The sequence below is a fragment of the Anopheles coustani genome, chromosome 2 (genome assembly GCF_943734705.1).
Source record: "Anopheles coustani chromosome 2, idAnoCousDA_361_x.2, whole genome shotgun sequence".
In the NCBI taxonomy this organism is placed as follows: Eukaryota; Metazoa; Arthropoda; class Insecta; order Diptera; family Culicidae; genus Anopheles; species Anopheles coustani.
In genome coordinates this window covers 13,315,870-13,387,587 of record NC_071289.1, presented here as the reverse complement: position 1 = coordinate 13,387,587, position 71,718 = coordinate 13,315,870, and the positions used below count along the sequence as shown (strand labels likewise).

General features: G+C 46.4%; 4 protein-coding genes across 4 annotated transcripts; 3 read left to right on the top strand and 1 right to left on the bottom strand.

Annotated features, from left to right (window-relative positions):
- The first annotated feature begins 40,058 nt into the window (after nt 1-40,058).
- On the top strand, nt 40,059-43,974 carry LOC131262363 (tubulin glycylase 3A). The gene is made up of 3 exons (XM_058264353.1): nt 40,059-41,541; nt 42,290-42,802; nt 42,896-43,974. The coding sequence occupies exons 1-3, from the start codon at nt 40,059-40,061 to the stop codon at nt 43,972-43,974; spliced, it is 3,075 nt and encodes a 1,024-aa protein (XP_058120336.1).
- A 942-nt stretch (nt 43,975-44,916) lies between these two features.
- On the top strand, nt 44,917-51,570 carry LOC131261901 (tubulin glycylase 3B). The gene is made up of 3 exons (XM_058263754.1): nt 44,917-46,255; nt 50,576-51,097; nt 51,161-51,570. The coding sequence occupies exons 1-3, from the start codon at nt 44,917-44,919 to the stop codon at nt 51,568-51,570; spliced, it is 2,271 nt and encodes a 756-aa protein (XP_058119737.1).
- A 1,387-nt stretch (nt 51,571-52,957) lies between these two features.
- LOC131261910 (UPF0430 protein CG31712) lies at nt 52,958-58,470 on the bottom strand. Its single transcript, XM_058263768.1, has 5 exons — nt 58,224-58,470; nt 56,777-56,945; nt 56,508-56,708; nt 54,397-54,480; nt 52,958-54,298 (listed from the first exon to the last, which is right to left on the bottom strand). The coding sequence occupies exons 1-5, from the start codon at nt 58,373-58,375 to the stop codon at nt 54,131-54,133; spliced, it is 774 nt and encodes a 257-aa protein (XP_058119751.1). The 5' UTR covers nt 58,376-58,470; the 3' UTR covers nt 52,958-54,130.
- A 9,963-nt stretch (nt 58,471-68,433) lies between these two features.
- LOC131262359 (angiopoietin-related protein 7-like) lies at nt 68,434-70,988 on the top strand. The gene is made up of 3 exons (XM_058264350.1): nt 68,434-68,748; nt 68,820-69,822; nt 70,714-70,988. Exons 1-3 carry the CDS (start codon nt 68,434-68,436, stop codon nt 70,986-70,988), a joined length of 1,593 nt encoding a protein of 530 aa, XP_058120333.1.
- The last annotated feature ends 730 nt before the right edge of the window (nt 70,989-71,718 follow it).

Below are 71,718 nucleotides of genomic sequence, written 5' to 3'. Positions count from 1 at the left end.
AGACCGGTGGGAGAGTGGAGGAGTGGGTTGCCTGGAAGCGGGGGCTTCACAGATTTCACTTCCAATCATTTTCACATTTAGTTTGTTTTCTTTCGTTTTGTGCAACATTTGGTGCGCCATTTCCTTCCCTCCGCCCCCTGGTCCAAGGGCCATTAGTGGCAAAGCACCAGCACCACCTGGCGACCATACATCAATCAACAATCTGTGCCACAACCGTGCGAGGCGTCGCGGGAAACAACATCGAACCCGATGTGGTACAGTTATGGATCAGATGTAATTAAAAAATCGTACCACTGGAAATGGGTGTCCGAACGGCGTGGAAAATGGATGAGACTACGCCGTACGCCCGGCGGCGATAAATTGCTGAAAATCAATCAACCATATCGATCGGTGTGTGTGTGTGTGTGCAGGTTGGAGAAGGTTTTCAGGCACGCAAAGGGACCCGCCTTACGTTCGCCTGCACTGGGTGCACAATGCACACAATCGGCACCTCAACCAAGCGCTGTTCCATGGCTTCAGTTCAGAAAACCGAGTCGTAAACGGCAACCAAAAACATGTAAATCACCGTCACTAAAGGGTCTCCACAGCATAAGGCGTGCGGACATGCGTATGCTTCACCGAGAACGAAACAAAAGGGAAACGTGGAAGAAAAGCTCTTTAAATTGACGCTAACCAAAGATGAAGCTCCCTTCGCAACCCTTGTCTCCACAATGCGCAGTTGATTGATTTTACGGTTGAAGGAAGCTCCGGGAACGGGTTTACATCCCAAGGCATGGCTTTTCTTTGGTGCACACAGCGCCACTTCCCGGGGCGTTCGGAATCTCGTTACTGCATTCAACCTCATTTCCATGATTAATAAATGGGGGGATGGGAACATTATTACGACTACCGGGGTATTACGGTCGAGGGCCAGCCTCGCCTCCGGGGGGTGAGAACATTATGAACAATTTCCCCGATTTTGCTGTAAATGACCGCGTGGCGAGGAGAGATGGTTATCGCCTATCGACCCCCCAATGGTGACGATACTACCGTTGGGTTTTACATAAATTACCCGTCCTACGGATCTGCCACTTGAGGTTCTGGTAGTTTGCCTTCAGAATGTGAATATTTTATGTTCCAATCAGCAAATGTCAATACCGTTAGATCACACAGGCCTGCAACGGTGCAATTTGGCACCCTTCCCGAAATCGATCTTGACCTAGATCTTTTGCAGCTGATTTAAAATTTAAATCGTTTGTAAAGCAAAACTTTGGCACGGAAGTTACGACTAATCCATTCCCAAGTGGTGTTGATTACGTATTCGGGACAGAGCTCGTAAATAAATAATAATGTTTACGGCCATCATTTATACAGCTTCACAGGGTCGAACCCTTTCCAGAGCTCAACTGCATCCACTTAGGAAATGCAGAGGACAACACCAACCAACCTTTGAATATTCCTGAAGATGGTGGCGGGCAGTACTTCAAATCCAATTAGAATGGCCGTCCTTGCCGGAGACACCTCAAGAAAGTGGCCGGGAATCGGAACGCTGGACGTAAGAAGTAAAAGGCGTAACAGTCCTCTTGCCTCTAACAAGCGATTCTCATCGCTTTCTGCTCCAAAGACCCTCCTCGCCTTCGTTCGTGCTAAAAGATGAAGCTTCTGCGGATGATGTTTCCATGAGCAGAGCAAAGGAAAAAACAGACATTTACAGCAATCCAAACCAAATGCAATCATAACACAGTGAGTACCGAGAGGGAAACTAACTGGAGGACGTAATACCGGCGGCAAGGAAGGGGGTGGGGAAGTAGCAGAATCATTCGCCAGTCTCCAACCGGCGCGGTACTTACTCGGTACGCCGTCCGCGCCACCGTGAAGTATAATTTAGCGATGAAGAAATCGAGCAAAAGCTGTAATTGAGTTAAAGGTTCCGAGTGTACCTTTCCCAACCTCCCTCGCTTGAGGAGGTCACCTCCCACTTAGAGAAGAAAAAAAGGGTAAAAGAACAACCCGAGCACAATCCATTCGTTCGAGCGATCCGACACAGCGAAAGCGAGAAAGAGCTGCGAAGAGTTTTCAGGCACAGAACGAGCAGTCGAGAGGAAGCTAGAGAAGATTTTGATTTCCTCCCGGGCGCTCGTGGACGGAAATTGTTCTATGGCCTTTTCTCCACCAGCACATACTTATACACACACACAAACTGGGTGGCTTGTGAACGATGGAAACTCGTACCAGAGCACTTTGGGGGACGTGAAAACTTTCAGTTTCCCACGACCCAGCCGGACTGGTCTGAAGGCAGAAGCTTCACGGTCCCGCTGGTTGGTAAGTAATGTGTATTTGTGTGTCTCTGTGTGTGCTTGTGAAGAATAAAATCTTGGGGGTAGGATTTTGTTTTTTCTCAAACCCACCATCAACTCTGGCGTTGAAACTGCGAAAGCTCCATTTCATTCTTTGCCAAAACTGCTTTGCAACTTCGTCTTCGAGGGAGGAAAACTTCGCCAGCGAGAAAAGCTCGAAGACAACGCGGACATAAATTTTGAAAAACAAGACCATTGTTTGCGGCAACAACGCGAACTCTAACTGCCGCCCGAGGCTAGCGTTTCCCTTTCGCTTTGTTTTATTTTTCATTCTTTCTCGCTAGTTTTTCCACTTCGGATGACTTCGGAACTACAACTTCGTGGTGGTGAAGGAGGGGTGTGGTTTTTTTCGGGAAATCCTGCCTGAGATTCCATTCCCACTCTCGTGGTCGTGGTCCGGAAATGAAAATTGAAAAACAATATTTTCCACCCCAGTAAACGATTTATAGGAAGGTTAGAAACACTTGACCAAGGTTAGGCGTGCGGGTTAGGAAGTCGACGTGGTCGCTTCGTTAGCGCTCGGTGAGGTGTTTTATGAGCTGTTTCGCTCGGTTCAGCAGCAAAGTGACACCTTCAGCAGCAATGTTCCGTGGGTTGCGGTGGAATGTAGGTTAGAGCCGGTTCACCATGCTCCACGTGCACACGACACACCTTACGCTGTGCAGGAAGCCGATGGCTGTCGCGAGACCGGTGTGTCTGCTGATGGCCACAGCTCCCGTCCTGAGGTCAGTCGGTCGGTCAGTCAGCCAACTCGGCCTTTCCACCGAGCAGCGGCGTCGACGCGGAACGGCAGTAACAAAATATGTCCGACCAGCTCCGGGACCTCTCCGGGGTGCAAAAGGTGGAGGAAGGCCTAACGACGGCAGAAAGTGGTACAACCACTTCAATCGATCCAAAGCTGGGGAGGCATAAAAAATACAACAAATCTCCCCCCTCGGTTCGAAAAACAGCACACCAACAACAAAACACATAACAAACTCGCGGGCTCAGCATGAGCTTTGGCTCTCCGTTCCCAATGCAACAGGTTGTTGAAAAAGGCGGAGAGGAAACAAAAAATGGTTGTAGACGAGAGCTGTTGTTCCATTGGGGTTGGAGCACCCATCAACAACCCCCGTTTGGATAGACACAGGGTTTGTGTGTGTATGTGACTTTCCATGGCGACGAGTTTCGGTGGATGATTGGAGTTTACGACGATGAAACTGCAACTATGCGATGGACGAATATGTCACGGACCGATTGGTATGACTCTACAAAACCCAACCCTAAACGACCTTCCAACTATCGCTTTCCTTCCACCTGCGACGGCGGCACGGCATGCTTATGAACCAGGTACCACACCACAACGCAGCATTTGCGTGCCAGGAGTCAGTAGCTTGGCTTTCGCACACCGTTCCCTGCAGGGCTATTCGGGGCCACAAGCGCCTGAGAGCGTGAGCTTAGCGACAACGAACCACTATCGGAGCCACGAGAGCCTGATGCACACAGCTGCTTTGAATATGTGCACGACCCGATTGCAAGCTGACGTGCGTGCGTGTGTGTGTCTATGTGGCCATGGAAACCGGGGTTCGGATCGGATCCAGACAAAGTTTCCTAGCAGCGTTCCCGAAGGATTATGCACAGTCAAGTGACACTTGCGAGCGGGTTTATCAGGGACGAGCAAGAAAACGAAATCCTCCTCTGCCGATGGAACCACAAAAATAGGTCAAAAGCAGACAAGGATATTGATTTGAACATCCTGAATGGTTCATTTCCTGCGTATCTACATTTCTAGCGGAATAACAAAAGCTGCTCTTATGTGGTCATTTGTCATGCGACTGAAAATAGTAAATTGAAAGTAAAGCTTACATGAACCTTTTAGAAAATGTCAGACAAATCACGAAGTGATCAAGGATTTTGCCTGGAGTTCTAGAGTTGGGCAATACAGAGTCACATTCATGACTCAGAATGATTCTTTAAAGTAAACGAATGAATCAGAATCGGATCAAAAATCCACATGATTGAATCTCGTCGAAAGATTCATGATTTACATCACATGATTTGTCCTAAATATTATTCAAGGGAAAAAGCATAGACAAGTGGTAAAACTTATATTGAAGAGGTTTTTGGTTTACAGAACTGTATATCAAGAGAAAAAACAAGCTAAAAATAATCAACCGAGTCTAATATGTAACGTGATGTGGCTAAGACACATAAAACAATATTGCTGGGCCTTTTCAATATTTAAAAATTTTCTTACTGAGTCATGTACCTGAACTCATGAAACTGGTAAAACTCATTAAACTACAAAATTCGAGCTAAACATTTCTAAGGCAAAGTTGCAGTACATGACGTCCACCACGTGATTGACCATTTTTTCGCCCGTTTCGTTTAGTTCAATTACATGTCAAACGCCTACATTAACCTGGTTCAATCGTGTTGCGGCAGCACGGGGCTCAGGGCTATCAAGTAGTTTAATAACCGGTGCAGTGTAAGGCACCACACTTCCTAGCTGTCGTTGCGAATAGGAGGTGAGCATAAGCACTCCCTCCGGAGTTTTGGGTTTTGCTAGCGGAGAGGGAGTCTTCAACCTGCAGTGAGTGAGAGAAGGTCGTCCAGAAATTCCGCAGCACTTCCCCACCGGCATTGACCGGTGAGTGTTCGCCACACACCTGAAAGACTTCACCTGGAAAACATGGTTACATGAACTTGTCCGAACCGAATCATCCCTCTGCAAACATTTTTACTTTCGGTGTACCATCGATTCGCCCGAGGACCGTCGTAAATCATCCGACCCTTGCGCAAAGCTCCACCGCAATGCACCGTGGCGTTTGGATCGTTGGAAAAAACGGTCAATCATTCTTGCCTACCGTGAAGAAAATGTAGGAAAAGATGACCAAGAACGCGGCCCCATGCGGTGTGCAACTATGATGGTCGTATTGTGCAAATTATGCACGCACAGTAGCACACATAGTTTGCGAGTGAACGATCGCCCAATGCACATTGCTCTAACGAACGAACTATGAGCGTGTGTGTGAGTGCAATTGCCGGTGCAGCAACGATGATGCATCCCGCTAATGATAGTGATCATCGTCTTCATTTCATGTCATGCCGACTGAATCGCTCGCTTCTCTGGAATTGAAACACGATGATGCTCCACCCCTAGGTGCTTAAGACGATGGGGGAGGGAAATACGAACAGAGGGCCGCACAAAAACCGCCTACCCAAAGAAATAGCGGACGAAGACGAAACCGTCCCCCGCTGGCGAAAGAGGGCACAAAAGATGATGCACCATTGCAACACGATTGCACTGACGCCGCAAATTCCACGCCACCTGCCGAATACCAACGGATGACGTACGAACGTCCGAAAAGGAGGGAGGGAGTTTCGAGAGGCTTAGGGCGGGCCAAAGGGCAATTAGCAACAATTTATGTACGTTTGGATAATTGCTACCAATAGAGAGACACACACGTATGTACGACGGACAACATCGACACCAAACCATAGACGTGTTTTGACAGTTCTTCTGTTTAAACTATTTCTTTGGAAGCAAAAGGAACAGCTGAACTGACATCTGGATACACGAACATTTTTTAAAGATACTAAGTACCAAAAAAGGGCTAACGAAGAACCTTAAATTGTATCGGTTTGACAGTTAACCAAAATAGAACAATTTATGGAACTATAAAGCATTAATTTGATTTAAACCGAAGCACTTATTTTCCACCATAAATTATGTTGACCCAAACATAAAGCTGGAGCTGGAGCGGTTTTCCTCGAGGACAACAGTATCGTATCGTACATCATCCTCAAATTGGCCAGCCTGGTTGTTCGGCATTAACAAACGATGCGGTTGTTGCCAAACCGATGCTCTAGGCATCCTTTTTTGCACAAGCGGCATAGTTCGACACAGGAGCGGACAAAAGTTGCGCAATCTCTTTCGGAAAGTTCTGGGCGGTGCAGGAAACAAAAAATCCATTGGAAAATATAAACAAACCAAAAGAAGCTCCTTGCCACGTGTACCACCCAACCACGGGCTGTCGATTTCCTCGAGGCAAACAATCGTGGGAGAGGTTCGGATCCGTGCCAAGTTGTCGACGTCGTCGTGGCGCACCGGGTTCAACAATCGATAATCAATGGCAGAACAACCAAGGTGGGGAGGGAGAAGAGTTGGGGGGGATGAAGGAGAGCATCCAACCCCTTCGAACTCCTTCAGAACCGGTGCGGTGACCCTAGATTTGTCATACACGACGAATCCACTGGCACTAGGGTCCGGGGTTGTTGACGACTGGAAGGTGTCAAAGTTCGAGGCCACGCCGGACAACCCGTGCCCGAAAGCCCACCCGACACGGTATGACAATTCCAAACGAGCGACAACCGGCAACAACACAATACGTTATACACCGAACAACGTTGCAACTGGAAGTGTGGCCATGCAATCTCGTTTTTGGCACCGGAACGCAGAAGGTGTGCCGCAAGAGCATTCGTGAACTACGAGGCCACGAGGCTGCACCTCAGTTGCACCTTTGTCATTCGGGTTGTGCTGCATAGTTTTCACTGCACAGTGGCGTTGGGGTTGGGACACACACGGGTCCACCCCTGCGTGAGTCCGTGACAGCGCAGCAGAGAAGGGGGTTCATGTTTTACGGACCACTATCCGGTTCAAGGTGAGCAACCTTGAATGTCGTTGCGCGCGGCTCCACCCCAAACCAGAAAACGGAGGGGAAAAAAAACCTTCGAGCCTCAAACCCGAGCCGGAGACCAACCGCAGCAAAACGACAAACCACACACCAGCATACGGCAGAGCAATCGTTTATTCCAATATTCCGATTGCTCCGTGACGCAAACGGTCCGTCGATCGGTTTCTGCGGTTGAGTGTCGTTTTGGCGAAACGGACCAATGTTTCGATGTGGTCAGCGCGCTCCGGGGAAAAACATGTTGCTCGAGGGTAATTTCCATTTCTCATACGGCGTCGTGTGCATGTGTGTGCGTATGTATGTCCAAAACCATCGATGCATCATTTCTCTTTCAGCTAGATCACCGCAATCCAACATCATGTTGCTCCAATCTATCGGCAATTAGTGGACTCTTGGAGCAAAAACAGCACGAGAAACTCGCTTGCACACGCACCGCGGATCAGGAATGTCGTCAGCTCACCTGCAAATGACATGACATACGAGGGGTGGAGGCTCACACGTCGTATTTTTGAGTGATTTTTCGTGACCACACACTCCACCGTCGCAACCATCACCAACATCGGAGCAGCACCAAAATTGTACGAATTTTTCAAAGTCCACATAATGTGACTAGAGCTCGGGCGTCAGCGTTGTTGCTGTGCTTTCGACGACGAAACATGGCGGTCCCGATTTCGAAACATGCATAGCATCGACATCGGAGGTGAGGAAACGTCAGGCTCGCCGAGGCCGACATTGTAAGATCACGCGGGCCCCACAATCACCATCATCATCGTCATCATCATCAGCGACCAAGCGACCAGCGATGGGTGCGTTCGTTACGGTTCGTTTCGGAAATCAATTGGCGCCATAACATTAGCGACGGCCACAGCTTTCCTTCGCTTTCCTGGTTAACAGATTGTTATCGGTGTTTCAGTTAAAAGCACGAAACCTAGGGTGGAATAATTTATTTTATTCGCCCTTAAATTTTGAGCTCGTTTAAGCGCTTGGACTTTCTATTCTGCTCCGGGAGGAATAGAATGCGGCCTATGCGCTGATTGTTGGACACGCCAGGAGATTTGAATTATTACTCTGGTAAAGATCTGCGATATGCTGAGACTACATATTCATGATGTTATAATTAAGCTCGAAAAAGTACTCAGTCAAAGGCTTACGCATCAACGGTACCAAAATCATTCTCAAGTACTCTGTTGCAAACTCTTCCCGAGCAACTAAATCTCCCAAACATAGATCCTCATTAAAACAAACGATAGCGCACCCAAACGCTGCTTTGGTCCCTCCTTAGTACAGATACTCTCCGAAAGCTCGAACCGAAGAAATACTTTCCATTTCCAGCTGTTTGGATCGTGGACTGCTTCTTATGGATGTGTCGACGTGCCTTCACACATTGCTTCCCTTTGATAGCTGAGTTGTTCCAAACCAAGGAGATCGAAACCATACCTTTAGCGGATGACGGATGACGAAACCTCCCGAGCAGAGTCGCCTTAAGGTGGCCCACATAACGCGGGGGATACACTGGTCGTCTACCAGGTGACCGGCATTCCAACCGGCGGAGGCGAACCCAGCTTACAGGGTTACCTAAAGAGAGTAGCAGAGCAGAGACCCTCCGGCGGGCAATGAATGCGGCAAAAACAATCTCGACCATAGCCGGGACCGGCTGCTCTCTACGACAGGCGGTTATATCATAAGCGGCTATTGCTCAAGAAGCACTTTATGCAACCGACTGGATCTTGTCCACACCGCGTGGATGTATCGTTGGCGATATCATGCCGACATCATAAAATGCACGTCGGTCCGAGACATGCTGCTATCGGGTTTTATGATTCGCTTCGAATCTATGTCAGTCCCCCGAGGAGGTACACCACGAGCGAGAGGCGAAACAATCGAACGATTCAGGTTCAAACGGCGATTCGTTGTGCCGGCTGTGCTACTTCCAAGGCTTGTGTGTTAACCTGGCACCGCACAACCTGTTCCGACGGTTCGTCGATAAATGGCTGCCAAACGTCGAACTCCCGACATCGATAATGCCGAATTCAAAGATTCACAGCTCAAAGAGGGAGGTTTTGAAGCACGGAATGGTGCAGTCCGGTACTCGGGAATAAAACTCCAACAACCGTTAGCTAAACGCTGTTCCCAATTTCCTAGCGCGTTAGGCACACTATCGGCCATTCACGTTCCCCCCAGAAGGTCGGACGAAGGGCTTGAAGACCAATGGATTGAATACCAAGATATGGAAATCAGTTTGGAAGAAGTCTTCTACCATTCTGGACCCCCACCAAGAGACCAAGGGGAAGCATTAGTACCTCGAGCGTCGAGTCGAGTTCAGGGAACTGCCAGAATCGTCAGGAACTAGGAAGTAGTCCGATACTGGTGCGATCCCACGCCGGTCGTGTCTCGTGGGTCTATTCGATCCAGCCCAGAGTTTATAGCTTCCATGCGTAAGCATGCCAATGAGCTTGGAGAAGAAGTGTTTTGGGCTACGGTGTTGTCCTCCCTCCCTCTCTCTCTCTCCAAGGCGAAACGTTTTATTTCGGCAGCCCAATGCCGCGACGGCGTGCGTGTTTGTGGGCAAATTGGGCACGAGCGAGCCGAACTGAGCCGCGCGTACGCAACCGAAGGCTGGGCTGAACTCCACCGACGGGGAGGGTTTGCGGCCCGTCCGCGAACGGGGAGAAAGTAGGTTACCTTTCCGCCCTGACCACGCGGCCTCAGAGACGGGCCGTGCCGAGTATTCACACATATTCATCCATCCATCCATCGCTGCCGTGCGCGACGGAATGTTTGGATAGTTTGTTTTAGCCTCTTCTCGCCCCCCGTCGAACTGGACAGAAAGTAAAAAAAAGCAAGGTGGACGAAAGTCTCCCACTATTTCACGTCACCCTCACTCGCCAAGCCAACAGTCCACTCGGACCGCGCGAGATAATTTCACCCGCGGAAACACCTCAAAGTGTAAGTTTTTCGTTTTTCATTACTATTTTGGTCGAGCAGCATTGGTCACACGGGGTGGATCTCTCTTTCTTTCCACTTTTGACCATTTATCAAGCGACCGGGACGAAGATCGGACAAACCGACGTTGATCATCGCCCGTCTACTACCTCCCTCCTCCGACTCAGGCCCCAGGTCTTGTTTATGCGAAATTGAACCTGTCCCGAGCGCTGCGCAACGGACGATATCGAATTCGTACCTCATAAACATAAATATTCATACCACCATCCAAGTAGGTGAAAGACGCCTCACCTTCGCGGGACGCAAAACTGCTTGACCGCACTTTAGTGCGAGGTGGAGAGACAAAAAAAACACAAACACACAAACGCACGCCAGCTCCAACCCAAGAAGCTGATCCGCCCAGATAGCGGGAAGAACCTTCGAAATGTTGTCATTCGATTTCAATACATTTGCATACGAATGACACCACGCACGAAATGGAGGAAGGAATGTGCCCTGGTTAGAAGGATTGTTAGGAAAAGATTACCTTCAAGAAGAATATACACGGAAGATTTTAAATGTGGAGAAAGAACGAGAACCAAACCGTTTTGTTACCGAAACGTTATGAACTCTGAAAAATCTAGATGTTCAATCATAATACACACACCGTCGACCTTCAAAAACCCCTCATGAGTTTCTGCTCAAACGAGTGGAAAATGTTCCCAACATACGAGTTCCGATTTCAGGCGCGACTTAAGCCCAATGAGATTAACAGCGGGTGGGTTTACGGGGGATCGACTTATCCTTGCATTTGCGCACCAAACATTCTTTTCGCACGTATCATATATTCGTTCAGTTTGTTCCTTTTTGTTCGTTAATTCACTCTCACAAAAATCCAACCGGTTCATCGAACAGGTTTCGGTGGTTATTTTTGAAAAAACGTTCCCCCTCACTTCGCCCTCCCGATCCGGGCTGGTCAACGTGTTCCCCACGCACGGACCGTGTGCGACGGTCAACATCGAATTGGCGGACTACTTTCAATGCTATCGTGTTTTAATTGCACGATTATGCTCCTCCGCGAGCTTTCTCGACAGAGCTCAACATGAACAATATTGAAGGGATTTGCTTTCGATCGCAGGATGAAAAGAAACGGAAAGCATCTGGGTAAAAATCGCATTATCCACAACGCAGCATGCAGTTTAATTTCGTGACAATATAAAAAAGGTTCATCATGGCGAGTGAACAATACCACATTTCGATAGCGTTTATGGCCAATGACATTTTTTTAAATGGAAGCCGCTTACTTTACAAATTTCATCTAGTTGATCAATAAATGATTACCAAATTAACATTTTACAAATGTTTTCCATTAGAACATAGCAGTTAATGGTCAGCGAGGGTCATCAATTATATTGCTCTTTATGAATTCCATTACTATGACCAAAAAGATGACATCAATAACGAATGGATGTTCATCCAATATGTATGAGAACTAGGATGATTCACTACCGATTAAACGCAGAGTTAGTTTGCTCACTGATAACAGATGATGACTTTAGCAGACGAAAGTACATTTAGGAGAATTGGTGTTGTTCATGAGTCACTAACATGTAATTATATGATTAAACATTAACAAACATATTTTATGTATGTTTTTCCTTTTGCAGCAGTACGTCATGATTATGATTTTTATTTGGATAAAACCGGCCCAGTATGGCAACAATTCTGGACCTACTAAACCAATGCATTGCGGGCGCATTTTACAAATATTTTCCCTCAACGCATCAAAGTGGCCGGCCACGGTTTGAACCCGGAAACTGTTTCAAACCCGATCCACAACAGCAGAAAAATACAAACAAGCGCTGGAGCACCGGTTTCGCTCTACTTTTTATCGGAACCATCATCGGGCCTCACACAGCTTTACACGAGTGCGAGTTTTCCTCGCAGCGGCGTGCAGCAGCAGCTTTTCCGAGCTCGTCCATCGGCCGCAGCGCAGGCCAGCGGCACTAAATCAATCTGTACCCATTTCGGTGCTAGCGGCGCTATAAAGATGCCAGCACTTTACTCCCTTTTGTTTCGCAGTAGTGCATTCCAAAAAGGGGGTGGTGGTGGTGGTGGCGCAAAACACACCCAAGATAGCCGGAGCACCTCCACGAAAACTCGAAAACACCACACCGGTCCACGTGAAGGTGTGTGGGAAGGAAACAGCTGAATCTGCTGATAATAAAATAGTTTCACAGCCGCAACTTTTGACCCAGTTGTTTGCTATCGAGTTTAAAGAAAATGGGCTGGTGAGGTGCGAATGAAGGTGTGTAAACCGGTTGAAATGTATGTGACTCGCTTGAAAAAATCCAGTAGCGGAAACTCATCTTTTGATTGAAAAAATATCATTTGTTTTCGGTTGAGAATTGAACCACGTTAGAACTGCATTTCATCACTCTTTTCACGCATTGATTCTAAAGAAGAGCATGTAGATTTTCATTACGACTTGACACGACGACAATACCGGAGAAGAAAGCACAGCACAGCAGCACAGACAAGAACAACAGCAATCTTTTACTAGTGAAAGCGTACTTCACTATTTTAAATGGAACAACACATTTTGTGTCTTACAGCTTGGTGTTAAAAAAAAAACAAAAGACAGATAATCCAAATGTACACTTTTCACACTGACTCAGCAGCCGAAAGCGGCATGATGAAGAAAGCGGTACGAGCATCGGGCTTTCTCATTACGGGTATGCTGTTTGTTTTCAAAACATTATACATCACACTTTAAACATTGCCCCAACGATTGCAACGATCACATCCAACGAAAACACACGCCTTTCAGTTTTGCTTTTCACACGGAAGGAGAAAGGACATTTCGACACACACAAACACACACACCCCAACCGAACGGGATGTTTTTTTTTACCGAAGATTTGCCGTTTTACTAAGCAAACATTTGCTCTTGTTTCCTTTTTCACCCACCACCCCAATACTCTGGTTTAGTTTTGGCGACAAATTTTCCATCATCCACACGCGGCGCTCCACCAGAGCAGCCCAGTTTTGCTAAACACAGCTTTCCATCTGGTGGTCGGTTCTTCCCAGAAGACCAAGTTATGCAAACTGTAAAGCAAATATTTAAAGGTAGTTTTATTTGCCTTCCCAAAATGCTGTTCACAGTGAAACAGATCTTCCTCGGGAGCGTTCGGAGGCCCGTGAAGGTAACAACGAGGCAGGGAGGCGGCTGCCGTAGTTTACAGTTTCGGAGGTTCCACTTATTTCCGAATGAAACCTCCAACGGCAAGCGCGCACAAGCATTCACACAATAACCGACGATTTTCCGCCCGATTTTCACACGCGATGGAACACCCGGGGGGTCGGTGGGCGAGTATTCACACGCCCTTTGGTGGGGGGAAAGGGAGCAGGAGGAATTCTCAAATCACTCTGGAAAATATTTCATCGCTTTCAACCGAAGCCTGGGCACTGCGTTACTCGCTTAAACGATAAGACCAGGTATAGCGAACGCTTTGATTGTGGAGACACTTTAAATATTTCACACCCAGATTTGGTTAACCGTTTATGTAGTTTCCTCGAGTACACTATCCGAAAGTAACTTCCGAAAAACAAGGAGGTGCCCTTTATCCCGCCGTACCGATTTCAGCACAGCTTTTCCTATGCGCACGTAGCTTTAGCGCCCGCGAAACATTGCGTCGTCGCGGAGTCTCTCGGCCGAAAGTTCGACTCAAACTGAACGCCAAAACCGATCGCGCGGCGCAAGCGAGTCCCGGGCAACGCGCTGCTTGCTTTGCTGCGCACGAACCAAACACGTCCGCCCGCCGGCTGGAACCAACCCACCCCAGCCCAGCCTCCCCTCCGTTCCGTGCGGACACCCGGGGACCCCAACCGAAAAGCCCTACACGAAAGCTGGATAAACGGCAAACAAACCCATTATTCGTCCCGCGCCAACCATATTCCGTCGCGCCCTTGTGGCTTCGCGTTGCGCACCGTTGACTGAACTCGTGGCAACCGGTGGGAGGTGGTGGTGAGGAGGGCGGGGAAGTAGAGTTTGCTGCTTCTGGGGGAGGCAGTAGCGCAAGGGGACGGGGCTCGTCGAAGCGAACCGGTAGAGAAACCAGCTCGAACACTGAACCGGTTCCCCAGCAGAGATCGTCGAACGAAGCGACACCTACCGTGAAAAAGCTTAAACCAGCTGCAAAACTACTATTGATTCTTATCTATTGTTTTATACTTTGGAGTAATATTTTCAATAACAAAACTGTTTAGTTATTTTGATAGATTGGAGCGTGATGTTTTGAATCTTTTATTGAATGAAGAAGCGTAGAACATATTCAAAAAAAGAATTATTAGTTTTAACAAGTATTTTCAACTGTGATTTTTATGTTTATCTTGATTGGTAACATGTAAAGTTTGCCAAGAACGAGCATACAGTCTATTGTGATTCTCTTACGCGTAAATATTAAATTAATAAAAGGGGAGTAATCTCTTTACTATGGTTGATATTGAAGTCAGTATTCCATGCTTCGTCCATTTGGTAACTATATCTATTTACCCTCAGAAATTTCTTTTATTTTTTATCTTATACACACATTCTTTTGATCTGAAAACCTTTCAAGTCTACCTTATTTCAAATAAGATGAATCAGGGGTGGATTGAAGCATTAGTAGACAACTGATAAATCATAACAGTTCAATTGGAAAACTGTTTATGAAAACTCTTACTTACTCGCATAATTTATTTTGATCGTGTGAATAGAATAGTAAAAATAGATGGTGTGATGAAAAGGACTAAAACTATTCACGCACACATGATATTTGCCTACAAGGCAACACCCATGCTAATTATTTGTGCATGACACAAAGATCCTTAACTTCTGGAACGGAAAACGGGCGCAGGTAAGGCGCTGATCATTTTCCACTTTAAATAATTCAAATTCCAAACAGCAGAAATAAATATGAGAGGACGATAGATTTTCCCAATACACACACACACAAATAATCAGTAAAATCAATCAACAGATCATGATTGCTTTGACTAGCAGAAGCCAAAAGGCAATCGGTCGCCCGTTTGCATGCGGTGACGCAAGATATTTAATTGACGTACATTGACAGCGAGCAGGCGGAGCAGTAATTGGATCAGCTGCAACGCCGCAAGCAAAAATCGTCAAAACAAAACCGACGGCGGTCGTCGCTCGGCGGAACTTAGAACCGAACAAATCGGATCGGCAAGGTTCGATGGTAGCGTTGCCATCGAACCCCCCTGGAGCAACCGCTTCCGTGCGGGGGACACAAACTGCTTGGACTACGATGCGCGGCATGCTGAGAAAGAGGTTCGCGTCATCGTGCCGTTAATCGAAAATCGTGACAGAAGCACCAATGCAGTAGCATTTAAAAATGCATTCCACGTCCAGAAGGCGAAAGAAGAAAGAATCAGTGCTGTGCTGTACTTCACGCGCATTTCGACCCACGAGCGAATAGACGGTAACGATCCGAGCACGACCGGGAAACGGTCGAAGAAAATAGATAGACGAATTTACGACTTGATTGTTAGCTGTGTGCGATTGTTTTTCTGTTTGCAAGCTTTTCCGACGACAGCGTAATTGAAGTAGCGCCGATGACGCACCAATCTATGCTTTTTTCCGTTCCGTTCTGCGAGAGTTGCTCCAAGTGCAACTAAATCATCGTCATGCTTTCTTAATGAAAAAAGTTGTCAGGGCAAGACTTCAATCGACAGGAAGTTGTTCGTTGTTCTAACAGAAACTTGTTCGTTTTTGACACATGTAAGATTTACAGTTTCTTGAAAATGACTCACTAATCCATCAAAAGTTTGTGAAAAGCTCGGCTTCCAGCGGCAAGCTTAACAACTTTAGCTTTTAGCTTAGCTTAGTCTGTTGATGTTTAACACTAGTTTAACACACTTTGAAACTTTAGCGCAAATTATTTTCAATATTACAAAGAAAATTTTATTTTTGAAAACATAAAAATTAACATTCCATTGGATGTGTGAAAGTTATGCATTAACATTTGGTAGAATTGAAGAAATAAATGTGATTGAAAAAGTATCTGACCAGAAAAATGAATGGTCTGGAGTTCTAGTGTTAAAAGCACACAAACCAGATAACAAATAACTTTAATTAAATTAGGAGATTATAATAGAGTGGCTAAAATATTGCACGAACGAAATACACTTATTTATGCTGGTATATTTTGTTATTTAAATATTAATGAACCCCAAAACCACCCTCAAAACCGGCAAATGGATAGTTTAGAAATACAATTAAAGCTATCAATTCACACGAGCGTGATAATACTAACATCACATAGGAACGTGTCGGAATAGCTTCCTTCAGTACATTCCGGCGAATGAATTTTACCGTTTTTTTTTTACATAAACAACAACAAAAACCTTTACGGACTAAAGTCACAACACTCGACATGGTAAAAAATACATGTCCAAGTATTTTGCAAACATAGCTGATAGTTACGTTATGTCACTTAAATCATTTCTTACCCACCGAGTTGCTTCAACGTTAACGTGATCATCGCATACAATTGACACAGGAACTCACCTGAAAGTAGAAAAATAAAACCGGTTAAAATCGTAAAAGGAATAATGTAAAATATAAAATTATTATGAAAACATGTCATCCGGGCAGTGGTGTGTACATTACCATACCCCACCGCTCCATCACGGTCCAATATTTAATTAAGCAGCTATAAATAAACAATTGGGATGAGCATGGAACGTGAACCATTCCGTACACGGGGCGTCGCTGCTGTTAATTACCCTACGTTCCTGCTAGCCAAAACAATGTGAAATGCTTTTTGCACGTGGCACTTATGTCACCAATCCACCATTTCCACCAGGGGAGCCTTCAGCAAACGCCCGCTGATGGAGTGATAATTTCCGAACCCAAACGGAATGCCAGCCGCTCGCGATCGGATGTACCATGTTTGAAGCCTTTGGAAATATTTTTAGCACTTCTTGCGAACCGCCGGGAACATCGAACATTTGGCGACAAACGCCCAACGGGGCACGTTTGTCACGTTGTGTCATTGTGGCCTCGGGTTCCGAGTGCGCTCCGAGCACTCCGAAAGTGTCTGTGTCGGGTGGAAAATGCTATGCAAATACGGCCACACGTCACCTCGCCTAATCCGAAGCCTGAGGAACGTGACATTTCGGTAGCATGCCGGCGATGGGTTCACACTCCCCGCAAGGGAGTTCCAATCCGGATGACATGTGTCAGCACCCGCCAGGTGAAGAAAAGCGGGCTAGTTTTCATTTCCCATTAGTGAGGCGGCTCTCGGTTGTGGTGTTTTTGCCGCACAAAACTTCACCGCCAGGCAGAATAGGTTCAAATGTGCCCACGAAGGTGTTCTCCGCGGTCACAACATCACCCTCACACATACTCTCTAGAGAGCCAAAAATATTGCGGGAAAAAACACCTCCCACAAAGTACCACACACCATTCTTTGGTCGTGCATAAATTTTCTCCCAAAATTGTAGTCCAAGTGGAAAGGCCAAGTTCCAGGAGTTGGTGTCCTTTTTTTCACACGTGGCAGCTTTTGGCCTTACTAACTTTTCCGCCACGGAACACCGTCGCTATCACCGGCAACACCTTTGTGCATATTCCGGTACTTGTCGGGAAACTTTTTCTTTTTGGACAATTTCCACCCCAAAGCCCACCATGCGGCTTTCCCCCCTTTGTCCAGCGACCCATGGATGGTTATTGTAATTAAAGCATCAAATAAACTTCACCGCAAAGACCCTCGTGCCGACCCGCCCGCCGGGAATACATGCCACCCCGAGCGGGGTTCGGGCATGATTTTCCATATTCCATATTGGGGAGGGGAGGGGAGGGGGGATGGTTGCGGCCACTCGGACACGGCTCGGACCCACATCATCATTTTCCCGAGCGCCACTGAAGCCATAAAAGCTTCCCGTGTAGCAGCGCGAAAACATAAGCTGCTCTTCGCGATATTGCATTTTCCGGACGGTGCCGTGTGGGTAGGGAAGGGGTGCGGGAAAGGGTCAATATTGGGCGGTTTGCAAGCACCCGAAAATGGGCGCTTTGGCGTAGGCAATAAATTGTGCGCGATAGTAAATAAAGGGCACAACACGCGATGCAACATCCGTTGTTCATGCATCGTTTCGCGGATCGACATACCACCGATGAATAATATATCGTCTGCGTCGTAAGCACCACAAAATACCAGAATGATCTCAATGAAAGGAGATAAATTACTTTGGGAAAGAGTTCTCATGGGTGGAAAAACTATTCGAATAAATTCAACTTGAATTCAAATTTAATCAACATAAACGTAGTGACAAATATATCGTTAATAAATGCGAGTGATAATCTAGTACTAAATGATAAACCTGTTTTGGACACACTATCGAAAGGAGTTATAAAAATGAAAATATCTCAATTAAATGGAAAACACCATAAAGGTGTTACCGGGCGGCAGTGAAAAAGTGATAAGTGCTTTTAAAACGGGACTTCGACGTGAAATTAATAATGAGGCCAGACTCTTGATTACAATATTCCTGCCAAGAAGCGATACTCCATGCGAAGGTAGGGTTCCCTTTCCTTTTCGAAAAAAAATTACACCAGCCAACCGGTACCGATCGATCTCATCGATTCAGCATCGCCCCGGCCGGATAGGGGAAAAGCAAACAGGCAGCAAATACCTCCCGTTCGTTTCCAACGATAAATGAGTCCTTTCGCCGAACCTAATAACACTGTCGTCTACCGGGAGCCGAACTGGTCTGAAGAAAGTCGTCCAATCTTGCGGTCGTCCAGATTACAGGCCTTGCAAATATTTCAGGTGAAGCGGTCCATTTGCATTTAGGATCAAATGATTATTAAGCACAGCTTGGTAGTGAAAAAGTGCTGGAAGTATTCCGGATAGGTGAGATAAGGCAGGTACGAAAGGAAAGTAGCCGATATTGAAGGATCATTGCCGAGGCTTTCACACTTTGGGCAGTACGTATTAACGTAGAACGGTGAACAGTATCATGAGATTTTTTAACATAAAATGAAAGCTAAAAGATCTCCCAAATGGCTACATTTTTGTGTATATTTCAAGACATTTTTAAGCTATTAACTAATATTTATTGGAGTGAACATTATTCTTTACAAACCGAAAATCAAACATTCAATTATAAATTGAGTCTTAAGAAAATTATGCACACTTTCACCAAGGTAAACGATGTGATGGATACGATGTAATTTAATTTTACAAAATCAATATCCCAAACGCTCTCTACAAACCTTGCTACTTTCCCAAGATGGTACTACGGTCAACTAACGATGTTATTTTAGGAACAACGTGACGATATTCCCGCTCAAAACGCAAAACACATTCCAAAAGGCACGATGGAGGCTCATCCGAGAGTTGATACGCGCCGGGAAGCGGAAAACGTTCCCATCCACAAGGAACGCTACCCTATTTTTAGGGCCTATCGATCGGATGCCGGGCGGAAATTAGCACCGGAATGTGCCGGTGGAGGGGGGGACGAGGAGGGTGGTTTCGCGCTCGACGCGTAAAGGAAGGATTGCAAAGTATGCGCCGGACGTTAAACGACTTGTCCGCCCTCCAGTGGGAGGCTTTTCTGAACGAGAACTTTTTGAAGTTATCCATCGCTTTTCGTTGTTCGTCCCAGGAACCAACGTCAAACGGAATAAAAAAGTGGGAAGGTCGATGAGAGCCTATTTTAGGATCAACTTTTCCAGGTCACTTCCAGCCAGTTGAGTGGGACCAATGCGTCACAGCGTCGAAGGAATCAGGGGAGGTGAGTCTTAAAGCACTTTTATGGCTTGCCAATACGGGGGGCAAATCCTAACGGACGACCTATTTGAAAAGGCGAAGAATAATATTCAATATCCGTTACTGTGGTATTTGTGTTAAACCAGCGTGCAGGCATGAAAACAATTCGCAGGAGATCATCACAGCATGACGGCGCCGGTGCAAAGGTGCTTCAGCTCAAAGTGCTTCAGAACGATCAATACATGTGCTGCGTACTTTCGACGCCAAGCTCCCAAATCGAACCGGCCGGTGGAAGGATCGGGCGCCCGGAGGTGCATAGTTTGGACGATAAATCACTATTATCACCCAATCAATCTTTGCTCCACGTGCCGGAGCCTCCTCGGAGGGCAAACACAGTTGCTGGCAGGAATTATAGCCGACCTCGCCAGAATCACATTACATTAATGAAACTTCCGCCCTCCGGGTATGTGCCACCGGATGGCGTCGAGTGCATGGTCCTTGCACGATGGCTGCCCGATCCTTTAAAGGTTAGCCTCCAATACAATAAAACATAACGTTCATGACCAACTCGAAGATGTAACTTTTCTAGGAAAAATTGTTTATCATCCCATACCGTGTGTTTCATTCCCTTAGCCTTAATTGCATCGGACGGGAGACCTCTTAAGAATCGTAAAAGTCCAACGAAAGCGGGCACATTCTTACGTCCAAGAAAGGCTGACATTTAGAGCAAGGCTCTACACTCGAACGTTCCCCGGCGATGGAAAAGCAGTTGAACCAACGGAAAAGGTTTTTCCTTCCTCGGGAAAATGGCAGCGCGTTGGGCAGAAAAAAAGAAACACGACGGGCGTGTAAGCCGTCCCCGTCCACGGTCGATCTATTTTACACCCATCCGGGTTCGTGTTCCTGTAGCCGAAAGGATGGAGAAGGCAAAACACGTGGCAAGCAAATAAAAGCATAAGCACTTTTTCAAATATCAACGACGGTCCAAACTATTACCGCAGGAAAGGAAAAAAAAATGAGAAGGAAGGACGGGGGAAAATAAAAGTAAACTTTAACATGCAAGTGGACGAGGTTTCCACTCGCCGGCAATATAATCCAATAAAAAAGTTATTATTCATATTCGTAACTCTCTAAATACCACATGATGTGAAATATGCAAATATACAACCGGAACGCTGCTCCCGTCTCCTTCGGGCCTTCGTCTCCTCGTATGGTTACACACACACACACACCCGCCCACCACACAACAACCAGGGTCATGGACGAACGAAGCAGGGAAGGAAAAAATCGATTACAATTTTCGCGTTACAGGGCATTTTTCCGGGCTTTTCTTCGCCTCGGTTTCCCGCTGAGGGAATGAAAACTAGCCGGGAATGAACATACACTGTGGGAGTGGAAGGCCGGTCCAGTGGAATCAGCGTCACACACGCAGCAGGATTCTTAGTGCAAAGGAGATGGGGTTCTGGAAGAAGGGAATTTTTTTTTCAACCCTCCCACAAACGCTTATCCAGAAAGAAAACCCACCCATACTGAGCAGTGCTGAGAAAAGTTGTGAAACGTGTAAAAAAGGCCGGTCCTTCGCGAACAGACGACGCAGGCCGCCCTCACAAAAGTAATAAGGAAAATGGGTGAAGATTTTCGCATCCTCGTTTCCGGTTGGGGAGTGTGAGGAGGAAAAAGGAGAGAAATTTCCCCCCCAAAACGTACCAAAGACATGCGGCATCCCGAGCTCGCAGCTTTCGTCCTACGACCAGAGGCCGCCGCCGGCTCATTGTTGTTGCTCGGCTGCTGCTGCGAAGGTGAACGAACCGAGGAGAAAAACGACGCACACACCCCTTTCCCCCCCGCGGTCGGCGGATTTGCCGAGGAAGAAGGATGCTGCCGCTTTCCGCCGGCCCGTTTGCTGTTATTCTTTGCGTCGTGATGATTCACGGGCTGGGATGAGTCATGACGATGGTTGCCGTTCGATTCATCCGACGCCGCAGCCGCTACCCGGTTCCGGTTGCAGTCGATCGATGACGAGGACGATGACGAGGGCGATGCAAGGATGAAGCCACTATTATTCCCATTGCCATCGACGGTCGAATCGCTCTGCCCGGTGGTTCGATTATCGACCTGACGGTTGTGGTGGTAATTGCGGTCGGGGAGCGTTGTCCCACCGCCGGGGGAGGTGGCGGTGGTGGTGATATTGTTGGCACCACTGGAGGCATCTTGGAGCACCATCGCGAACCCACCGGGCGATGGGCACTCCTCAGCCTTGTGGACCGTTTTCCAACGGCGAAATATCGTAAACGACAGGATGTACTTGAAGAAATTGATCCTTCGCTTCCTCTTGCCACCCCCGCCGCTCGCCGCTTTAGTTCGCCCCGTCCGGTGATTATCAATGGTGGCACTTGGAATCGGGGGGAAGCGAGGGGGGAGGGAGAAGACCGTGTACCACGAAATAAAAACGGTTTGGCAAAGAATAATCCGAAGGTATCCCCTCCTCTTTCGGTGGTTAGAAGATCGAAGTAAACACTCCGGAGGATAAATGCACGATACAATTTCCGAATCTCACGCGAACACACACACGCACATACACGCCAGGCAGTTAATTTTCCACCTGCGGCCTTAATTACCGACCAAAATACCGGCACGCACTGGACGCGAACATATGTTTGCGATTGCGGCGAACGCTGACTAATCACTCTCCGGGGTCCGGTTCGGGAAAAACACGGAAAATAAATCGACGCCTCGCTACTGGGAGGGAGGGAACCGAAATAGCGACACACGCAACGAGGGGGTATGGGGGATCGAGAAAAGCAGCTTTTCCACAGGATAAAGCCACGCCGGCACAAAGGCACGGAACGGCACGCACACTCACAAACGCGGATGGTCCGACTGGATAAAAACAAAGAACCCGTCGAGCGAACGCGGATCGGATGTTGCTGTGGCGGAAAACTGTTTCCGGAAAACGGCACCAGTTGGTCGAAAGGAAATTTCGCAACGCGAACACCCGTCTGCCACAAGTTCTGAAGGACTTCTGACTCGAGGCGAGTCACTCGTGTCAGCTGAAACCACCAGGTCGGGAAATTCCGTTCGAACGCCGGAAGCCGACCCGACGGAAGGATAAGTCGAGCAGTTTTATTCGAGCAGTTGCCGAACGAACGAACGACCGAGTGTAAGGTACGGAAAAGCGTATTGGCATTCAGCGTTCTTTTTCCGTGTGCAAGGATTATGTGAATACCAACAAGACTATGCGAGAAGAGAAGAGAGGGCGAAAGAAAGAGATAGCAAAGACTGGATTTTCCTACTAGAGGGGAGATGAGTCGGAGCTGGATTATATGGTTTGATCTGATTCTTACAAGGAGTTTTACAAACCAATCCCAATTGCAGTACGATTAGCTCCTCATGCTGTACCTACGAACATTTTTCCTGCGTCATAAATAGATACTAGATCTAGGAACGAATGAGATTTTGACATTTTTTCATTTTGAAGGAATTGCTAAGGATAATTCGCTCTGGAGTAAAATTCAGTTTATTGTTGTTTATCAATTAATCGATCCAGATCGAAATCGGTTACTCGCATTTGAAAACTAACTAATGTAAAAAGTTATACAAAAACGCACTTGTCAATGTAAACCAGAAGCTAACAAAGGGAGATTCGCTCCTTTGTCGGATCGGACTTTTATGACTCGATCCCTTCCTGGAGCTTCACTTCTCATCACTATTTCCTACAGCATAGTACAAGCACATGGAAGGGGGAGGTTGTATTTTCCTCGACCGATGCGCGTGGCGCATGCCGACAAAATAAATAGTAAAAAATGCCGGTCGACGACGCCGCGTTTCGGTCGCCTTCGGTTTGGAATGAACTGGTAAGTCTTTGCGAGGAGAGACAAAAAAAAGGAAAAACGGATTTCCACTTGGCTGTAGTTTTGGGATTATTTTCGTTTTGCCCCTGGTTTCAACAAACAAGCCAGCGGACCCTTTACTTGATGGCCGGGGACGTACTTAATACTAAACGACGCTCCATAAAGAAAGACACCGATAAAGTGCACACTGATTCTAATCCAGCTCGGACGATTAAGGTTTTTTTTTTCGGAAAGTGGAATAAAAACATTGAATCTTAACAACATGTGTAAAAATTAAACTTTTCTTCCTTTCCCTCTAAATCTCTAAATCTAATGCGCGTCCTTTATGATAAAAGGGGTGAAAATATCTTATCGAATATAAGATCACCTCACCACTCACTAGAACTTTCTAGGGGGATGGGAGAAAACCGACTCCCAGAGCCAGCAGCAGATCGTTGCAGGAATTTTAATAAGCGAACTTCGTCAAATAAACGCATTTCCTGATTGCCGACGCGATGTGCGGTGTGGCGTGAAACTAAAGGACATGTTCACATCCCGCAGCGAACGGTTCTGTGGTGTGCCGGAAAAGCGGATTCTGCTGCTGGCTGCTGTTGCTGATTTATTACCATCTCGGGCAAACACCGCACTGGTCCGCCCGGCCTGGTTATGTGTATTCATGAGCGATTTAGAAATCAGAAGATAGAAAACGAAGGCAATAAGTCTTGGGCCGGGGCGACCTCAAATGGTGATTGAGTGGGACAGGAATTAATTGCCACAAAAAAAAGAAGGGTTTGCCATACAATTTTGAATCTAAAACGTGAGCAAAATTATATGTGATGTTTAGGTCTTAAATCAGATTCTACAGAAGAGGGAGAAATACTAATCGTATATCCTATCAAGTTCATATCAACCTACTATTAGATCTCTAAGTTTATCGTCTCTAATCTTGTTTGATAAACAACTAATTTTTGATCATATTTAAATTTATACGAAAAACATATTTTAATGTTTCAATGACATTGCAAAATCGCAACTCCACAAAATAGAAAATAATCTCACTCCAATCACATGCGTTTAAATCACGCCACACCCAGATGCACCCGGACAAATGCAGTGCGGTGGATTCCCGATGGCGACGGGTTGATACCACCATGTTTAACTTCCGCCGAGGCCGCAAACCATAAAGCAACCCCCCTTTAATCGGAAATTCGTTTGCCAGTGGCCAAAAGCGAAAAATTCAAAGCCAAACAACGGAGGGCGAAGCCAAAAATGCGTTCCAAATGAGCCTTTGTTTCTTTCGGGGGGGGACATATCCTTTGGACGGGAGCCATCGGATAGTCGGAGAAGGAAGTTCGCAATGGAAAATGGCTACCACAAGGTTGGGGATAAGCAAGGCATGTGGCGTTTTTTGACTTCGCATTGCAATAAAGTGCATGTGCAGACAACAATAAAAATATGTTGCGCCCGACGGTTAGAAGATGCATCGAACGTTCATTTGGCAACATTTTAGTCTGTGTTTTGGTTTTATTTTTATATTATTTTAAAATTGAAACACACGCATGCGTTTGCTCAAACAATTTACTTGTATCACCCAATTCCCTCTTTCCGCAAATAAAGTCCTCTGCTTTAAGCTGTCATTTCTTATCTCGGTAGCCATTTTTCATCGATTATCCACACGACAGCGGTTGTGGACAACTAAGGGCAAAATGGCAGCAAAAAAAAAACACCGTAACCTAAATTGATAGATAGCGAGCGAATATGAGTAAAATGTAATCTCGCTGTAACGCCGCCTCGCCGGAACCGGCAACGTTTTGCATCCTACCACCATCCTTCGTGCCAGATTAAATTTATCGTCATAACTCGACCGAACGGATCCGAACCGAAAGGTGAACGAAGGATTGCGCTAAATTTGAACCAATATTGTCCCCTTGACGAGCGGCGCTCGGCGGGTAGTAGCGCTTGCCCCCCTTCGGTTTTCCCACTTTACACCAAGTTTTACACCGAACAGAAAATCGATACCATCCATCCATCCCCTTCACCCCTAGCGAGGAAAGAGGGCCATCCGTGGATTAGGGATGTGAAAATTTAATTACTTTTCATCGATTCACAACCGGTGACCCGACGGGGATGAATGGAGGGGAGAGGGGCGCGAAAGGCACATTTTTTGTGTAATCTACACACACTACAACGTGGGATACTGGTCGAAATTGCGAAAATGTTCATTTCAATTACAGTTGCGACGATCACTGGCTGGTTGGAAGTGAAGGGCTGGAATGATGTGACACGAAAAAGAGCGCTTTCTATCCGATGTAACACATTTCAATGCTAGCTTTTTTTTATGTTGCTGGAATTGTTCTAACGCAATTTGCAATGTGTGTCACTAACAAATTGAATTTTCTCCTCCCTTTTTAGTAGAAAATCCATCCAGGAAAATAGTTCCCGATCAACATGAAACAAATAACAACAAAACTAAGCAGGGTGAGGGTTATATTTTACCAACAAGTTCATCTTCATCATCAAAGCATAGTTTACGACACTTCCGTGGCATGTTTTTCCGCTTCCTCAATTCCAAGAACATCGGGAGGAAACACCTCGTTACCCACGCGACGTTTTCCCGGATTTGAAAGCAAACACTTCCAACCACGCCAACGCAAAGAAAAAACGAAAAAAAAGTGTGCCAAACGCTTCATTCGATTGCGATGGTGGGGTTTGTTTTTCCGAAGCCGGTCGGAACTATTTTCCTAGCCCCGAAACGCGCGCGGCAGAGTTCGGTCGCTGCAATACCCGAACTAGGAAAGAAAGCCCGTTAATGAAGAGGAAATAATCTTCCAGCTTTTGGGTCGTTAAACTGGTGGCCACCACCGACACCAAACGCCACCCCGGGCCCGGCCGTTGAGTGAAGTAAAAGTAAATGGGAAAAATCGTACAAGCTCTCGTACTAAATAACGACGAAAAAAAGAAGAAGAAAAAACGACCATTTTTCTCAGTGCAGCTTTTCCACCGTCACAATGAAGCCTCCTCCCCCTGCTGCCGCCCATGCTTTCGAGCTTAATGAACTAGTCTATGTTCGGGCGCAAACATCACTCAAAAAAGGAAAAATAGAACACTGTTCCCTCATCGTCTAACTCCTCATGCCAACGGATATGTTACGTCGGGGTATAGAAAAGGAATGATTTTTTGTTCCATCTCAACATTCACAGCCAAATTCCTCTCTGCACCAAAGGAGTTCACAAAATGAACACATTTTTATCCCCTTGAAGGATTAAGTTTTAACTATCGTTCAAAATGGGAAGTAAAAAGGCACACACACACACACACACCAACCAGATCCACTTACTTACAATATTTCATTTATAGCCCGCCTGTTACATCTTCGCCGTTTACTGCGCTCGCCCTCTCCCGGTCGCTTTAGTCGCAGTCTCAGTCAATCTTCAATGCGGAAGCAGCTTTTGTTTTACAGCAAACGGAACTAACTGACCGTGCATAAGCATTTCCCAACCCGGCCGCCGGTCGCGTTTTACATTTTCTCTCCAATTTTCCCACCACCGGCAGAGCAACGCAGACCCAAGCCAGGCGTCATTGAGGTGATCGAATTTTCTGTCCGTTCGTTTTGTTTTCCTATTTTTTCGCATTAGCTTTCTCCCTCGAGCGTTAGTTCCACCTCGGATGTGGTGTGCGACGTTTGACAAAACGACAAACAAATTCCAACCATCTCGCCGGAGTGGCCTGTCATGGAAAACCGAGCTCAAGCCAAACCCTCAAGCGGAGGCAACAAAGTTGAAGGATTGGGAAGGGAAAATACTGAAACCAGCAAGAACTTCGAAACAAGTGCAGCAACGGACGGGCTTTGGCTCGAGCAGGGCTCGGAACAATTCTTCAGCTAATTTCAAGCACCCTCCACCCGGGAATGCTGCATTCCACGCCAAGACAACCTATTACCGTGCGGAACAAAAAAAAAAGCAACCTGCGCCTCGCAACCGGCAGATGGTGGATATGGCGAGGGATCGTCAAGATGAAAGCTCTCAAAGCGGACTCCTCCTCTCCACGTTGGCCGCGTCGCTGTGGCACCGAGGAGAATCCGGTTCGTTTTCGGATGGAAGAAGAAAATCCTCCCCAGCACGTCTTTTTCGCTGACGCCGCTCTTCACGATTCATTGGTCCCAGAGTTTTTCTTCCTCTCTTACGCCTGCTGCCTCATATAACTGTACAGAGGGCGGATGGGAATACCCCTTCCCACCCCCTGCCATTCCACCTCCTTCTGCTCCACCTTCTTATCATCACCACTCAACTCTCCCGAAAAACAAAAACACACGCACGGGAAACACATCAGGTGTGTTTCGTTTCCCGCTTTCGCCGCCAAAAACACAGATTTAATGATCTTCCCGATCCGGGCCTCGTGGTAGAACAGACAAGCGTGTATCGGCAGCCTAATGATTGATGATAAGTCAAAACGTGGCAGAATCGTTAAAGGGAGGCATTAAATAGATGAGAGAAATTAAAGAGAACCGTTTTGGGGATCGCTAATAGGAACAATTTGTGGACAATTATAAATTTCTTAAGCTAAAGATTCTAGTAACACGATGGTAGGTTATATTGAGATATTTGAAAGTTACAGTACAACGCTCACAAATCTTAACATAATCATTTTTTTTTTTTGATAATCCAAAGATTTATTCAATAATGAAAAAGCCTGAGAAATGGATAAAAAGCTGAATGATTAGCATAATAATGCAAAATCATTAGCACCTTACTGTAGTTGTTGACAATTACTAAACAAAACAAATTTATTTAAAAAAATCAAACACTTACTAACATATCAAAAGGCTTTTAACATCGCTAGTATGATTAATGAAACAATTCATCCAATTTAGAAAACAGGAATAAACAGGAATCCAACGAAATCAAGAAAGTAATCGATGAGAACACAGAATTTTCTTACAGACAGCGATAAATCCAACTCTAGGATGTTTTGTGATAATTACCAGTGACTTATTAACAGTCTCCAGACAAGGTGTTTTGATATTCATAAATGAGTTTGAAAGAATCATTTGAAGTGGCTCTTCTAATTCATTTGGCGACAACATGTTTACTACTAGCAAACTAGAAAATTTGTTAAAAAACTAAAAAAAAATGTTAACAATACGAATAGCAAAGAAAAAAAAGAACAAGAAAAAGAGAGCGTGAAGCCAAAACAAAAACAAAATCTCTAAAACCCGACATACTTTCGACGGCCATTTCTCCCCAAAATTCCCAGCAATGGGCTTTTATTTTGGCGTTTGGAAAGCCGTTTGTGCTGCACTCGTTTTCGGACCGCCGAATGGTTCTTTCGTTTCCCCACATTTAGGCCAACGGCAAAGGCACCGGCGGCAGCAGCAGAAACGCCAGCAAATCCGGCCCCGAACGAACAGGAACGAATGAAAGGCAGAAAAAACCAAAGGAATCCCCAAGCAATTCGATACCTGTTTTTCCTGCTGATGATGATGCTGGTAGTGCTGGTTAACGGTGAACTCTTCCGTTGCCGATTCGATGCCACTGGCCGTGGACCAGGAGCCGGAATGTGGCCGCGGCGAGGGCGTCGACGGGGCGGAAACGGGGAGCCGATGGCCGTAGCCTTCGCCAGCACCGTTTATCGGCGAGCTTATCTGCCAATCGTGCACGATCGTTTCGTCGACCATCGTCATCGTGCGTGACGTCATGTCGGTATCGGGGGCTGTTGTTGTGGTCGCCGCTGTCGGTGGCGTTGTCACCGGATCATACGATGCGCTGGCCAGGAAGGATGTCGATATGGAGTAGTTGTTGGCACCGTTGTCACGGCTTGAGTACACCATGGTATGGAACAAACGCCGGGTAAAAACTAACCATACAATTGGACACCACAGCACAACTCTTATTTGGCACGTAAGATTTAGAGGAACCTCTGTCCCCCGACAAACTACACCAGAACGAAGATAATTAACACCTTTTTCTCAGCACCTTCACCTGTTCTTCACAACGGTGACAAGGAACTAACAATGTGACCACAGCTGGAACACACGCACCCGGCAGGGAACCGATAATCGGAACGATGTGCCAAGTGTGACTCACATCGCGAACTAAAATGTGCACAGCGGGGAGTGACGACCGCGATGGCTCAATAAATTCTATCACCACAATGAAGATAACTTTTCCCGTCTCCCTCCCGTACACCACCACAAACACCACTTTCATTCGACAAAAACGCAAGATAGGGCCGTGTTAGGGAAAATATCATTTAATCAACGTGAACTGAACCGCCCCACTTCATAAGCAAAAAGGTGACGAGCCTCGGCTGGCCCTGTTTCCCGGCCACTGCGACGCACATTTGGCGTCGTGCTATAAATCAAGCGCACCGCGAATTGTCGCCATCGGAACGGGGGATCAGTAGTCGACGAGTCCAAAACTCGATCGAATCCGGTGACGAATTTTTCACAGTTACTTGATTGAGCAGGTTTTAACCCACTGGCCCGATATTTTTCCGGTATCTCTCGCCGAGTGCGCCGAAGGTGGTACACATCGAACCAGTTCCGTTTTGGATCGCGATTTTCCTTCCCAACCGCAACCACGGAACGGAAATACCACCCCTTAGCAGGGGAACGAAGCAACAAAAGAAAACACACAGCCACAGAGAACGGGCGCGAGAAAGCAAAAAAAAACGGTTTCGACGGGAATGGACTGACGCTGCGCAAAACTGCACACGACCGCGTACCGCCGATGGGAGCAAGATACTGAAAGCGCAGCTGAGTCTGCGTGAGCCGGTAAGCTCTGCCCGGCACAGGCCAAACCCATTGGCCATCATTGATGACGAGAGGGGAAGGGAGGAGACGAGTGGAGGCGCCTGCTGAGGAAGTCGATGACGCCTAAACAGTTCAAAGCGCGATGGAACCCGCGCTGCACAGTGAGCCGGAACAGAGCCAAAGGGAGGGCAACTTTATTTTTATATTTGTGGAATCTTATCTCGAAATCGTTTTAGCACACAATCTCATTGAATAGAAGATGGCAAAAACATTAAATATAACTTATTATTAGTCGTTTTGATTTTTCGATACGTGTTTTTAAAATAAGCAAACTACTATCCAATGATGGAAAAGGCACAAAGTAAAGTGAGAGGTTTTACATTCGCTTCCCATATACGATGAACTAGGTTACCGTCCGGTATCGTAATATTTGAACATTCAGTTATGATATTACAAAATTATATCCGTAGTAAAGCTTGACTCGGTTAAGTCTACATAAAGTAGATCGTGGAATATTCTATGTATGTGGAAAAAGGCTATTGTAAAATACACTAATTTCACGGATTTATTGACCTACAAGTTTGTATGTCATATAAACATTTATAGTGGAAGATTTGAGTTTAAAAGGATGGTCAACAGAAAAGAAAATACGCAAATTTTTTATTGTATAAAACCCATAGTCGTACGTTGACTGAAATGTTTCTAAACGACGAAAAGCAAAAGACCAGACAACAATCAATAATAGAGATACTAATCAAATCCCACTGTGCCTCGTGCAGGTGTGTTTTCGCTGAATGACGAGCGAGAAAGGCAAGATCGCGGGATTGGAGTATTCTTTTACCCCCCGAAAGCTCCCGGCTCCCGTGGGACACTTTGTGCGGGAGAAATTTGCCCAGGCAGCATCCAATCCATTGGCGCGGCCCAACCGGGACGAACAGTTTCAGGTGCCCCGGACCCACTGGCAGTGCTGTATTTGTGTCAGAAGACCGGTCCTTCGGGAACGGCGGGGTGCGTGTCGTGAGGTTGCACCAACACACACGCACACACGTTCCAAAGGAAGAGTTCCACCGCATTCCGACCTGTCACAATAAGTAAGTCAACGGAACCGGGGAGGGAAGCCACGACCGGGGACCGGGCCTGCGATCTCCCGTTTGATCTTGATCTTGCGACTGGGCGGACGTGGTTCGCGGACACGCTGGTGTGTGTTCGCCGAGCCCAGAACCGCGGACGCGTCGTCGTCGTGCGTTCTCGCAATTGGACGAGTTTTCGATAATGGGCTCTTCCCCTCGTCGACCGGATGGAAAGTCGGCATTGGTCCGCACAACAGGTTGGATGGATGCGAGGCGCACATGCCAAGAGTTAACCTACTTTTACTGCTCAATTAATGATAATGCGATGATTATCATATTGGTTCTTCTGTTTCTCGCTCGCCTCAAGTATAGGCGTTTAACAATTACTGAAAGATGGTTCATGTTAAAAGAAGCAAACAGCTGTTTTCGAGAAATGGCTTCCATTTCAATGATATGAATCCATTTAACTAGAAAAGACGATAATTTATGAAAAGGCACTTTTCCTTTGCGTTAAAAAGAGTTACATTGAGGCGTCATTTAAAATTCGTTCATCAAACACGGATAAAATCCAACAATTGGTTTTAATCAAATACTTTGCTACCTTTTAAACAACAACATACCGCTTGGAAGAGTACTTGTTCATTAAAAATATGGGTAAAAACACAATACCCATATCATCGTCCAGGCTTCGAGCATCCCTTATACTTAAGGTGTCCCAAAACAAATGAAATCTGAACTACTAAACGATTTCGTCGAAGCGATCAGCACTCAAATCTTTACTCGGCGGACTCGGGACCATTACTGGAGGCCGATCAATCGTAGACCACACGAACGCCGGCAGCGACGGGGAGGTGAGGAAAACGACGAGCACTGAACCATTCCATCAAACCATCTACGGCGGATTAGGGTAATAAGTGCTGGATTGAAAACATTGCCTTCGGAGCCAAACCGCGTCCGAGCGTCCTACAACGTTGCCATCCTCCATGCACGTCCACACTGAGACCCTTCAGATTCCAATTAAAAACGCGCCGGCCGAAGGCAAGTGAACTAATGGACGCGAAGGATGGCAGAGCTCTGTTGCTACCGGCACACAGGAGAGGCAGAAGACGCTCCGGTGTTTGGGACGGGAAGGCACACTCGAGTGGCATACACTTTAGCCCGAATCGCGAGGATTACACGTCCCGCGTGCCCATATATGATTAAAATGTTTATCTATGCTGTGGCGGTGGTGTGTGCTTCGGCAAACACTACTCGATACTCTTGCTGACCGCGATCCTTCGAACGATCAATCAATCGAACTGCAATGTGGGTCTTGTTTAACCTGATCATTTACCCAAACAAGATTAGTTAATTTCATGTGAACCAGATTAAGCTCGTTGCAAGTCGAAGGGGGCTTAGGGGAACCATTTTTCGGAACGCGTAGCGATGGGAAACGATAACGAAGTGATCATTAAATCAATAAGCGTCAAGTAGTATGTCTCAACCCATGAGCTCACCATGAAACTAGAATGAATGTTTACAAGATTTCGTCCAGGGGATACGATTCATCAAATCGTCCAGAATAACATGAGCCCTCAGTTTCCCTCGTGGCGCATTTTATCTCAGACAACTTCTCCGTTGCAGATAGAGCATGCAATAATGTATGTAAACTGCACACAATGCAGCACATGTCGGAGCGGCGAAAGTTCATGCAAGCGAAAGAGAAGAAAACAAGTTCCGTTCCCTTGCCGAGGTGGATTTTACTCGATATTCCGAGGGATATTAGCTCGCGCGTGCATGTGGCGCAAATGGTTCCACTACACACCTTTGCGACCTGCTAGACAAAGGAGAAAACGTTAACCGGGAACCTCATTATCATTATCAGCAACAGCGCTACGCGCAAGAATTGTATGTTGTGGGGAAAACGGGTAGCAGTGCCCCATGCGTGGCCCGTCGTGCATAAGCAGCACGCGATCAATTTGCTACCGGAGGATCACTTGGCCTAAGAGCAAGACCTGTTGCAGCCCCCGTTCGAGTGTGTATGTGAGTGGTTCGTGGTCCATTGTGTTGTGCTGCATCGATGCCACCGTCCCCGGTGCATTCACTGGCACTGGATTTCCTCTTACTTTTATTTTCATTTACGACGACGCCATGATTTCGGAACAGTCCCGTGCTCCCAACAACCGGTAGCGCAGACCCCTTTTGCATGGTGTGCACTCGTTGCCACAGATGCACTTCACCATCATATCGTGTGTTGAAAGAGGTGGGAAACGAAGAACGTATTTTGCATCGTGGTGTGCAACGATCGGGGAATAGATTTCCCAACCAAACCCAAAATTCGACGCCAGACAATCCAATTGTATATTCGAGGGGGATCGAACGGGTGTGGAGGAGACATGAGGGTGAGAGCCGCAGCGCAATCGAGTGAAACCATTTACTCAAGATCACATGGAAAATAGTTCGTTAGAGCGCCCGCTCACCGGCAAGCGCGCGATGTGTGGACATCCGGTGAACGGGCGGTGGTGGCGTTAGCCGTGAACGGACGCACTAATAAATTGGGATTCGCGTTCCGGGCCGCGTAACAAGAACGACCATGTGGAGCTGGTGGTGCAATATTTTGGTCGAAATGTTTGCCACCAACTAAACTAGCTTTTAGCATTCACTTTCAATAGTGACAAACCCCGATTCCTGCTGGCTGCATCGAAGCACAAATTCGTCGCCTTATCAGTAGTATTTCGATTCGGGGGTGCAAACGAGGTACAATTACTTATAGCATTACTTCCGATTCCGGTTACACTTTATCGCCACTCGCGACTGATTTCAATTGCGAAGATAAGTGAAACCATAAATAGACGCAAATTAGGTGAGCTCAAATGTCGAAGCATACGGCAACGATTTCTTATCAAGTTCGCGGACCCCGGGGCTTATCCAGCGGCGCACAAACGAAACGCAATATTTGCTATGAACCGAACGAACAGCGATATTAACCTCGCAATGACTTGCACATGGAAGCAAAGGCCGCTGTTCGTTGGCCGTGGAATGTATGATTCATTCATCCTAGACAGGGTGGGTAAACAGAGTTCGCCGTAACGCGAAAGCCTGAATCCTCCGTTAGTTAAACTTATCTTTAACGCTAATCCGCATGGGAAAGATTATCGCTTTCTTTCCAGACATTGTGCAATAGGTACGATTTTCGGTTCACCATTTGAAAAGGATCCTAAGGCAACCGGCAGAAAATTTTCATCATTTTTCCCAACTGAGATAATGCACACTTTCCTTTGGCCTGCCTTGAATTGATACAGATTTAGCTCATCTTCAACTTCGGTAACCACATTCGCCTACTGCGAATCATCATTCCGAATTTTCCTCGCTGTTGCCCGACTTTTCCAAAGTTATGTCCAACGCGATTTTGCACCTGCTTGTGTCGTGGAACAAATCCGCTAATTTTAGCACATGACTTTTTCACTCCGCACATCATCACACAAGGATGGAATGTGTCAAAACGCTAACGGTGAATGGAGAACCTAGTCATAAAACCGTTTCTCGTCTTGCACGACGTACAGAACAAAGATGGTCGCTATAAAAACCATCCTTATCCGAGCTACCGATCGATCATTGATGACGCCATGCTGAGGGCGCGACAAAAGGTTCAAGATATCTTATTCTTCGTCGCCTCGACGTGTGACGTAAGCACTTTCCTTCTCAGCTGGTAATGGATTTGCAGCCGCCGAGCTGCTTACGGTCATCCGATCCGAACGTGCGAACGCAAATGGGATGCGGAGATTTTTGTTTGGAAAAGTAAACTTTTTCTCCGAGTCAACGAGTTAGTCGTTTTTAGGTATCATTTGTCTCGCTTCGAATTGCTCTCCTCTTGCATTTTAACCGCATCGTGCCGGTCATGCTTCCCGGTCAAGGTCCTTCGAGACAACCCGATAGCCTGCAACTTTCATCTGCAGTCTAATCCGCAATTAGGCCAGCCCGTGCCTTCCCTTTGGTGGGAATTCTTGTCCACCGTCGTGGAGTGTAGACGCTAGGGGATTTATCCCATGTTTCTGTACGTTTGTGTGTGTGCTAAAATTGGTATACAAAGCCAGATTAATAGGTCCAACGGAGTAGCGTCACTTACCTCGTTGAAAGCCATTGCTGCAGCTGCTCCTGTTGCTCCTGCTCTTCCTGCAGGATGACGATGCTGGTGATAATATGATGCGCTTGCAGCTTTCTCCGGGTCCTTCTATAACTCGCCGCAGCCACAATACTGACCCGGATCCTGATCAAAAGGAATACTTTCGCTGGACAAGCACACGTCTGCTCGAGGAAGGTTGCTCAGAACATAAACTCATTCGCATCACAGGTCACAGGCTTTCACAGAAGAATGGAAAACATTCACCAACAAGGAGACTCACTGCTGCTGCTTGCGTTCGTTCCTCCACGCTTTCACCACGATGGACAATGTTTGTAGATTCACTTGCCACTACACTTGCGGTGACCTTTCTTGCTTTAGCGAAAACAAACGCGTCGTCGAGCTGCTGCCAAAGGTGGTAAGAACTGTTAGTTTACGACGGCAAGGATGTCGGAGTTGATTGTGCTGACGGTGGCAAAGCGGCAGGCGCAACAACATCCAAGGTGCCTCTGGAAAGCTGCTGCCACAGACGCAAATGCACACGACCGAGCTGCAGTCGTGGAGGATGGACCGTGCTAGTGGGGCACCAAATCGAAAACAACTGGCGTGTGACCAATTAAGTGTGACGTTCTCTACCGTCCGGTGCTATTTACCAACTCGACCACCTTCCCTCGGGCCGCACTACGAGACCGCTCTTCTTATGTTGCACCTTGGCGTTATATTCGCGTTTCGCGTTTTGTTTGAGACTAAGCAACTGCACTAATTGACACGTTCGCTTGGTGAACCGGCCGCCGCCGCCTGCTGCTGCGTTCCTGCCCGTTCTACTTCTACTGGCGTCACCCAAGGACGATTTCGATAAGCAGCCAAACCACTGCTTTTACACTTTACCAAATCCAATTGTAAGCAATGGGTTCTTTTTTCCCAGCTCGCCTACTATTATTACGTAATTACAGTTTTGCCATTCTGCGACTGTTTTTGACCGGACGGAAATACTGTCCGCGATGACCGAATCGTGTCGACTGCACGAGCCGATGACAATTACGGCAATAAAAGGATGTCCGGAAATAGAATCACATGAAGGTTTATGATTTGGGGAATTGCAGGAACGCCCAGCAGGCCTGTGTCAGTTTAGTTTGGACACAAATGTAGCGGAAGTCACAGGCAGAAAGGGGATGTCCAGAGAAACAGACAAAATCATAAACTGGTGTAGCAATATGTACTCAAAAAACTAACTGCCAATGCTAGTTCGGGTACGCAATCAACGCAATTTTTCAGTGCCACGACGGGTCGAACGATGTCGAAAACAGACCACTACTTTCCGCTGCACCCCCAGGACCGTTGTTCTATACGTTGCGCTCGTACGAGAATCCGTTACAACGGACGTGGGAATGTCAATAACATAATAGCTATTCTCACCAGCAAAAAACCACCTCGGGTTGCCTCATCGATGGTGCCACGGAGAAGATTTCTACACTTTCGAAGTTCGGTCCACCGAGAGGAGGATAATATTCCAGCAAACGGTGGCTTCCGATCCGGTATGTTTCGCTGGCTAAATGTTTTCTTATTCTCCGTTACATCCGTCTTTCCACAACATCGACCGTCGATGCTGTTGTGGCGCAGAACATTCCGGCAGAGTTCGGCACGAACGAACGAACGATTTTCGCTTCACATCACACACTCGCAGCGTTCTCTCCCACGGCACCGTGCATTTTACACAACTATTTACGGCACTTTATTCTCGGTTTGCTGCAAACTGGTGCGCCGTTTCAACCCAGCATTCGTGGGCAGCAGTTTCCTTCTAGCTTCGCCAAATCGCGACAATCCAAAACTTGTTTCAATGTTTTTTGTTCGACCTACAGTTTTTTTCTTCCCATCCTCGACTAGTGTTGGCAGAATCAGGATTCGGAAGATCCGAAGATGCAATCCCTTGACGTATTCTAAACGATTGATTCCCATTTGACGGATTCGCTGAGGATTTGAATCAGATTTGATTTGTTTAGACTCACTTTGATTCGATTCTGCCTTGATTTGATTCAGACTTGGTCCGAATCTATTTAAAAATGATGTGCCTCAATTCAGACACGAGGTGCGTCAATGTGATTAAATCAGTTAACTCGAATCGAACGCTAGAGATAGAGAAATACCATCACATTTATCCCATGGAGTAACAATGATTCCAGATTCAGATAAAGTCTAGTTAATCAGTTAATGCATGCATATTTTCTACGACAGTGCAAGAGTGTTATTGTTATGGGTTTGATCCGAAAGATTCGAGTCCCTGCAAGGATTACATTTTCCCACCACTATCTCCAACTGCGACGAATCGCAAACTGACATAAGCATTGACAGTAGTCCGCGACCAAGTTGCATAAACTGCAAACAGCTTGGTCATATTTTGAAATAACCGGTGAAGAATCCATTTTGTAAATAACGTTTTGAGGCTTTGAACAATAGATCCGTAGGAAATAAAGAGTCTTTTCAAGAAGCATAATTTGAAAAAAATAAGTTTTCCGTCTTTTCCTTAAAACTGAGTGTATTGGATTTGGGTAGATCCGATATTGATCGAATTATTAGCTAAATTAACCAGTTTCTTTATAACTGTTCAATCCCCCAACCGATTTGGACGTGTGACCTCTCAAATGAATGGTCATTTTAAGACAAATAACTTTGTGAAAAATGTGATTATGCTATGCTTTGTAGTTAATATTTAATCGTTCAGTCACGATTGGTTTGAAATTGATCTAAAAACTAGGAGATAAAACCGTTTTATTTAGATCGGACAATTTGAAATTAAATATAAATTTTGCTGTTGCTTTTCCAATAATAGAAGAATTCTTTCACATATAAAGAAAGCTAACTAATTTACGAAATCAATATCATAACCTTAATAACTCAAACAAATATATGGAATGAAGTGGAAAGAGAATGTCATAAATCGGGGACGTTCTTTGAGCTTTGTTTCAAGATGTAAACCAAATATTGTTAAACGAATGATCAGATCAAATTGCTTTTAGTATCTGCTATCTTGAAACGAGTGCTACTTCACTCAAATACATTTTAGTATGAATTTACATTAATCAACCATTAAATTTACTTGATTAGTAAACTGCACAATTGTGGAATTTCCCAACGACCCTTAAACGTGTCGATATTGTTTCCCAACGGATCATCAACCTGTTTCTGTATCACGAATACTATCGCCACGTGGTACCCCATTCAGCATTAGCTTCGGTAGAGCTCGGGATTTCCTTCCATCGGCATGTCCTTGCGCCGCGGGAACCGAACGCCAACCTGCCTAGCCAGTATAAAAGCGAGCCAACGTGCCCCAGGAGCCGCCAGTATTAGCGCCATCGTGAGTCCACGCGGACGGTTCCCCGGGAAGCCACGATCCGGCGCTAGAGTGTTTATCCTGTTTGTGTTTCTTACTTGTGGGTAGTTCCGAAATCGCTGGATGTGGGGGAGGGAATAAGAGTATGGGGTCTGTGTGCGGGGTGAGTGAGTGTGTGTGCGTGGGTTGGGTTTGGGGGTGCATGGAAAGGATTGACGAGCCTCCACGTGATTGTGGAGGAACCAGTTGGAATCGCGATACATCCGAGTGATACGGTTCGTGGTGTTCGGAAGGGGTTTGTTTGTGGTGCTAGAAGGACTCCAGCGGACGGACGGAGGAGACAATCGTGCGAAGGAAAGTCAGACTAAACCATGTGCCACGGTGGGGAGTAGAGTAGACAGCGATTTGTGTAGCGATTGGCCGGGGCGTTAGTTGTGATAGTTGCAGCGGAAGGCAGCACTCAGGACTCAGTCGGAGACGACAGTGGTTGAACGGAAGTAGAACGGTTGCTTGCTTAGTGTTGGTTAGATGCTTAGTGTGTGTGTGTGAGTGGGTACAGAATGCGGACACCCGTCCGGACTCCACCATCCAGCGCCTATGTTTTCTGTTTTGTAACCCTCACTTCATTCCTCCAACCAGTTTGAGGAACCGGAAAGGAGTCGAGTTGTAGCCGTGCCGTTCCGCTAGTGCCGCGTGTTTGTGTGTGAGTGTGTGTTTGTGGTCCTCAGACAGGGGCTGGCGTGCCGATTGTTTTGGACTGGGGGGCAGAAAGAAAGCGCTCCCAAAACCCTCCTCCCCTCGGACTGGCGGGGAACCGAGAAATGGGAGCTCCACTAAGCAGAAGTTGATACCTGAGGAGGCAAAAACTAAAGCCAGCTAGTATCCTCATTGGCCAACCAAACTAGACCAGCTGTGAAGGCCCAGCCCCAACTCTTTCCGTCCCCGTCCCCCCTCGAGACGGCAAGGATGAGCCGTCGCGCGATGAAGGTATGATCGTCAAACTTTTTGGCGGAATGACACAGTTCCAGGCAGCGTGCGAGGTACCGACGGCGAGAGTGATGTTGCGCCTGATTTGGACCCATCGACGGCAGCCAGCACCCATTGGCAGCCCCTAGGGCAGAACGGAGAGAGGAAGGAAGGGGGTTCAAACCGGGTGGCCTGCTTTAGTTTACGGCCGCACCGGACCGACAGTTCGATGGAAGGTTCCGACGGATGCGGAACGTCTGAGTCGCTGGTTCCCGCTGAGACATAGAAGGATACTCTCACCGCAATCTCCATGGGGATGGAGGAAGAGTTGAATAGCTGCAGCAGCAGCGACAGTGGTTCCAGCAGCAGTAGCAGCAGCCGGGCGAGCTGTAGCACCAGTAATAGTACGACGGGCCGCGCTAGCCTCAGCAACAGCAACTGCCACAGCGACAGTGATAAGGCCAGCAGTGTGTGCAGCAGTGAAAACGATAAGGATAACGAAAGTGAATCGGAGAAGAAAGTTACCCAGCCCTCGGGAGCTTCGTCGGAGGAGGAAGAAGAGAAGGGAGCGGGAGGAAAGGAGAGCGGTACTAGCTCTAGTGCCGGTGGAGATGGAGAAGGGCGCAATGAGCCGGAAGGGCAGGGAGGTGGTAAGGCGGACCGGGCGGTCGCCATGGCCAAAGTGATCGAGGGCAATCTGGGGCCGCTGACGGCGACGGTGAAATTCATCAACCCGTACAAGAACAACTGGATCAATGCCGACCGGTTGAACGAGCTGCGGAAGAAGGTGCAGGACGCGACCAAGCACCACCGGGTGTTCCTGCTGCGCGGGTCCTTCCACACCGTCCGGCGGGCGCTGGTCGAGCGCGGCTGGGTGGAGAAGCTGGACGGGTTCCGGGTGAAGGCGCAAGCGTCCACCTCCTCGTCCGGGTTCATCCTGGAGGACCTGGTGTCGCAGCTGCCGGAGCGCAAGCCGGGCGAGTCGCGCAAGAACCACATCGCCAAGTGCGAGCGCAGCATCATGTCGCGCTTCCTCGAGCACACGCCGATCGACTTCCTGTGGACGGCGCGGCGCGAGAAGGCGGACTGGCTCGACCTGACGAAGAACTCGGCGCTCATCATCAACCGGTTCGCGAAGGCGCCGTTCACTACGAAGGAAGGCCTCTGCTCGGCGCTGCACGATTTCCATTGGTTCTACGAGGAGGGCATGTCCGAGACCTACTTTCCCCGGTGCTACAACGTCTGGAACCCGGAGGAGTTGAACGAGTTCGTCGACAACTTCCGGCTGACGGCGTCGATGGGGCTGCTCAAGTGGCTCGTCGAGCGGCACGCGACCGAGGAGGGCCTCGGCGCCATCATCGCAGACGATGGCAACGTGCCGAGCACGTGCATTACCTTTGCTCTGACGCGCTGCAAGGAGTACCTGGACTACTGCCTGCACAACGACATCGACCTCGAGGAGGACGCGAAGGTGTGGGACCACGACTGGGACGTCTTCCTCACGCACCACTACCTGCTCACGCACGAGGACAACCGGATACAGCTGCTCAAGGAGGAGCGCGACGCGGACGCGATCGACCAGTACCTCGCCGAGGCGAAATCAGTGCTGGAGCAGATCAAGGGCTACTGGCCGCAGTACGCCCTCGACGGGTACCTCAACATCTGGATCGTGAAACCCGGCAATAAGTGCCGTGGCCGCGGGATCCATCTCATGAACAACATCAAGCAAATCATCGCCATGGTAAATCCGCCGATCGTCAGCAAAACACGCTACGTCATACAGAAATACATCGGTAAGCCTTTATTCCTCACGGGACTGATAACTTGATAACTGCAAGGGAATCTCCACACCAGGACTACGTTGGTATTTGTGAAACCACCTCTATGTCCTTCGTTCGATGAAGAAACAGGCGGAAGAGTTGTTAGTTCCTTTTCCGGAGCTTCGACAAGTTGTCTACGTGCAACGAGGATTTCCCTACAAAAAAGCACACAAGCGGAAAACATGGTACCCTTTGCTAGTGGTAGAGCGCCTACTGCCGCATTTTTGGGTTGCCATAGTAACGTTGTTTATTTTCCAGCTGTTTTGCACGCCTTTTGTGTTCCGTTCCGTGCGGGGTATGGCTTTTCCGTGCAGTTTTGCATTCCGCCACATTAAGTAGTGGTGGAAAATTTGAATAGTTTCTCCCGGGGAATATTGGGAGTTCTAGAGGGAAATAAACTGTGGGAAATTCTAAAAAGGGGATTACTACATTGGCGTCTTAATAATAGAACCGTTTCGTTTTAAGTTTCTTAGTTTTATTTTACGTTTCTTAGCTTTGGTATGTACATTCAATTAGTGTATGTTACTGATTTAATTCCTGGAGAATTTCATTTAATTCCTAGTCCCGTTTTATCGTTTGGACTTTTGATAACTTTCAACGACAACGTACATATGGAATGAGCACCTTTGCTTCTTACTTAGCATTACTTTTCGATCGACTCATTTAACTGAATGTGCTACCGATTTGTTGGATGGGCTGGTACTTTCCGACCCACTTGCAGAGCGGCCGCTCATCATCCACAACACCAAGTTCGACATCCGGCAGTGGTTTATGATCACCAGCGTGCAGCCGCTCAACATCTGGTTCTACAAGGAAAGCTACCTACGCTTCAGCTCGCAGCAGTACAATCTCATGAACTATCACGAATCGGTGCACCTGACGAACCACGCGATCCAGAAGAAGTACCACAACGCGGTCCGGGACGAGCGGTTGCCGCACGAGAACATGTGGGACTGCCACACGTTCCAGGCGTACCTGCGCCAGATCGACAAGTACGAGATGTGGTCGGAGCGCATCTACCCCGGCATGCAGAAGGCAATCATCGGGTCCCTGCTGGCCTGCCAGGACAACATGGACCGGCGGCCGAACACGTTCGAGCTGTACGGGGCGGACTTTATGATCACCGAGGACTTCTACCCGTGGCTGATCGAGATCAACTCCAGTCCGGATCTCGCACCGAGCACGAGCGTCACGGCGCGCCTTTGTCCGCAGTGCGTTGAGGATACGATCCGAGGTAAGTTGCACCGGAGAGAGAGTCGTCATGGCCCTGGGGAGCGATGTCACACTGACCATCGGACCTTTTTCTTGTCCTCCGACCCACGGGCAGTGGTCATCGACCGACGGAGTGATCCGAACGCGTTGACCGGCTCGTTCGAGTTGATTTACAAGCAGGTGATACCGAAAACGCCGGCCTACATGGGACTGAACCTGCAGCTGCGCGGCCACCGCATCACGCCGAAGAGCTCGATGAAGAAGGACCGCATGCGAATGCTGCCACTGAAGCCGGTGCAGAACGTGCTCCAGGTGTCCCGGCTGGCGACCTCGGCGGCGGCCAGCTCCGTGGTGAAACAGGCCGCCTCGCCGGTCATCATGGATCTCATCGAGTGCATGCAGTTCCGCGACGGCAAACCCGACGAGGACATGGTGCTGCCCGGCGGTGCCGGCCGCCACCACCACGTCCGCGCTGGACCGTGTGGCGTCACCTCGGCCACGCTCTACAAGCGTTCGAACTTTTCGCACAAGAGCACCAACCTGCGGTACGACTTCGAGAAGAAGAAATCGTACATCATCTCGAAGACGGGCGAACTGTTCCGACGCAACGGGGCCACCGGGGGCGGGGCCAAGTACCTGACCGACGGCGAAACGTACATCGACAGCGTGGAGGCGTGGGAGCGGGCGACGACTAGCTTCTTCCAGCACAACTTCTCCGGCGCGCTGAGTTCGCAGCTAGCGGCCGCCATCGAGCCCACGGAAGCGCGGACGACGCCTCGCTGTTCGATCAAGATCACGGACTGCTGCGACGACCACCACTCGCTCGGGCTGAACGGTGACGCCGAGCGGCGCACCGGAAGTGTGGAGAACCTGTCCTCCGCCACCACCACCGGAACCGCCAGCGCACAGCAGCCGAGCGGGTTCCCCACGGCCATCCGGTTCGGGAAGGCGTCGGGAGGCCCCCGGTCCTCGGCGGCCACCACCTCGAACAACTTCTACACGCTCGGGTTCAGCCTGCGGGCGCGGCCACCGAAGCTGGCACGCTCGGGCACCAAACTGCACCACGCACAATCAGCCGAGGACCTCTCGTCGTCGTCGGCGTCGTCGTCGTCGCTGTCACCGCCGCACCATGCGGCACGTTCTGGCACGGACCACCACCACCACGGCGCCACCGGACCGTCGGCGGCTTTCTAGCAGCCGTGGAACACCGCCGCCCGTTGCTGGGGCGGAAAGAACGGTGACGAATTTTCTCAGCTACTGCTCAAGTCCACCACCCTCGCACCGACCAAACCTCACAACACTTTCTTGCCACCCTACCACAACCACCACCACCACCACCACCAGGCACCGTCCTCCTCCACCACCAGCAGCACACCCTTCCCGACGCCCAGCCCGCCGTCCCACTGGCACTCGCGCTACAATCTTCCCATCACGCGTGGCCATCACTGCTTCCTGGGCGGCAACCCAGCAGCAAGCGGCAGTAACTACGGTTACCGACTCGGCAGCCTGAGCAACAGCGGCGGTTGCTCCTTCCCCGCCAAACACAAGCCAAACGCCTTCCAGCACCCCACCACTGCCACCGCCAGCTGCCGCGCTTGCCCGAACGATGTAAAGCAAAGTAGACACAGCGTCACCACTGCCCCCAACGCCACACGTTACCACGAAGCGCTTTTCCGCGTACCACTGGTGAAGATCGAAGGTTCCGCCTTACTTAAACCCAATTTTGTGTTTCAGTAGTTTTCCGTAGTGTAGTGTTTACTCGGTGTGTAAGTGTTTGGCCGTCCGGCTCCGGAACGGATTTGGTTGGTGTTAATAGCGAATTCCGGGCCATCCCGGAAGTGGCCGCGATGTTGTGTGCTATCGGAGAGCGTTGTTGAGAGGTGCGAAACATTTAAGAGACCCATTATTATCCATAGCCTGCCTAGTTTAGCGTAGAGAAAGTTTTAACGAAAAAATCAACCCCCGCGTGGAGATCGTTCTCCCCCGGCTCCAGTTGTTGTATTTGACCCTGCCCGCTTTTAATCGAATATCGCCGTGACGTGAAGTTCTTCGTGACCGGTGGAAGGCACCGGAAACACACTCACAGGGAGGACACTCTAGTTGGAAGTAACGAAGTATATAGTATAGCCAAGCGAAATGCATTTAAAGATAAAACTTGTTAACAGTGATGTATGGGACGGTGATCCCGGTGTTGACCTGGCGGACATAACGCTCGAGCTGGGCGACACCGACTACGGTCGGCGGCAGGTGGACCAGCGGTTCGAACAGGCGCCGGCACAGCTGACCCGGCGCTTCCTGCGCGCCCTGCCGGCCGTCGAGCGGTCGCCCGATCGATCACGCTTCGATCCGCAGCACACCGATGACGATCGGGTGCTGTCCCCGTTGTCGTCGAGACCGTTCCCAGCGCCGAGTGCGCACGTCCACACGTTCCCACGGATGGCACCGTCGCGCCTGCATCCGTTCGAGGACGACGACGATTCCAACCGGACGCCGAAGCACCGCTTCTTCCGGAACTACAGCTTCGACTTTCTCAAGCAGAAGCAGCTGAAGACGAAGATTGCGTCGGCGGTGGAGAAGAAGCACATCTTCTCGATCGTCGGCCACTATCCGGCGCTGCGGAAGGCGCTCAAGACGCGCCACTGGCTGGAAAAGCAGACGTTCCGGAGTTCGCTCCTGCGGGACCTCTCGCACCATGCGCTCCTGCAGAAGGCCTCCAATGGGAACGAGTACGAGGAGGCGCTGGTGTCGAAGTTCCTCAAGCCGTACCTGCCGTATTTCATCTGGCAGCATCGGAACATGCGCGACTCGAAGCAGGACCGCTTCTACGCCCCGTTCCGTAGCCGCATACACTACGAGCGGCCGTACGATTTCGCGGTGAAGGAGAACCTGATCCGCCTGATCAACGCGGCCCACTGGCACCAGGAGGAGGGCTTCGCCGAGCTGGACTACCCGCGCACCTACCTGCTTGACACGGAGGACATCATCACCAAGTTCCAGGAGGACTACCAGCTGACGATCGTCAGCAGCTTCCTGTACCACATGTCCAAGAACCTGGAGCACGCGTTTGATGAGGAAGGCACGCTGCCCACGGACGTGCTGATGACGGCGATGAAGTACCTCCGGTACTACATGGGCTGCGTGCAGCACGAGGACATCGACCATGAGGAGTTCTGCGAGCCGCTGCTGACACCGGAGAACCGCCACGAGATGGAGCGGATACTGGCGGGCGAGCTGCTGTTCGCCAGCATTCCCGGCTACGAGGTGCTGTCGCTCGTGGCGCAAGTGAAGAAGCTGGTGCACGAGGCGGCCAAAGTGTTTCCGGACATGAAGATCGACGGCACGCGGAACATGTGGATACTGAAGCCGGGCAATCGGTGCCGCGGGCTCGGTATCATGCTCTTCAACGACGACCGGAAGCTGCTGGAGCACGTGGACAGTAATCCGGACATAAAGTACGTTGCCCAAAAGTACATCGGTAAGTGTGCGCCGCGTAAATATTCATTGAAGCTTTGAACAGAGAAGTATGGTATAAGGTAAAGTGTAAAATATGTTTAGTTTTGTAAGACATTATTGGGTTCTTTAGGAAGGTCTTTAGGAAGGAACTGAAGAACCTTTCTCATACTCCAACGTACATTTCCCAATTTAAGCTACACATTTGTCTCACATCTCTTGTCTGGTTGTAACCTTGCCCAAACCATTTTGAGATACTTTGTTTCCCATTCAGTTAACTCATTCTCGTAATTATGATGGATGCCTCGTAATGAACCTTTGCTAAATACATCCCCAATCTCCAAAATTGGCAAAAATGCGATGCTGTTGGAACAAACTTCCTTGTCCACTTACCGCATCTTCTAACGTAAATTCCTATCGTTTGTATTCGTACTCCTACCGAACACGATTTCGACATGATTTGGTCGAACACAATTAGCATTTCGGGTTTCGATTGGCCCACAATTTTGGGCAAGGGGTTCCGTTTCCTCACAATTCGGTTCCCATATCAGAACATTAAATCAACGGTCCACTTTGCTTCCTTCCTCGTCTTTACGACGTACCCTGCTTCCTCGAAACCGATCCAAACAGGTAATGGCCACCAACAAAAGGATGTCGAAAACGATTACTAACGCACGCTGGGGTTATAAATAGTGTAGTCACAATTTTGGGTATTTAGACTCGAAACGATTGGTCCGGGGCTTCCTGATGGGTCGCGTAACGTACGAAACTACCATTACTTTATGACCCTGTCCTGTCCTCACGCTGGAAAGTCCTGGAACGGAAAAGAAACGACGATAAAAAATCGTTTTGGTATGGGGAAACAAGAATATAGTAAAGCGGTTTCGCAACGTTTGCATTCCTGCTCCGGAAAGCGCCGGAACCCGATGACTCGTGCCATTCGTTCCATCCTTCCCGTCAAGGAGGATTTTGTTGCTTGCCGAAAGTCTTCCGTCGTCCATTTGCTTAATTGTTGAAGGCTTGTCCTCGGTGTCTCTTCGTTGCGCAGTCACAGTGGAACCGGGTTTGAACTGATTTCATTACCTGATTATCCTTTTTATTATAGCGTGGAAGAGCGACGGTGTTCCTCCGTCCCGGACCCGGAAGTTGTTGGTTTTCCGAAACACTTTACCACACGGTCGATCAATGCTGGTTCAATTTTACCCGGTCCACAGTTGGGTTTTATTTTCCCCCAAACAATCGAAAACCAGGAAGCGCAGGGATCGAATTGAAAAGAACTGCAAAGTTCCCATGGTTTGGAAGGTCATGTAGAGGAACTTTTGTGCTTCTCAAAAAACTCCACCCATTTGTAACGCTTCGCGGATTATGATTGTAAATTAATGGCGTTTCTATTTTTGGTTTACATTAATGTGATCGGGAAAATAATGAAGGATTCACCTTGAAAAAAACACACCGATTCGTTAGGCATTTTAGCAATGGTTGACAATGAACTTTATACATTTTGTCTGCTTAAATACTCGCTGAACTTTGTGTTTCTTAGAACACCATATAATGTGTATAAAAACAGTAGATAAAATGTTAAATTAGAGCGATGGCCTTTGGATCCCTTTTATCAGTGGTCAGACCATCAGGACCCTTTCCTTCCCTCCTTTCTAGTTTCTGCATCGGTACGATCATTTCACGTGAAAGTGGAAAGGAATGCAAAATGGGGCCAAACACAATTTGTCCATAACACTACACCCTGGTAACGGGCAAAGTTTCGCACAATATATCCCCTTGCGCCACTTCCCGCGAATTCCCAATGCCGCCAGCCAGTCCACGGGGCGTGAAAAATACCGATGGGTGTGTATGCAAAAATTCAATATTTTCCCTCCGGCGGACGACTTCGGGTGCGCGTTAAGGAGGGTTCCTTCTTCTAATGCACAACCCCGAATGCACTGCCCCGAAGACGATAGCGTCGTCGGACTGTTGTGGTGCTGATAGATAATTGCGCGAGCCTTCTTTTCCTTGTGTCGCCTTCATGCGCCCTATTTCCGGCGGGCAACAAACGTTGGTGCATTCTATTGACCTCGGTAGACGGGTTTATTTTTATGCACCACGCTGAATGTGTTGAACCACGACAGGGTGGAAGGAAAAAGAAAGGTTTGTTGGTTTGTGCCCTTGGAAAAAGGAAAGCCAAAGTAGGCGAGGCGTTGAAGCATTTTAAGTTTAATTATGGCTGCTTAGTTTGACGTTCCGGTGCATTCATTGTCATTAACCCGTTGAAGACAGGTTGCTGTTCCAAAATGTTGTTCGCTGTTGCAAACATTGCCAAACAAAGTGTTTCGAAATGGTTTTTGACCCGAAAATGTGCCTCTACTAGCGAAGGACTAATTACAATCGATATCCAAATAAAATCGTGTAGATTAAAAAAACACAAAATAGAAGCGCCACAAATGAAAGTTTTCTCCTCATATCAGATAAGCTTTTGATTTTAATTAATTTACAACTTATTATACACTTGGTGATAGGTATTCATGAAAGTGAGTACACTAAACATTACGGTTTCTTTTATGGAATAAAGCTCCCTTTTCACTGTCATATCAAACTCCCTCTTTCAACCCTCGCTTAAATGAACCCTCGATCAATCTCCCAAATGGACGTGTGACATATGCGGTATGGCCTCGGGCACAAACATCCCCACGGAAACCGTGACATGTGGCGACATTTGGTGCATGGTGCTAGCGATAATATTTTTCCACCTCGTGACAATTCAATCCACAAGGCGGTTTTGTGGTTCACGCGCTGGCGGCACCGTTCCCTTCTGCCGATATATTGCAGTGACCTAGTCCCGGGTGTTGGCATACACTGTTTCAACCAAACGTTACCCACTAATATAACAAAAGCTAACAAAAATAAGCCCCAAAGAGGACCTTGCAATTTATCCTTCTTTTAGGACAATTTTGTAGCTGTCCTTATAGGTGCCTTAAATAGGACCAGTTTTGCATGTGCATTGTGCTTTCGTTTCTAACGAAGGAATATAATGAATACTTGCCATCACGCCAGCCGAAGGCAATCGCGAAATAGATTTCGACACCCTGGGCGGAAATTGAAACGCGCTTTCGCAACAACTCCCCGTTGTGTTCCGAAGGGGTCAGTATCGTACCACTAGATGATGGCAGCAAAACAAGCAGGTCATGGATGGTTTGTTACTTAAATATTGTTTTCCCCCGCTCCGAGGGATCTCCTTCGCCCCTTTGGCTGGTGGCGTCATGTAACTTCCACTCGAAGCAGAATCGATCATCGGTCGCCCTTTTGTACCTGGCGGAAGAAGGGGGAGGGAAAAGCCGTGGCGTTCTCAGTCCTAGGAAATCTAGGATCCAGCCCGTTTCGGGACGTTTCCGGGTGAAGGTCGACTGTTCGATCCAACAGGTTTTTGTCCTGGGCGGAATTTGCTGGATAACTTTCCCGCGCGCGCGATCCTCCATAAAACAAACTACATTAAATGGATGGATATTGGCTTCCTTGGCGGACGGCGATGAGGAGCGTATGGGTAGGGCATGGGGTTGGCAAGTTTTCCCTTTTTACCGGCACCCGAGGAGGGGGAGCCATTGAAGGGGGTGGCAAAGGCGATATCGCGATTTCGCCAGTTGATTGGATAATTGGCCTCATTTCTCCGTGCAAAATCGGGAGAATGAATCGGGCCGAGGCAGAACCCCCTTGCGGGCCTACTTTTCGCCCGGTTTAAACTGAAGCAATTTGTTGTAACCCATCAGCGCGCTTTGCCAGAGTTATTGAGGCCAGCCGTGCTCGAAAGCAACCTCAACAACAAAGTCTAAATTCAATTTTAGATACAGCAGGCCGCCTGCTTTTCCTTGGAATACGGGGGTTCAATCTTTCATGGTTTGTTTTTATTTCCATTTCCTAAATTAATGGTGCTTATTATTGTTAACAGTTTTAATTTATAAACACACCTTTATATCCAAAATAGAGTCAGTGTAATAAAGATATTAATCTATCTTTTTGGAAACTCAAAAACGACATGTTTAGCATGGTTTAGGACGTAACTTTTTAAAAAAATATCATCACCAAAAACTAAGGAGTTCGATAAGTAAAAACAGTTTTCAAAATGCTTCCAATATTTTCAAAGAATTCTGTATCATACCGTACTGCAATCATTTAGTAAATCCTCATGTTATGGCTCGAAAAAGGATGCCTATTTTAAACGAAACAAGCAACATCTGTATGGCTTAAATTATAACATTCACAACTGCTTGTTACTTGTGATGACTAACATCAGTTTATGATCAAGAGGCTTCCCAAACGGTTCGATTGTTTCTGCTCAAACATTGAACATTCCTTTCAGAGCGACCGCTGCTGATACACAGCACCAAGTTCGACATCCGCCAGTACTTTCTCATCACCTACACGAACAATCTGCTCAAGGTGTGGATGTACAAGAGCTGCTACCTGCGCTTCAGCTCGCGCCAGTTCGATCTGGACGATTTCTGCGAGTCGATCCACCTGACCAACTACTCGATCCAGAAGAACTACGCCAAGGAGGTGCGCGACGGTGCGGAGGCACTGCCCGGTTGCAACATGTGGTCGCTGCGGCGCTTCCAGGAGCACCTGCAGTCGCTCGACAAGGGCTTCTACTGGGAGCGCAAAATCTACCCGGACATGAAGAAGAACATCCTGGCGATCGTGTGCGCCAGCCTGGACGGCATGAAGCTGGAGCGCAACATGTTCGAGCTGTACGGTGCCGACTTCATGGTGACGGAGAACTTCCGCACGCTGCTGATCGAGATCAACACCAGCCCGGACCTGTCGTCGTCCACCGAGGTGACGGCGGTCATTTGTCCTGCGGTGCTGGAGGATCTGGTTAAAGGTAGGCGCAGTAGGGTTAGAGTGTTGGAAGGCATAACGAAAATTGTTTCTTCACCTTTTGCAGTCGTAATCGATAACACAAAGGACAAACGGGCCGGTACGGGACAGTTTGAGTTGATCCACTCGCTGGAAATTCCGCGTGTTGCTCCCTACGGATACGGTCTCACCGTGGACGGACGTTCGATGCAATCGAAACACCGCTCCCGAAGCCCTCTGCCACCGATAGGCACCTCCACTGGGGGACCTTCCACCGCACCATCGACCGGTACCTCGACGCCACGGATCTGCACGACCAGCGCCGGAACGATGGCCGCCCCCGCTTCGACGACCTCCATCACAACTGGAACGGGCATTCCTGGCAGCACCAAATTCTTCCGTAACACCACGAACACCAGCAGTTCCGGCTCCAGTAGAGGCAGCAAGACGTCGCTCACGAGCGTTATCCTGGATCGACCTCGGTCGACGGTGAAGTAGGCCCGGTCGACGGTACGAACCACCACCAGACTACTACCGTGGATCCCAACCCTTCTTCTTCTAGCGAAATAGTCTATTACAAAGACCCCGAAATGTATACAACCGTATGACATAGCTATATTTCTAAAATACATTTTATGTCGTTATCAGAACCCCCGCGTCGTGTCGGTTTTCGAAACTTCCCTCCCCCTCAGATAATAAGCACAGATAGTGCCTTAATTAAGGTGGCATCGTGCAGAATGTGTGTTCCCATTCGTTGTAGACCCACGGTCACGGAAAGAATGTTGCAGAAGCAACAGCAATTTCTAACTTTAAAATTGTCCCCGAACACGCCAGTCGGCCACACGGTTATGTGTATTTTTGTGACTCTTTCAATAGGCTTTTTACTTTTCTTTTTCTCCTCTCGATGAACCTTTAACCCGGGTGACAAGCATATAGCATGACGGCGTGCAATGATAATCAGGAATAATTAGCAAAACTTACACCACCAGCCAAACACAGCCGGAAGACCAAGTGGTGGCTGTCGCGTGAAGCTTTCCCACATTTTACCGGAAGGTGAAAATTCAGGACAGAGAAGATAACAGCAAAAACAAATACTAATCCACCAACGGTCTTAGCATCGTGATCGAGGCCCTAGAATGGTCCAACAAATCGCGAGCGCCAGGTTGGTCGATAAAGGTAAGCTGTTGCTATGGCCCAGGCGTGGTTGGAGGGGGGAAGGGTAACCGCGAGCATCAATCTCAATCGCTTGTCGGTGGCGCCTTATGTGGCCGGAACCGAGCCTTCAAAAACCGGGGGGAGCATGAAAACTTTCAAACGAAGCACGAGAATGGGCGCTACCAGGATAAACTTTTTGGGCAAAGTTTTGTGGCCGAAATAGTAGTCGTATCACAACAATCGGGCTTAATAGTGTTTGTCCCGCGAGAGGGGAAGTAATTTCTAGTCGTGAAACTGCAAATGCCCCACCGGACCACCGGAGGAAGCGGCACACCGAAACGAAACCGATTCGTGACAGCGAAATGGGAGCAACTTTTGGTGGTGCATGGTTGTAAGTTTGCCCTGCGATGTGGGTTGAGTTCTTAAAAATATGGTAGATAAAAACAAGCTTTCCTAGTTTGCGCCCTTCCAGGTTCAATGCCCCCCCAAAAGTAAAAGAAGTTGAACGGAATAGGTTCATTTAAACAAACTCCATATGTGTTTTTGGCTTTGGCTTATCGGATAGAGTAATATGGGGGGCTAGAGGCTTGGATAAAAGCGAAATACATTGTACAGTTTTCTTGTAATCTTAAATTATGTCAAGGACCATCGAAAAGTTAAAGGGGAAGTTAAATTAATGTAAAACAAATTACTACTTTCTTTCGTATCCATAACACCTACACCTTCGAAGTATGTTGTAAATGAGGGGAAAAAATCTTTCTCCGAAACTTTATTGAATGTTGCATCGCGATAAACCGACACGTCACCGATTTGCTTTCGTGTGCCAACAACAATTTTGCTGTTATAATGCGCGAGGAAATCATCAATTTATCATCGATAATAGACTTTGTACACACGACAACCTTCCTTTCCTGCCCGCATCGAGTCCTCTGCTTTTGGCTACTCCTTCCACGGTCACAAGTGAAAAGAACCTTAATTGATCTGACCATTATGATGAGGGGCACTTATTATTGCTGTTGTTGTTCAAAAGCGGTTTGATCGCTTGCTCTTTACCTTTATCGGAAACCGTTTGCGCGACTGATGGCGCTGCCCGGTAGAGAAACTAAACGTTTCACCAGAATGGAACTAAATTTTACAATTTCCAGAAACACAACTAAAACAAACTACTGATCGTGATCTATGGTTAGACGATTGACAAAGTTATGGCAGCCGTTTCTCAAACCAAATCTTGTTGTTCATCCTTATGATCTTTAGCGGCGACTCTTTATCAGGCGTCCGTCTTTATCAGGCCAGTCCATAGGGGGATAGGAAATCCTAGTCGTTCATCGTCACATTTGACGATAAAAAAAATGGAAGATAGAGAAAATCGCGATACGCGATTTTGGGTGTACGATCGTCCCGGTTTTGGTTGCCTTCGTAGTGCGGAAACATCGTACGATTTTTGAATTGCGTTTCTTACAGGCTAGTCAAAAGTACAACAAATAAAAGATGATCCGATCACGGGCAACAGAAGGACAGTGCCTACCATTGCTTGTAGAAGACACACCACGGGGAAAACCCCTTTATCGAGTCGGCCACGTTTCGGCTTACGATTTCACTTTTGATTGAATAGAATTTAGCTAACACTACCGGGTGCATGAACATGTATGTTTGTGTATGTGTCTGTGTGTGTTAGTGTGTGTGTGTTAGGGTGTGTTTGATTGGATATATGTTACTTCCCATGATTATTCCCTCGGACATTTTTCCTACAACCACCATTCTTTTCAATCAACATACAACAGATGACACTTACGGATGATCGAGTGATTAGAGGATACGGGATTTTTGATAAGGGGAGCTGACTAGGAGAAGGATCGTACGGAGAGGTGGAACAAAGGAACTAGGGATGGAAATCTTGAGAGATTTACGACACACCCGGTTTCAGCGAGAACGACAATTTCGGTCGCGAGTTGTTCTTGCCCAGGATCATCTTTTGCTCTTCTTTGACGCGCTTCTCTTGCTCTTTGCGCATCTTCTGGCGCTCTTCGTCCATTTTTCTTTGCTCTTCGATAATCGCCAAACGATCTTCGGCCTGTGAGAAGGGAGAACACATTTGTTGGAAAAATTAACAAATGAATGAATGATATGTTAATAAAAACACACACAGGAAACAGAACACAAACAACTTACCAACTTTCGCTGCGCCTCCTCGATTTTGCGATTATTTTCAGCGAGAATATTCTCTAGTTCCTGACGCTTTTTAAGCTCTTCCTCCTATAAGAACGAAAAACGCAATTAGAACTACCGTCTAGGTGATGGGACATCGCACCGAGCAAAGTTTGCTAGTTTGCTCAGAGCACACATCCGACGACGATGACGGCGACGCTGACTAACGTCGTGATTGGCGATCGCGCCAGGGGGGGAGGGCGCGACACCGTCACGGGTACGTCAAGAAGAAAGTGAAACATTACACACATGATCATCTGGTTCCCTGTCGGGAAGTCCGAGCACCTCCTTTCTCTTCGTTACGGTGACGGACGTGGGAGGATCTGAGCGATGGTTTGAAGAGGCTCGGGAGAATAGCTCGATCCTCCAACCCTCGTAGGAGGGTGGGGTCGGACAATCGGGAATGTAGTATTTGAGTATTTAAAGGAAAAAACGGTAGTGGTACTTTAAAGCCGTTGACGTCCAGTGGCATTTTAAAGACGTTGGAATCGAGCATTTTCCTTTTCCTACTCGTGGCGTATACTGGCGTACATCTTGCATTCGCATCAGATAAATCATATTACATTTGAAAGTTATGTGTATAAATCACCTTATTTTTTATTTTAAATTGTGTAACTAAAAATTATAAAGTGTCTCTGGTTTTCAGCAGGCAGAGCAGGTGTAATTTGATATTTTTTAACATGTTACGATACAGTGTCACTTATTATTCGATCGTCTTATTATTTTACACTTTTGATAATAATGCAAAGCAGCTGTTTGACTTTGTTTGAGTTTGCTCAATACATTTTCGGATAAAACTTTACAATAATTTAATTCAATTAAAATTTAGCAAACTATACACTGACTGAAACGTCTAATAAAAGTTAAACACAGAGAGTTCACACTAGAAAACAAAATTAAATGTACTTCAAGGTGCTTCCCCACTGCCATCAATTAATGTCCGTAGGATTGTTCGCAAGGCAAAACCAGAAAACCACATCGACTCCACAAAATGTCTTCCAATCCGAAATAATATTGAGGGCAGTACCTTCCACAATTCATGTTTCCGACCAGACACGCAATGCTTTCCGTTAAAACAATTGTAGTTCTTTTGCCCTTTTGACCTGACCGCTCGATCAGGTGATGGTAAAGCCAGCCGTATTGCTTTTAACTACGTGTTTAACAATTGTAGGTTGACGTGTTTTTGTTCGCTTCGGAAAAAACTTACGGATTTACATGGCCCCTGTACACTTCACTGTTTCGTTGACATCGATCTCATCCTGCCAAGGCTCTTCATTTTCACCTCAAGCCTCATCTCTAGCGACCCCTTTCTCCGGTAGTTTGACTCCTGTGGTTCGTTCGACAGATCGAGCAAATGAATGGGGCGGCAGCAAATTGTTAAACCTTTTTTTTTGTTTTCTTTTAGTTTTACACACTTTTCCATTTTTTTTAAATATTTGGTTTGTTCTGAATTACGTCTCCATCAAACTCTGGTTTGATCAATACATGTGGTTTGAAAGTCCCCGAAAGACCTATCAGGCCAAAGGAGGAATTTAAATAACATTGCCCCAAAATTCCCAACCATATTTTGTACCAAAACCTAGCAACAAACGGATATTTTAAACGATCTTATCGACCTATAAAATGCATCGACGGGTTACACATCAATCGATTGAGAACGTAATCAATTGGTAAAAGCTAGGTAACAGAACGTTTATGGTCATACTTTATGCAAAAATCTGGTCTGGACGCAGTAAATGAGGTAAAGTTAAGGTCAGTATTGTAAAACATCAAGTTGTCATTGAAAAAGAATATCTAGTAGTGGTTTATTATTATTTTTGGAATACCAGAGGAAAGATGACCGAAATGTGAATCTAAAAAATAGTGAAACTTTTGTTAATCTCCTATGCACAGCAACCGGGAAACTCGACTAAAAGAGCTTCTTCGGTGGCATGCTCAAGGCAAATCGATCACAGCAACCAGCGATGCAGCAGTGAAAGAAAACCCTTCACTGGCAAATCCTCAAACGGCACACGATAGAAACTATCGTCGACAACGCAACACATCCAGTAGGATCTTATGGAGGGAATGCTTACCTCGCGTCGCCGTTCCTCTTCTCGTGCCTGCTCCCTTCGCTTTTCGAGCTCGAGCATCATCTCCTGCTCCATCTGCTTTTTGGCTGCCTCGACACGCCGCTGCACTTCCATTTCGATTTCGTCTTTACGCTTCTCCAGCTCCTCTTCGACTCGCTTCTTTACCAGCAGCTCAATCCTTTTGGCTGCCTCTTCCTCTATCATCTACAAGTAGAAAAATACGGTGTTATTATGTTATTTTAGGACATTTATTACTCAATTTAGTAGCTTACTTTCTGCTCCGCTTCCTTCTGTCTCCGTTGGCGTTCCATCTCGGCCAAACGCTCTACCTCGGTCAGCTTCCGGCTGCGGGAGCTCTTCTTGTGGTGATGACGATGGTGCCGGGAACCACTGTTCGAGCCATCGCTGCTACTATCGGACGACGCGGAAGGCGATCGTTTTCTAAACGATGTACGACGGGGAATTTTTCGTTTGTATTTTTATGTTTGGGGTTTGGTTTTTGTTTTGTTCAGAAAAGAGAAAGAAAAATAGAGTGCAGAAAAAGGACCCATTAGTACGATGAAGCACCAATGCATGCTTCCGTTGGCGCACAGATTGTCAAAAAAGACTACGAAACAGACGAACGATCTTCACGAACGAGGTGAGTTTCAACGTCAACAAATTAGGTAGAAAATCAAACAGATAGTACAAAATCAAACTTAAGTTTATGTTAACAAACCGATTTGTTCCGCTAGCATTTCCTCTAGGAGGAAACGGGTGCTTTACAGAGCGCGTTGTGCCGCAGCGATGACATCGACCTTCTTCAACTATATAGTTTAAGCCGGCAACAGCAGCCGTCCCGTTTCTCTATCATTCCTCCACAGGCATGCATCATCAAACATTCCACTTTTCCGATGTCACAAGCGCATTCGTTTCTTCCAAACCAGCTGTTCTCTGTTTAAATCTGGTTGAACAGCGCTTCTCTATGTCCGACTATTTTCTTAACAATTTGTTTTCCATTCAGTTATTGTGTTTGCTGTGTGACTACCTACGCTCATGTTCTGGGTTGTTGGAATTACAATTCGATTCCTTCTTCTACGTCCTTGTTTCATCGTGCGTACGTTGGATAGCAACCGTGTTCCCATTTGGTTAAAAAAAAGATTGCTTGGATCTTACTGTCAGCCGGCTTGCTGCGGGAGCGCTCCTGCGAAAGGTTCGACCGGGTCGCCTTTTGATCTCCACCAACCCCCGTTCTGGCTGGAGCACTATGCGGTTTTTGGTGATGATGGCAGCGGGTTGGATGTGTTTTTCGCGGCTGTCCGGATGGAGGCGCGGGGGAAAAAATCAATGCCCTCGGGTCGATCTCACCCGGTGATTGGTTTTTTCGCCGTCCTTCCGACGTGGCGCTTGGAAACTGACTAGTGGCGTTGGGGTAATATGTGTTTTATGTTGTTGCGATGGTTTTCCATCTGCTTATCAATTGGTGATTGCCAGGGATAGTAGCAAGGTCAATGTAAACAAGAAATTGTAAGAAGAAGGAATAACGATGGAAGGATGGTTGGGTGTGGCAGGAAAGCGGGTACGGAGGTAAAGCAGCAATGGAGAGATAGCAGATACTGGCAGGACGAACTCATATCTGAACAGTTGGAAACGTAACCAAGCGTAATACGTAGGTCGCGGGCCAGGCGGTCACAGTGGCCCACCGGGGAACGGGGGAAGGGTACTACACGGCAATATTACCTGGACTTCGAGCTGCGGTCTCTGTATTTATCGTAACTGCTGCGGTGATGGTGATCGTGCTTGCTGTGGGAGGATGACCGAGACTTGCTCCGCTTGCGATGCTTGCTTTTGTGCTTTTTGGGCGAACGACTGCGGGATCTTGAGCGACCCATTGCTTTTGGAAGAACGACCGTCCGTGGAATGGCGGATACCGCACTTGCGGTATCAAAAATCGATTTTGTTTTGCACGACGTGCGGTTTTTGGCAAATATGCTGCAGCACAACACACTTCGCACTAGAGGGGCAAGGTCGGATCTTGGATTGTCTACTATCTTCCGATCCCAGCGGCGAGCTCTTTAGTCCGACCCGAGAGCAAACCGGATTGTATCCTGGCATTAACTACAAATTGGCAGTTCAATTGGAGTACAATTATCTTCGTTGCTACCAACCAATTTGAATACTAATATATACAAGAATATATATAGTGAATAATAATTTTATTCATTTTAAAAGTTGGATTGAAAACGAACTGATTTTTTTGACAGGACTTACTCCTGAGCTTAATTGGAGTTGCTTCATTTGATCCAATCGAGGAGCTTCAAGTACCATCACTAACAGACTGACAGCAAAAGGGAGCCTAATATTTACCTTATGACCAAGGTTACTTAAATAAGGCTTTTAAAAACAAAATGATTTTTACCATGTTTATATGATTTTTACAATGGATAAAAGAAACGAAAGGATTCTACTAGATAAACAAAATTGCCCAGGAACCATTTCCTGGTCCTTTAGAGAAAATCATAATTATTTAAGATAGGTTGACCAATTCCGAAGGGTCTTGATGCAACAAGATATACTGTGGTAAAATCGAATAAGTATCATTCAAAACACCCGGTAATAAAACAATCGCAGCAATTTAAAAAGCAAATAACATTTTTGAAATTAGTTGAAGATAAGATTTAGAATCGATATCTATTTATTTAGCCTACCTTAATCTTCATTAGGCATATATGAAGCAAAAACAACAATTTATAACCAACATGAAAAGTATAACGTTAAACGAATCAACAACTATTGGAATAAAATAAATCATGAATAAAGTTTGCATAGTTATGCAAGAATGTGCATTTAATATAAAATACAACAGTCCTCGTAAAATTAGTTGATTTCGGGGTGCAAAATCAGTGAACATTGTGCGTTAATGATGAGTTGTTAAGTACATAATTGATAATTTAATAAACTAAGCAAACATCGGAAAAGTCCAATGATTTCAGCAGCTTTAATTTTGTAGGAGGAAAGTGGAATGGAAAACCGTAAGGAGAGGAAAAAAGAATCACATAACAACAGTTGGATGATTTTCCAAATCACTATCATCAGTCGTCGTGCTGGATGGTTTCTAATTCGAATCAATGATCGAAAACCCCTCCCCCTCGATCTCGGGTGGTGACCACGACTGGATATCGATCTAGTGAAATTTTCTTTCCAATCACAAGCGAAAAAAAAACTCCTCCATATCCCCCTCAACCGCCCCAAATTCGACCAAAGAGGCACGGCGTGCGTCCTTGCCGGCGTTGCTGGGAGGCAATAGGCGAACCGGTTCCACTCGGCGAGTGCCAGCTTCGAACGGCAATCGCGCAACAGTTACAGTCGGGGTCGTGGCCAGCAGTAATTAATAGATGAGGTAGTGCTTTTCTCACTAGTCCCGCTGTCAGCTTTTCTTTGCGCCGCGCCGCAGCCCCTCGATCAAGCTGTTTTCGTTTTATCATCATTTTCCCATCCGATTCCCGACCCCATCCCGGGGTTCGTGGGCCGCGTTTTCATCCGCCCGGATCTGGGCCGTTTTCGGACCGTTTCGGCGCTTTTGGCGGCCTGGCGGCCGGCGATCACATATCGCGATCGTCGATCATCGGCCTGGCGGGGTTTTGATGCGATAATTTCAATTTAGCCGGCACCGAATCCCCGGCGGGGTGGCGCAAAAGTAAAGCGAAATTGGGGTGGAACTTCATTCCGGCTGCCCGAAAGGTTAATTGGAAGGTGTGATGGTTAACACGTCGGTTCGCACTTGAAGATCTAAGATCGTAGCTAGTTGGCCAGTTTTCTTCCTTTACCGGAGGAAGATCATCTTGCAGCAATAGGATAGGATTAGTAGAAAGTATCGTGCATTAAATCAAAAAGTGTCCATAATTTACCAATCGCTTTACCAGTCCTTTTTCTAAGCAACCATATAATTCTGAATGTTGATCTATTTATCTAGTTCAAATTCAGACCTTTATCACATTTTGCATGAAATTTTATTACTTTCAATTACAATTTACGCTCAGTAGGGAAAGGATGGAAGATCTTATGTTATTAACTCATAGTTTGTTTCAATAGCGTACCCAATAATAAACAAAGCAATTCCCGAATTTAAATATCAAAAAATCTCATTAACTCCAACAGGTCTTGTTGTATAGCTTCATACATAACACCTGCTCAACATCATAAAGTGTGTCTTTTATCGTAAATTATGTTCAATATTTCAATGTTTGATCTCGCCCAGCACGAAAGCATTCAGTTTGATAAAGATGCAGACGAGCGATGCAATAAAGCCCAAAATCTCAATCGAAAGCAACTCGAAACTGCGGTGCGTTAATGCACTCGGACAAGTTGACCAGTTGGAGATCCAGCGGGCAGGAGTTATTGCATTTCCCTTCCCCATCTTGGACCAAAGACCACCCGAGCCTAAAGAAGCGTTATCCCGTCGTCGTACGGGAAATGAATTTTCGGTTTGTTTTCGTTTCGCACATTACGACCGGCCCGTTCCGGTGCGAGTGTCATGCGGATCGAATCCATCGATCCACCTGCCGCTCCTACCATTCCAGGTGATGGTGTTCCAAGGGGTGCAGGTTTGTCCTCAGCCAGCGGGGGTTGATGCACACCGCTGCGGGATGATGCTGCGAAACGTCGCGGGATTGCGAAAACAGCCTCCACAACTGCCGACCGAGTCATCTCCAAGGAGACCGAGGCTAAGATGCGCCGACGAATGCAAAACAAAGCGGAAAGGAAAGGAGCGGGCCGGGCAAAGAAAGGGACCGTCCGGGAGTTCGCATGACAAAGTAAGAACCACCGAACCACCGGCAAAGCTCACCGGCGATGTGCGGCCGAGGGCGCGAAAGAGAGATATCCAACTGTTTGTCACGTTGAATTAATACCCACGGCGAAGGTGATAAATTATGCCCCGAACGTGCACGACGTGTGGTGGAACATCGGTGACGTTTTGGGTCCCTTCCCCTCGAGAGGGCAAGAAGAAACACGCGTCTTACATGCTGCGGAACACGCTACATAAAAGCCCCATCGGTACCGCCGGTCAGCGCTGCCAAAACCGAAACCAAATCTTCTTGAAACGAAACGTGCGTCAAAAGTGCTCAAAAGTTGCCGAGAATCACTTCCTCCCGCCGGAAGCCGGGGCTCAATAAACCGGATGGAAGGGAATGGGCGTGAGGAGAGAAGGGAGGGAGGTTAGTTTTGCAAGCGTCACGACCCACAAAAACCTACCGTTTTCCACTGGCAGGGGGAGACAATTTGTAAACTAACCCCTACGCGCGCTTTGCCATCCTTTCCGGGTTGGGCTCCATCATCATTCGAGTGACTCCGAATGGGGAGCTTCGCCGGGCCAGGTGAGGTACAGGGGATCAACCACGGGGTGCAGCGTTGCCACTGAGTGACAAAGGAACTTTCTCCCGGATCGTCCCTGGAGGCTACAGGTTGATGCATAAATATAGAACAGGTGCTTATAATTTCCGATAATACATACATACAAATATGTATCATACTTTTTATAATATTCACTTTCAACCAAACCTCTTGGTTATTTTCGTTTACGTTTTACTATAAAAACTGTATTTGAAATAAATTGATTCATGATATACTTCATTAAAATTGTTTAAATAAAAATCTCAGCCCTAAAACAACAAGGAAAAGTCTCGAAATGCTCGTGTTTTTACTTCAAGCAAAATGCTCTGTAAATAAACTGATTATCAACAACCTGTTAAAAAATAATCAAATACCATAAATAACAATCGTGAAGATTAGGGTCTCGTTAAAGGTCAGCATCGGAGTAATATATCTTGAAATAAGTTTCTTGAAATCCAGTCGAATATCAAACAATCTATTCAAGAACATTCTTATATCATATATTTAAACTATCTAAATATTTTAACAGCAAATGTGTTTGACTTAAACCGCACTAGGCTTCAAATATTTGTTGCAAAATACATTTTATCACTTACTTGGTTGGGGTAACCGTAAACTTTTTCCCTCACCTGTGCAAAGTGAAGATGTGGCGAGAAGATTTCGTGAGTTCTAAAGCCATAGATAGCGCATAGTTTGCGGGTGTCGCCTCCCAGAGATTCGTCTCAAGAACATTTGCGGTGGCAGCATGGGTTATAAATTTGAAACCTTACACTTTTACTGCTGCTGCTGCTGGTGATCGCTGCTACTTCCGACTCTGCGGTGGCTGCCGTAAAGCGATGCATCATCGCACCCAACACCGGAGGAACCGCGCGATAGCGAGATCTTGCATTACGCGATGCAATATGTATAAACCACCTTGAAATTAACTGATCCGTTACGATCGGTGGCGATGGCAGGGCTCGGGTGTTGGTTCGAGGTTATACATTTTTCACAATACTTTTATCTACACCTAAGAACCCACCCGCATCCTGTTGGGGATGGTTGTTTACTGGTTTTTGGTATAGAATTTCGCTTAATGTGGATAATTCTAGTGTAATCCTTAAAATTTAATTCTACAGAACAACAACCATGCATAACTTCCGAAAATAATAATACAAACAATAAGATATCAATATGCGTGCCTTGAAAGCAGTGAATGTTTTAATTATTCAATTATCTTCTTTCTTTCTTTATGTGGCACGACATCCCCTAGTGGGACAAGGCCTCTCTCCGAAGAGAGTTTGTGTGACCGAAAGACGGTATATTATAGATCGGTGGTCAGCCGTTCGTAATACCGGAGGGTGCCAGACTCGAGATTCGATCCCACACCTGTGGTGTGGTGTTTCCTCGCGCTACCACTGCGCCATGGGCACCCCCAAATTCAATTATCATAATTTGATAAATATCCTTGTCAAGGCATTTTATGTCTCAGTTTTGAAAAAGTAAATGGTTGAAGAAAAGTGCTAGAAAACCACATTGTACATCACCAAGTAATCCAATAACTGTTTTACAGAAAAGGATGTAAAATGCCTCTGCAACGCAACTTTGTTGAGGAAAAACACTATTTTTTCTTTCCTTAAAAAAATCCTACAACGAAAGGACATTTTTCTCTCTCCATAGTGCCCAGTAATTTCCTCCCCACAGAGTATACCACAGAGGATTATTGATGAAAATTCAATGAAAAATGTTCGGACAGAAAAAAGGTATGGCCGAAATACGTTTAAAAATCTATTTTTTTTTGCCCTGTTGTTAGCATCATATGCCTCCCATTTGCCTACCAAGGGAATTATTCCGGGGCCAACAGCGACCGTGTGTGTGCCTTGGTTGGTTATTTTATTTTATTTATTTATCTCTTTCGTGCGTTCATTGTTTTCCGCGCGGGGAAGGAAAACAAATCATATAAAGATGTAATAAAGCCGATAACATCCGCTATATTAATGGTGCCCGGTTTATTATGAATGAGCTAAATTCAGTAGCGTGATCGTGACGGACTCGTTGCATGTTTTCCTACAACCGATGGGACGCTAGTGTAGTGTGGAGTTTGTTGACGTTGTGGTTTTATTTTATTTTTACTTTTGGTCATGTCCCAACGGGTAGTGTTCCGGATCTGCCTTTAAAAATGACTTATGGAATACATTTTAAACATTAAAGTCGTAATTTTTAAGTAAACTGGATAATAATCATAAGTTGTAAAGCAAATGAGTACTTTATATTTTATTTAGAAACACAATGCTTGCAATAGCTTTTGATCAAAAAGGATCTTATTTAATTACTCGGTTTACTAAAACGAATTGTCTCAGCTTTTGCTCTCTTGGATCGGGTCGAAGATTTTATGTCCTTAAGTTTATTTTCAATTTATGATAAGCAGCCCCATCCAGTGGAGGGCATGTCGTTTAAAAACGGTGAAGCAATTTTGTCTGTTAACTATAAAAGATCGCTCCACGTCGTTCGAGGTGAGGTGGCATGGCGTATCAGAAGATCACGAGGAGATTCATTACGCGTGGTGTATTTGATTTCAACGGAGATGCAAAAAAGAGCAAATCAATCTTTCAGAAGATTCACTCGCAAAGTTCCATCACCAGATTGCAATGATTGAGTCCGAAGGAATTTAAACGTTTTAGCTTCCACACCACACTAAGTTGCCATCATTCCGGAGTCGAAACAGTTTTCCTTGAGGGTAAATTTTGTTTTATTGTTTTCAACATTCTCCCCTTTTCTCAACGCCACTGGTCAAGCGCCGCGTTTCTTCTGGCCACGTGCCTTGCGGTTGCGTGTCCAACGCCCTGATGTCCTGTGTACCGATGCAACAGTTGGCGGTGAAAATTAGTACCTTCTGTTCTGGCTTGGGGACCCCGTCCAGTTTCGGGCCGATCATTAAACCCATCATTAGAGATGGCCCTGATGGCCTCAGGGGTCGACGAATAAAAACGTACCCTGGTGTCTTTTGGTCATATGAAAAATAAAAATAAATCGTCCCAAAGTCGAGAAGCTCCAACAAACATTGGAAGTAATGACAACGACAAGGGAAAAACTTCGTACGGTCTGCCGAATGAATCTTTGCCGGACAAAATTGCTCTACACTTTAGAGTAGCAAACCTAAGCAACTAATGGCCAGTAAAACTGTTCACACCCCGATCCGATGATTAACAGTGAGGAAAAAAGGCACGCATGTAGACGCTCCCGATTGCTTGATGGCCATGTCTCGGTAGGCTTCGATGTGCGAGAAATATTGCTTTGCCTTTTCGACCCTTCCGATCGCATGCAAATGTATGAGCATTAAATTAGGTGTGCCTAACACGGCATCTAATTTGGGGATTTTTTTTGCGTATGCATCGAACGTGTTTTTTCATCCAACGGCAATCATGTTTGTTTATGCACACAATCACTGTTGATTGCTGTAAAATATGGAAAAACCTTCCAGGAGTAAAGTATCTTTCGTCTTTAGTGTTCATCACAAGTTGCTATTTGTAAGAATTGTAAAAACAAAGCAAAACTGACCCTACACAAATTCTTCTGCACTTTCGTATAAAACGCGGTTTCTCAAATATGTTTATGGTCATTATCACGTAATGGCAACTGTTGAGAAGCGTATTACAAACACACTCGCGAACGTTTCTTAGGTCAGGAAGCAGAACCAAGAACACCCGCTCGAGATAGCGTTCAACATAAACAGCTTATTCGCTAGACTCACAAATAATCTATCATGTTCGTTCCACAGGGTGACTATGTATGTAAGAGCAATATTTTTTAAAGTGAAATGTATTATTAATGAATAATAAATTTATAGATTAATAGTAATGTATCTATGTTCAAAGTTTGCATGTATTTTTAGAATCCATCTAATGGATCGAACAAATAAATTCATGAATTGAAAGTATGTATTTCAATGACTGACTCTTTTGAAACAATGATAAACTGTTTGATATTTGATGAAACGATAAGGTAAGGAAGTTTTTTTACCATACACACTCCATACAAACTCCATGAAACCAGCATAGGCGTAGGATGTTTACGAAATGTATTCGCGGCTATTTTTGGTAACTTTTACTGATAACATGGGACTATGATTATGAACACATGTGCATTTTTCGGTCGCTGTACTTGCTCGTTCTTACAAGGCATATGAAATCACTCCAGCCTCAGTCGTCGTTTGTCATTCGTTCTGATCGCGTGGCACTTTGTGAAAGAGTTAAATTTAAGTCATGAATACTCATGGGTACATCGTGGTATTGTGTTTTGCGCTGGTTTTATCAGTTCGTTTAACAACGGCTATTGGTGGCAACGAGTTAGAACAACTGATGAGCAAATTGGAGGACCTGAACGAAAAACTGCAAGCAGTGGAGAATAGTTTGGAGAGCTCTTTGAAGGTTGTAGATTTACATCCACAACACAAATCAAGTGAAGAGAGTGAAGGTTATTGAGTAAAATTACGAATCTTTGCAGAAAACGGAACAAAGTATGCAGAAAACGCTCGCCACCCTCGAGGATGGAATGAAGGAAAAGATCGATAAAGTGGACGCTAAATTTGCTATTAGAATGAATGCAGTGGAAGTCTCATTACAAAAAACAATGAAGGTAAGTGTTACAAATATTAGATAGAATCCGGTCAATTTGGAAAAAATAGTAATCATATGGATCTTTGTAGGAAGTGTCGCAAAGTGTGAAGACCTCAGAGGAGAAAACCGCGATAGGTTTACGTGAATTGGAAAACAAGCTAACTAGTAGACTAAATAGTGTTGAGCAAAACCTAATTGCACTGAACATATCCTACCTAGAAACGACCCAAACCAAGCTCAAGAAAGAAGAAGAAAATAAGAAAACACTTGACATACTAAATTTTGCCGTACAAAATGTAACTACAGTTGTGGAAAACAGCAAAAGGATACTCGCGGCACATTTTACATATCCTGCCCGGTCATGTCGAGACGTAACAAAACTTTCCGGCCGATACGTTTTACACATGGGGGAAAATTTAAGACCATTCAAGGTCTTCTGTGAACAAACCGTCTACGGGGGTGGCTGGACTGTGATCCAGTATAGGTTTGAAGGTTACGTCCAGTTTTATCGTGGCTGGTCCGAGTATCGCGATGGGTTTGGGAATGTGGACGGTGAGTTTTGGTTGGGGCTCGAGCACGTACATAGAATGACTAAAGATCGACCGCATGAGCTTATTGTTGAGGTTAAAGATTTTGAAGGCAATTACGGATATGCTAAGTACGATGCATTTGAGATCGGAGATGAAACTGAAATGTATAAGTTGAAGAACATAGGGAGATACTCAGGGACGGCGGGAGATGCGATGTTGTACAACAGAGGTAACAATTTCAGCACGTACGATCGAGACAATGACCAATCTGAAGGAAACTGTGCTGCGGACCATCACGGTGCATGGTGGTACTATAACTGTGGCAGTGCCAATTTAAACGGATATTATGAAAAAAGGGCAGTTGATGAAACATCGATAGCGTGGTTCCGACAAAAGAATTCAAATCCTGTGTTCTACTCGCGAATGATGATTCGTGAAATTATGTATTGATATAATTCATATAGCTACCAACACACAAACAATGTTAAACATTTATGATACTAATATAGAAATCGTAATTTTTATTAATATTGAATAATAAAATTCCCTGATTAAAAAATGCAACCAATTTTGTATTTTTGCGTTTTTTTATAAGTGAGAAAGAACTAATGTGTCCTTCACTCCTTTGTTGAATATTTGTTTTTCTTTGAGTTTGAGGTAATGACACTTTCGCATTTAAACAACGAGGGGCTTCGGATTTTACTTTACTCCACATAGGTTTATGGCTCTGTTTTGGAACATGCAGAATTGTGTTTTAAAGAATGAAAAAAAGATGAAAAAAGAAGAACGGTCAGAATGAACCCAAAAACGATTCTTACAACAGAAGGCATAGCCGAGAACATTCGCCCGAGATAACGTTCGGGTGATAATTAGCTTATTAGTTTGCCTCAGTTGCAATCACTCATGTTTGTTCCACAGGGTGACTTCGTAGTTAAGAGAATGATATGTTTTGTTAAATTGAATGGTTTAATTTAAATTGTCATTTCCTTGAAACTATACAAATGATCGAACATGCAATAAGACATAGCTCTTTGTGTATGACTGATTATTGTAGTGAGAAGAAAAATGAAATATAGTTTCATTTTTTAAGATGAAAAGATTTTCTTAAAATGTATTGGCAGAAACACTTCTATGTCAGCAGTAAAAAAACTCTTACATGAGCAACTACAGATACAATCACCAAGCACATGTAGTTGCCAAAATTACGCGGCTATATGGGTCACTGTTTGTGATAACATTCCATCATGGTCAAGGACACATACTAAGAAATGCTCGCTCGCATGCTTTATCAAGGCATACGACATCACGACAGCTTCAGTTGTTGTTCATAATTCGTTGTGTTGACAAGTTCAAAGGAGCTAATTGCAAATTATGCATGCTCACGGCTACAGTTTACTTATATGTTTTGTGGTGGGTTTGTCAGCCCGGCCCACCATGGCTGTTAGTGGCTTCCAGTTCGAACTGCTGATGAGCAAGTTGGATTACGTTCAGTTCAAACTTCAAGAAGTGGAGCATAGTATGAAGCACCCGTTGAGGGTGGTTGATTTAAGTCCCCAAGATTGGTTAAAAATAAGTGAAAATGAGAAATTGGTGGAGAAAACTCACGCAGCTTTGCAGCGAACGGAGGAACGTGTGCAGGAAATGCTCGTCAATCTTGAGTATGCAATAAAGGAAAAAATCGGAAAAGTGGAAGAAAAATTCGAGGCAAGAACGCATGCACTGGAAGACTTCTTACAGAAGGCAATGAAGGTAAGTTTAAAATCGTAAGACACAATCCGATCGATGTTGGAAAAAAGAAGTTATTGTGTTAATGTTTGCAGCAAGTGGCCCAATGTGTGAAAGCTTCAGAGGAGAAAACCACGATAGGTTTGCGTGAATTAGAAAACAAGCTGACCAGTGGACTAAACAGTGTTGAGGAAAACCTTATAGCACTGAACATATCCTACCAAGAAACGGTGCAAAGCGAGCTTAAGAAAGTAGCAGAAGGCATGAAAACTGCAGAAGCTAATACCTTGGCGAAATTCCGTGAATTTGAAAAAAGCTTGATTAGTAAAATCGATAGTGTTGAACAAAATCAGATCGCGCTGAACATATCCTACTATAAAATGTCGAAGATAGGGCTAAAGAATGAGGCAAAAAATAAAAAAGCATTGGACATTCTTAAAGTTTCGGTACAAAATGTAACTACAGTTGCAGAAATAAGCAATAAGATACTAGCAGACCACTTCACACAACCCATTCGATCGTGTCGACAAGTTTCAAAAATATCTGGCAAGTATAGAATGCATGTGGAGCATAATTCTACAAAACCTTACGAGGTGTTCTGTGAACAAAATATGTTCGGTGGAGGCTGGATAGTAATCCAGCATAGGTTTAACGGGTCTGAAAACTTTTACCGTAATTGGACCGAGTACCGTAATGGATTCGGGAATGTCGAAGGCGAGTTCTGGTTAGGGTTGAATCACGTACATCATATTACGAAGAATCGATCGCACGAACTAATAGTCGAGGTCAAAGATTTTCACGGAAACTACGGATACGCAAGGTACGGAGAGTTTGCGATCGGCAACGAATCTGAATCGTACACGTTGAAGAAGTTAGGAAGCTACTCGGGAACAGCAGGGGATGCCATTAGTTTCAACAAGGACCACAAGTTTAGTACGTTCGATCGCAACAATGGCCCTGGCAAAAATTGTGCTGTAGATCGACACGGAGCATGGTGGTACTACGGGTGCACCAACGCCAACTTGAACGGGAATTATAAGAACACAACGAATGATCGAAGCGCGATTGAGTGGTGGTTCTTCAAACGGGACTCGCGAGGTATGGCTTATTCGCGAATGATGATTCGCGATATTGTTGATTGACAAAAATCATGTATCGATCAAGTTAGTAATCCATTGCCTAAAAGAAAATTTGTAAAATATACTAATAATCATAAAATAACAATAAACATACGAAAAAACACTTATAAGAATAAATCGAAGAACGGTCTTATCTTGTCTTAAATTTTGGGGTGTAAAACGTTAACAAAATTCATCTGGCTACATTGTAAACATTGTTTCAGCAAAATCGATTCGTTCTGCTCGCTACTCGAACGAAAGAAGGCTGGCTAACCGCATTCGTAAGGGTTCTGTCCATTTTTTGTCCAGCAGCAGTTCCATCCGATATTTCTCATGTTTTGCTTCCATTTGCGTCCTACCTTCGAAAATTAGCCACCGAATTGCTTCTAAATGGCTCCCGCAGTTTAGCGAAAACCTGCTGCTTGGACGGCGTCGTGTGCAGAAGTGCATCCGAAAAGCTGTTCACGCAAGCACCACCGCTTGCAAGAGGTCGCCGAAAACATAGCAAAAAAGCTAATTAGTTCGCGTCTGCCTCTTGACGGTTCCGTTTGGGTGAGTTTTCTCACATCCACAAACGGTTTGCAGAAATTGACCAAAGGTTCAGTTTCGCTGGTTGTTTGTGCGAAGGTAACCAAACCAACTTTGTTGCAACATTGGCACAGGGGGAAGAAGGCGTGCTGCGTTCACACCAAGGAATCACATCCGACACCTAACCTCAATCCGGATGATCTACGAAGTGGCAAAAAGGGAAAACGCGGAATCCGGGCGGCTTCCGTGACGATCGATGTCGATCGATAAAATGGTAGATTTTACGATCTGGTCGGTGGCGTGTCGGAAAACCGCGCGATACTGGTATGCTGGCAAATTAAAGTGAAATATGATGATTTGATAGTCGGTTTCCGTGGCGTGCTACCGGATACGCCCGAGTCGACGGGATCTTGCGTCTGCAAATGCAAATGCAACGGCGAAGAATCTGGGGCAGCATCTGGAGCAGCGTCGCTCCCTCAACCTGGGCGGCAACAGCTGGGCGAAGGTTGCAAACCGCACCGAAAGCTGCCCGCTGACGCATCGCACACGCATCGGCCGGTTTTAATTTGCCCGCCACCGGACTCCGTCGTGATCGGGACCATCTGTGATGGTTCCTAGAACGCGCTGGGCCGCGTGCGCTGCGCTTAAAGTAGAGTATTATTTTGTTAAAATATTTCTTACATTTGGATGCTACCACCCTTCGGTCGGCCTTCGTTCACCTGGCGTCTCCGGCTGTAATGATGAGAATCACACTCATTAGCTGCGAAACGAAACGCGTCCGGCGTCGGTAAGGTAACTTCGTTGCACCCGGCGTACGATTACCGGGCACCGGAAGGGAGCCCAACTTCTAAACGCACCCAGTTGCACCTTCGGGAAGCCTTTCGGTCAGTGGTGGTATATGATTGATTTAATTCCGAAATTTCAGCTTCGTGACTGCACAATGATAGATATTAGAGGCAACAATTTGTAAACTCCAAACCATACCGTTGCCGGTGCGCTACCATTCGGAAGAAAATGGCTTATGAAGCTGGAAATAATGTACCACGGCGAGCTAATGATGAAAAAACCATACGAATTAGAGCGGATCTTTCGTTGTGAAGAGAGCATTTTCTTGTTTCGTCAATTGGTAGCAATTTTCTTCCGCAGCAATTGTAATTAAACCAACTATTTAGTTGCAGATATATGTAAAGTGAATCTTGCAGCGCATACGAACCGTGCTAACATTATTTCTTGTGAGTTAGAAAAAAGAACCTATTCGATTTTAGAGCATTATCAGTTACAAACAGTCAAACAAACGCTTTGCTTTAATATTATGTAAAAACATTCAAAAACTCAATGCCTTAAGCAG

Excerpts from the sequence above, each read along its gene's own strand:
- LOC131262363 (XM_058264353.1), top strand. The coding sequence starts at position 40,059 with ATGGGGATGGAGGAAGAGTTGAATAGCTGCAGCAGCAGCGACAGTGGT. Across the intron at positions 41,542-42,289 it reads CGTCATACAGAAATACATCG|AGCGGCCGCTCATCATCCAC; the intron begins GTAAGCCTTTAT and ends ACCCACTTGCAG. Across the intron at positions 42,803-42,895 it reads CGTTGAGGATACGATCCGAG|TGGTCATCGACCGACGGAGT; the intron begins GTAAGTTGCACC and ends ACCCACGGGCAG.
- LOC131261901 (XM_058263754.1), top strand. The coding sequence starts at position 44,917 with ATGCATTTAAAGATAAAACTTGTTAACAGTGATGTATGGGACGGTGAT. Across the intron at positions 46,256-50,575 it reads CGTTGCCCAAAAGTACATCG|AGCGACCGCTGCTGATACAC; the intron begins GTAAGTGTGCGC and ends CATTCCTTTCAG. Across the intron at positions 51,098-51,160 it reads GCTGGAGGATCTGGTTAAAG|TCGTAATCGATAACACAAAG; the intron begins GTAGGCGCAGTA and ends CACCTTTTGCAG.
- LOC131261910 (XM_058263768.1), bottom strand. The coding sequence starts at position 58,375 with ATGGGTCGCTCAAGATCCCGCAGTCGTTCGCCCAAAAAGCACAAAAGC. Across the intron at positions 54,481-56,507 it reads AAGAGGAACGGCGACGCGAG|GAGGAAGAGCTTAAAAAGCG; the intron begins GTAAGCATTCCC and ends TCGTTCTTATAG. Across the intron at positions 54,299-54,396 it reads AGGAGGCGCAGCGAAAGTTG|GCCGAAGATCGTTTGGCGAT; the intron begins GTAAGTTGTTTG and ends CCCTTCTCACAG.
- LOC131262359 (XM_058264350.1), top strand. The coding sequence starts at position 68,434 with ATGGCTGTTAGTGGCTTCCAGTTCGAACTGCTGATGAGCAAGTTGGAT. Across the intron at positions 68,749-68,819 it reads TCTTACAGAAGGCAATGAAG|CAAGTGGCCCAATGTGTGAA; the intron begins GTAAGTTTAAAA and ends TAATGTTTGCAG. Across the intron at positions 69,823-70,713 it reads CTTCAAACGGGACTCGCGAG|TGAAATATGATGATTTGATA; the intron begins GTATGGCTTATT and ends GGCAAATTAAAG.